Raw genomic sequence first — 67,551 nt, forward strand, 5'->3', positions numbered from 1 at the left:
AAGGTAACACCTAATCCTACATCTCACCATGTTTTTGTAACTAGTCATGTCCTTGTTGCTAATTCTGCTCCTATGTGGACTGTAGACTCAGCAGCAACAGAACATGTAGCGAGAGATAGAGCGGGATTTATGGAGTACTGTCGGATTCCTGTTGGCAGTAGAGACATCAAGGTGGGAAACGGAGCTAGCGTGGAGGTACTTGGAATTGGTACCTACAAGCTAGAATTGCGAGTGGTCGCACTCTGTTACTCCATGACGTATTGTATGCTCTAGGGATCCAAAGGAACTTACTTTCCGTAGTTATTTTGTTAAGACTTGGTTTCTGGTTTATTTTTTAGAATAATTATGTTTTATTGCATTTTGGAACAGTTTATTATGGCCGTGGTTTTATTTCAAATGGTTTTTTAATTTTGGATATTGAATATTATAATAATGATAGTTCAGTTTTTTTGACTTCATCTGATAATGCTTCTAATAATTCAAATATATGACATGTTAGGCTTGGCTATATAGGGCAAGAGAGGACGACTAAGTTAGCTAGAGAAGGTTTTATGGGCAATCTCGCTAAGGTCACTTTGTTCACATGTGAACATTGTCTTGTGGGAAAGTCAAAAAGAAAACCATTTGGAAAAGCCACAGGGAATCTTTTCCATTGCAATTAATCCACTCTGATATATGTGGTCCAATGAATGTGAGGGCAAGGCATGGAGGTTTCCACTTCATCACAATTATAGATGACTATACACGTTATGGTCATGTCTATTTGATTTCTCATAAGTTTGAGGCTTTAGATTGCTTTAGACGATACATGAGATTGGTTGAGAATCAATTAGACAATAGCATTAAGGCTCTCAGAACTGATCGTGGGCGTGAGTATCTATATAAGCAATTTAAGGAGCTCTATGATGAAAAGGGAATTGCAAGACAGTTAATGATGCCTTATACACTGCAACAAAATGGTGTGGCGGAAAGGAGAAATCAAACACTACTAGAGATGGTTAGATTAATGATGGCGCAAGCAAATTTACCGATTTCGTATTGGGGGGATGCACTTTTGACTGCAGCCTATATATTTAACCAAGTGCCCTCAAAATCAGTATCTTCCACACCTTATGAACTATGGACCGGCAAGAAACCTGACTTGAATAACTTGCGGCCATGGGGTTCAATAGGTAATGTTCACAATACTTCTCATAGATATGAGAAGTTAGGGCCTAGAGGAAAGAAGTGTATCTTTATAAGATATTCTGAGCATTCCAAAGGCTATGTGTTGATAGGTGAACAACCTGATGGAAGTGTGACTGAATTGGAGTCATGTGATGTTGATTTCATTGAAAGTGAATTCCCTAACATAGGTGAGGTTGAAAAGAACTTGACTCTATATGAAATGATGGATCAAGAGGTAGGCACCCTAAGTAGACTAGTAAAGGACAAGGAAGAAATTCCTGAAACTCCTAAAGACAGTAGGAGCTACTCATAACCTAGTGGGAGCACACCACTAGAAGTTAATCCACAACAACCTCAGCCATGTAGAAGTAACCGTGGTAATGTTCCTCGTCGTCATTTTGAGATTGAGGGGGAAGCTTTCATGATTGCTTCACAAGATAATGATGAGCAAAAAACTGTGCAATAGGCTCTCTCATCTTCTGTTAGTGACAAGTGGATGAAAGCAATGAATGATGAAATGGAGTTTATGAGGACTAATCAGGTTTGGGATCTGGTAGACCTACAGTCAGGGCGTAAAGCAATTGGGAACAAATGAGTTCTTAAAATCAAACGCAAGGTGGATGGGTCAATAGAAAGGTATAAAGCTCGATTAGTGGCAAAATGATACACTCAAAAGGAGGGTGTTGACTATGAGGAAACCTTTTCTCCAGTTGTGAGGTTTGCCTCTGTTCGACTCATTCAGGCCATTGTTGCAAACTTGAATTCGAAATTATACCAAATGGACGTTAAGACAGCTTTTCTCAATGGAGAACTAGATGAAGAAATCTATATGGATCAACTTATTGGCTTTGTGATCAAAGGTCAAGAGCACAAAGTGTGCAAACTTAAGCGATCCATATATGGTTTAAAGCAGTCATCTAGATAGTGGTATCTGAGATTTCATCGAGTCGTTCTATTGAATAGGTTTACGATGATCGAAGAAGATCATTGTTTCTACGTAAAACGATCCAAGGGAAGTTTCATTATTTTGTCATTGTATGTCGATGACATATTACTGGCCGGTAATGACATGGAGATGATTATCGCCACAAAAGAGTGGTTGTCCTCTAACTTTGAGATGAAGGACATGAGTGAGCCAGATTATATTTTTGGGGTTAAAATCCTTAGGGATCGCTTAAAGAAACTTTTAGGTTTATCACAACAAACCTACGTTAAGAAAGTTCTTGAGTGTTTCCAAATGCATAATTGCAAACCTATAGATACTCCAGTTGCCAAAAATGAGAGCTTAAGCCTGAATATGTGTCCTAAGACTAAAGATGAAAAAGAAAAGATGGCTCGTGTTCCCTATGCTAATGCAGTTGGAAGCTTGATGTATGCAATAATGTGTACTCGGCCCGATATATGTTATGTTGTTGGATTAGTCAGCAGATTTTAGTCTAATCTAGGACTTGCTCATTGGAAAGCTATCAAGAGGATATTAAGGTATCTTAAAGAGACAGCGGACTACATCCTTTGTTATCAAGGTTCAGATTTGCGTGTGATTGGCTATAGTGATGTTGATTGGGGTAGTGACCTAGATGAACACAAATCTACATCTGGATATGCTTTCTTGCTAAATAATGATACCATCACTTGGAGTAGCAAGAAACAACCCTGTATAGCATTATCAACTATGGAAGCAGAGTATGTAGCATGTTCAGCAGCTGTTTCGAAAGCAGTTTGGTTGAGGAGGTTCTTTCAGAATCTTGAGGTTGTCAAGGATGCCTCAGATTCCATTACGGTACATTGTGATAGCATGGCAGCACTTGCCTATGCTAAAGACTCTAAGTATCATGGTAGAACCAAACATATTGATATACGATATCACTACATTCGAGACATGGTTGCTCACAATAGAGTGGTTCTAAAACACATTTCTACAAGCCTCATGATTGCTGATCCACTAACAAAGCCTATAGGAAGGGATGTCTTTCAGGCTCATGTTAGGAGTTTAGGGCTACGTAGAATATGATGATATGTTGTTTTTAGTTACCATTTATTGTACTTTTTGGGATATTTTGTTTTAAATACATATGATGTTATTTAGTTAATAATATGTATGTTTACACACACATATACCATATGATGAGTTCTGTGGTATGAAAGGTATGTCAACAAGCTTAGGTCAGCTCACTCACATGAGTGCTCACCTCTGGCGCTTGAGTAGTGAGCAGAGATGAGACATTATGTCATTCAATGCTTATGTAGCATATATAGATGGTTGACACAAATAGATGTCGCCTTAGTTGGGACTAAGATGAGGTCTATAATATATTTATCTTAATTAGACAGTACATGGATAGCCCATGATTCATGTAGCCTGTGGTTAGCCAGATGCGAGACCTTATTTGATGCCTGAGATGGCAAGCGAATAAAGGACTCGAGTTGGACGCTTGAGTAGCGACTAGACTAAGATTTGTATGGTGTACTGAGTTAAGACATACGCTCTTACTTAAGAGAAATCCACCGTAGCATGTATTTCATATTACATGTGCTTGCTCGACCAAAAGCGGAGGTGAGAGAATAAGTCCCTACTTCTTCATCGTGTGAGTCCCATGGATCTTTCATTAAGATCCTACTTATGCCCTTGTTACTTTTGACTATGTCATGAAGCTAAGGTTTTAATGTCTACTACTTTGGCATGTTACCTATGGCCATGTTGGATTCGGTCTAAAGGGACATTGCTGGGAAAGCGATTGGACCAAAGTTAAAGGATATGAGTGCAAAGGGAAGACTATTTTTGTAACACATCCTTATATTTGTGCTCACTGTCGACAAGTTATAGCGCTTATGGTAGCGAAATAATCGTGAGTACATTTAGATAGTTATGATGGATCAAGCATAAGTCTGAGTATTAAACTCAAGAGGGGTTAGAGATGCTTGATTCGATGTGTTAATATATGTCTAAGGCATAATGAGACACTTTTGGGATGTTGCTATGCTGATCTTGGTATAAGATTTAGTATAGTACTCCCAAATATGTTTTTCAAGTGAGCTTGGCGATCGCACAACCTATTTGCCAGTATGAACGCACTAAGAAACACATTGAGAGATGGATAATAGGGCCATGCCCATAGTGGATGAGTGGGAGATGTTAGAAACTGAAAGAATATGGACAGACACCTAATGTGAGCATGTCCCTCTATTTACCTCAGAATGATTAAAATATCTAGGAGTTATGGAGTAATGGTATTGGACCATTACACTACCCCACTAAGTCCACTGTCCCACTCAATATTAATGGAGTGGGGTGTGTATAAACACCAAGAATGGTACCAATTGAACAGTGAACGAATTCTGCATTTCTCATAGTGTTTACAAAGTGTTATGAGGCTCTTAGGTTGTGGGTTATGTTTGCATCACTCTAGTAGTGTGCAACATTATCGGAGAAACATTTTTGATTCATGGGTTACACAAACTGGAATTCAAAATGTGTTTGGATAGCTGGTCTACATGGGGGTTGGCTCTAGACAGCATAGAACAATCTCAAAGCTCTTGTGTGATCATCGGTTTAGGCCAAGAGAAGCATGTCGAAAAACCGATTACTTATATTCCACTGCAAGTTTCTATTTCTTACATTATCACTTAATAATATTATATATATTATCTAATATAGCTTTAATCCACCAAGGCCACACAAGAAATCTTGTGAGTCTTCTCCAAAAAATTGTTATTTGTAGAATTCAATAAACTTGGTTATATTCTAGGGACAAATTTGTAATAATGCTTTAGCAATTATTGTGTAAGAATAAATATTGTTTAAGTATAACATTCAATCGTGCCTCCAGGTCAATCAAATTTTTTATTTATCTATTGGATCATTTTGTTCTTTCTTTGTATACTCCTTTAATTTCCAACAAGCTTTTCGGATTGCATTGAGTCTAGTTTTCTTGTTATCTTGGAATGCTGAATTAAAGTCTCTTATAATAACCTAAATTCCTTCCCTCGTTTTTCCTACCAAAGCAATGCCTCTCTTTCCTTTGACCATCTTCCTAGAAACTTTGGTTTGGAACATCAATCGCCAATATTTTATATAAGGCCTAGCTATTGTGTTATTTCCATTACCACCATTTGTTGATTGGTTATGACCTGCAGAAAGTTCAAGAAAAGCAGTAGTGTACATATGTGTTAAGGAAGTGGAGGTTAGCAAAATCTCATTTATATTTGGTGATCTCCCTTCAAAGATGATTGCAATTCTGTGAATCCAAATACACCATAGGGTGACAAAGAAGTTGGGTATACTGTCTTTGAGCCTTTGTTCTTTCCACTTGGGTGCCTATTACTTGCAAGAAAACATAAGGAAATGATTCACTTTTGTAGAAAATTTTTTCCCAAAAAAATAGTTATTTTCAAGAAACATTTACAATCAAACAAATAGAGTATAAACTAGATTCTAGTTGAGTTATAATATTGTGTCAAATATCATTTCAATTAGATATCTCCCACTTTTTTTTATCGAAGATTTCACCATCTTAATTTGATGATATGTGTACAAAAGTGTATTTCAATTTAACTCTAATTAGTGCCATATATGACAATTTTAGTGTCAAATGAATCAATTAACACACACACACACACACACACACACACATACACTTCCATTTTGTAGAGGGAGATCAATGAACTATTGCACCATGAAGAAATGTTTTGGCAGCAACGAGCTTGGTCTATTTGACTTCCAGCGGGTGATAAAAACACAAAGTATTTCCACCAACGAGCAAGCCAACGTCGTCGGAAGAATACTATCAATGGCTTGTATGATACTAATGGCGTGTGGTGTACTGAAACAAAGGGTATTGCTACTATAGCAGAGGATTATTATAGAAATTTGTTTACTGCCTCCAACAACCTAAACATGGATGGAGTTCTGGCTTTTGTGGAGAGAGTGGTCACTGAGGATATGGCCAGAAGCTTGGTTCATACATATACGAAGGATGAAGTTAGAGTGGCTCTTTTCCAAATGCACCCATCAAAAGCACGAGGCCCGGATGGTATGTCTCCTTTCTTTTTCCAAAATTTTTGGCATATTGTGGGACATGATGTCACCTCAACAGTATTGTCTATGTTATACTCAAGGATTTATTTGCATAAAATGAACTTTACACATATTGTGTTAATTCCCAAAAAGAATAATCCACAATATATCACAGAGTATCGTCCCATTAGTTTGGGTAATGTTGTATCTAGGATTATCTCTAAGGTTCTTGTGAATCGTATGAAATCCATATTACCCAATGTTATCTCTAACTCCCAAAGTGCGTTTGTGCCAGATAGGCTTATCACAGACAATACTACTGTGGCTTTTGAAATGTTACATAAGATACGGAATAGAAGACAAGGGAAGGTTGGGCACATGACAACCAAGTTCGATATTAGCAAGGCTTATGACAAAGTGGAATGGGAATTCCTTGAAAGAATCATGTTGAGGTTGGGCTTCTCGGTGCCTTAGGTGAATCTAACAATGACGACAGTGCGCACAACCTCATACTATATCCTTATTAATGGCGAGCCCCGTGGCTATGTAACCCAATTAAGGGGTATCAAACAAGGTGATCCGTTGTCTCCATATCTCTTCCTTCTTTGTGCCAAAGGTCTCTCTTCTTTGCTGCAGAAAGCCACCAAATCTCACTAGTTGAAAAGGCTCTTATCTTGCCAAGGTAGTATTTGAATTTCACACTACTTTTTGCCGATGATAGCCTACTCATTTGTGAAGCTAAACCTGATGAATGCCGTCGGTTACTGGACTTGCTCACACAGTATGAAGAAGCTTCAAGGCGGGCTATTAATTGAAAAAAGACTACCTTGTTCTTTAGTTGAAACACTAGTCGTGGGGTTTAAGAAGATATTACTGGCAATTTTTAGGGCACAAATTTTGACAAACGATGAGAGATATCTCGGTTTGCCTATGGTGGGGGGTAAGCCAAAGGTGAACACGTTTAAGGAGCTCTAGGAAAGGATTATTAAAATGGTGATGGGGTGGAAAGAAAAGTATATTTCTAAGGCTAGTAGAAAGGTTCTTATCAAAACGGTGGCCCAAGCTATCCCCATTTACTCCATGAGCATTTTCAAAATACCTAAGGCGACATATGATGGTATAAACTTAGCTTTGACTAAGTATTGGTGGAGGCAGACTCGGAATGAGCGAAAGATTCATTGGATTAATTGGAGTAAATTGTGTGCCCTTAAAAATAAAGTTGGTATGGGTTTTCGAGATATTCATGCGTTTAATCTCGCAATGTTGGCCAAGCAGGCATGACAACTGATTCATGGAACTCATTCAATATTCTATAGGGTGTACAAAGCCAGGTACTTCCCATGTGTTCTTTCATGGAGGCAGAGCTAAGGAACAATCCCTCCTATGTGTGGCGTACCCTACTTGATGCTAGGGAGTTACTTCAGGCTGGGTCAGTATGGCGGGTTGGAGATGGACACACGATTGGCATTTAGAGTCATAAGTGGCTCCCTCACCCCCCATTGTTCCATGATGGAGTGGACCTATCTTTAAAGGTCTGTGAGTTCATTGATCCATACACTAAGCAGTCGGATCAGGGTAAGGTTAACTCTTGGTTCTTGCCATCGTCGAGGGATGAAGTGCTCCAAATTCACCTGGGAAATTTGGAGGTACGGGATAAGCTGTGTTGGAATGAGAACAAGTCCTAGACCTTCTTAGTACGAATTGCATATCGAGTAGCTCTTCGGATGAATCAGGTTTTGGTGGCAGAGCACTCCATGGCTTGTGAGGATAAACAAGTCTAGAAGAGACTATGGAAACTACTCATCCCACCGAAGGTGCAAAACTTTGTGTGGCGAGCTAGCTCAGACATTCTACCCACCCAAGCCAACCTTGTTCGTCGGAAAGTCCCTGCTAATCCGAAGTGTGCAATTTGTGGAATGCAAGATGAGACTTTTATCCATATTCTCTGGCATTGCCCTTTAGCCAACAATGCTTGGGCACTAGTTCTGGGGAAGCTGCAGAAATGTGACTCCTCAGCTTAGAATTTTCATGACCTCGCTTTTACGTTGATGGAGAAACTATCCAAGAGAGATTAGGGATGGCAATTTTTCCCCGCCCCACTTAACCCGCCCCTCCCCGCTTCGCCCCGCGCGGGTTTTCCTCACCTTGCAAAGACGGTGGGGCGGGGATGGGGCAAGATTTTAGCCCCGCACCACGGGGCGGGACGGGGATGGGTTTAGGCTTTTTAGACCCACCCCGCCCCGCTCCACGTTACTAAAGGTTATAATTGTAAAATTTTCATACCCTAAAACCCTACTATTTAAACAAACATATTAATATTAGCATATTTTATTCTACCCAATGTGATTCTCTGCCTTTATTTTATTGTGTTATACTATAAGATTTTCATTTATTTATTTATTTTTTAATGATTGTCTTGATAAACATTTGGATATATTATTTAATTTTTTCTAAAAATTGATTTGATTTGATGGGATAAATTTAGTTGTAATTTCAAGTATATTTTTATTAATGAAATAGGTTTCATTAAAAAAATTGTACTAGTTGTATGGCAAATTAACAAAAAGTAGAGTTTTACGGGGTGGGACGGGGCTTCATGGGGCCCCAAGGGACGGAGATGGGATGAGAAAGTATTTCCCATCATGCGGGGCGGGGCGGGGATGGGGCAAAATAAAACCATGCGGGGCAGGGACGAAGACCCCATCCTTCGGCCCCACCCCGCCCCATTGCCATCCCTAAGAGAGATATAGAAATATGGGCTATGGTGGCCTAGTCCATTTGGAACGCGCAAAACCGTTTCCAATTTGAAGCAACTCAGACTCCCCCTCATGCAATCTTGAAAGGAGCAAGTCCTTAATTGAAGATTATCAGAGGCTAGCATGTAGCATGCCTCATAGCTGAGCACATGATGTATACTTTTCAGTTTTTTCATTGTTTTATGTTTTTTCCTAATTGATGGGATTGGTCCATGGGACCCTCCCTGAGTTTTTGTTTCCTTTCTTTGTATCTTTGTCTTTTTGGTTTTCAATATACATCTATCTATTTGTCAAACAAAAAAAAGTATAGGTTAAATGTACAAAATTTTTTACAAGTATTACAAATTATATCATATAAAGTTTACAAACTATCGAGGGCAAAAAAAGTTTTCCCTCCAACAAATGAGATTGTTGTTGGGCTTTTTAAGCTTGTTCATCCCTACAAAATGAATAGTTTTGTCATGAGTTTGTCATATACACGGGCTTTTGTAGTTGTAATAATTTGAAAGATGGTTATATGTCATAAGTAATTTATGTTTCCCATGAGTTAGAGAATTTAGTGTATCAAAATATGTTTTTGCCAAAGAATAGTTTTGGGTTTTGAGCATAATATAATTCTTTTGCCAAATAATATTTGGGCTTTGATAGAATAATTGTTTGCCTAATAGTTTTGGGTTTTTTTGATAAAAATTGTCAAAATAGTATTAAGCTTTTTGTAAAAGGTGACAAAATAGTATTGGGCTTTTTGTAGAAGTTGCCAAAATAATATTGGGCTTTTTATAGAAGTTGCCAAAATAGTATTTAGGCTTTTTGTATAATGTTGCCAAAATAATATTGGGCTTAATATTATTTTGAGATTTTGTGAAAAATATTGCCATGTAGCAACAGGTTTTGTAAGAGTGCCTTGTAACAACGGGCTTTGTAAAAGTGTTTGGGCTTTTTGGGTTTTGCCCATAAGATAAATGAGTTTAAGCTTTTATAGAGATGGTATAATTTTGTGGCCCAATTTTGTTAGTGGTATGAGAAGTATTTGTGTGGGCCCAAGCTGGGTAATATAGGAAATATTTGTGAAAGCTCAAGTTGGGTAATATGTGGAAAATATTGGATAATATGTGGGAAATATTTTTGAGGCCCAAAATAATTTATTGGGCTTGTATGAGTATTTTGGTGAGTGGGCCAATGAAATTAGGACCTAAAAAATGGTACCTTAACACAAACTAATGTGACAAATGCACACAGCAAAAACAGCAAAGCATGGATGAGCTACATTGTGAAAAGGCCAACCCCCCAATCTAAGGCAACTAATATTGACCCAAATCAAGATAAGTCCACATAAAGAGTAGTGTATGCCCCCCTCATATAGAAGTACTCCTACATGAGGAGGCATACACCCCTTTTGTGATAAAAACCCTAATTTTTACAAACAATTCGATTTCATATAATTCAAAATTCCTGGCCTCTTAAGTGAGTCATGGACTAGTTTTTCCATTTAAGAGCTCTTCCTTAAACCTTAATTCTATTTATAAGGCCCCTCTTCAAACCCTAACCATAATCTTTAAAAGGGGAGAAAAATCATTGATTTTTTAAAGTGTTTTTTTGAGTCATTTTAGCTATCATAAAAGAATTTAAAACATCTAAGATTAGGGATGTGCACCCAATCCATTGACCTGACGTAATTGAACCAATCTGACACCTTAGGTTGGTGAATTGGGTTGGATTGCAATTTTATTTTGAACTTCAAGTTGGGTTAGGTTCGGGTCGATAGTTTTTTTCAACCCAACTGACCCACTATATCTATATAAGTTTATTTTATTACTCTTATTTTTATATTTTAGTTTGATTTGTTTTGGTATTTTAAAAATTAGTTTTGTTGACTTTGAAACTTTGGAATATAATTTAGGCATGTGATGTGAATTGTAAATTTTTTTTAAGCTTAAATAGTTTATTAAATTTTACAAAGGATGAAACATGTACGCATATTCCACCTACCTATGTGAGTTAAGTTGGGTTGGTTTATACACATGTGACAGATTGGATTGGGTTGGTAATTTCTCAACCCGACCTCAGCAGGTTAGGTTGAAAAATCCTCTACCTAATCCATACACTCTTTCCATAACAAAAGTACCAAAATGTGAAGTATCAAAACTTCCAGGAGTTAAAAAGAAATATAAAGTACTAAAGCATCCAAGAGTTAAAAAAAAAAAAAAATGCAATCTCAAATACAGATAACTTGTCTAAATTGTTTTGAAAGTGAATCTAAGAAATTCATAAAATAAAAGATAGCAAACAATGGCTAGATATCAACTACCTGTTAATGCCTCTTCAGAATCCTTCTCATTCTTGCAGTAGCAGACAAGTTGGTTCCTCTAACTAAAAGTTGCTCGTCTCCTTTCTCTTCTATGCCACCTTCATACAACATCCACGAATAATGGATCACCTTTATCTCGAGATTCCCCCACTATTCATATAATGTCATTTCTTTCCTCATAAGTGGGTTACAAAGAAAAAGACAAATGACGATCACTGACAATGCATAATAACAAGTACTAAAGAGAGCAAATAACAACAAGATACTTACATCATGAACCTTAGTAATTATGGGATGCACGTACCCATTTTGCCATTGAGGAATAGACAACTCCCTTTAGCCCTATTCAATGAAGACTAGCACGTCCATGAGGGATAAGTTGGAGTCATTCCCTTTAATGCACCACCCAAACTACCACCAAAAGAACCTTCTTGAAAAGAGACAAACAAATGGGGTTAGTAAAGCATAGTTATGACAAGCGACAAGAAGAAGATGAACATGAAGATACTTACAGCTGAAGACATAGAAAATGGTTCATTACCCTTACAGTGTTGAATGCCTCATAATCCTCATTTGGGCTATGGAGGTGTGAATGGAAAGAAAAACCAATCTACCATGGGATTAGCTCATCTAATTAGAGCTCATAATCCAGTTGAATCTCTTTATCTTTTAGTTTTCTTTAAGTCCTTTTTTCTTTTTTTAAAGTTTCAGCATTTTTAATATTTTGTCTTTAGTTTTCATTTTTTGGTTTCTCTATTTTATACTTTATTTGTTCTCTTTCGAAATAGGTTGTTAACATGCTTAGAGTAGAGATGTAGCTTAGATACAATTCCTGCCTCTATGGTTCATACATAATCCTGATAGAAAATCATAAATCTATTTACTTTTTCTTGTTCTTCTTTTGTAAATGCATATGGAGCTGACCCCATGTATGTCCCCCTTCCTTTTACAATCTCTTGAATGGTAACATGGTTAGGGTAGGTTCTTTAATAGTATAAACATACGCGACCAGATGATGTATGCTTAAGTTATTGTGACATGTACTAAATCCAAGAATAGGGCACCCAACTTTAATATATGTTTTGTGTGACCCTTTGATTGTTTAAATGATTTATCTAAAAAATTATTATGCAAGCTTAGGAGGGAAATCCACTCAAGGTGACCTTTATTAGACTATGGCTAGGAGGTACAGGTGGAGCCTGATCCACAAATCAGGTGGATTTGGGTGTCTAACATCTTTCCAATCATATACCCTAATTAGGCGTTGACTCCTTCTCCACCCCAACTCCCAAGCTAGTAGTATATTCTTGAACTCATGTATTATGATGGGTCCACATTAGACAACACCCAGGAGAGTCATTCAATTGGTAGATGCATTGGCATTTATGAACCACACCTTAGGCCCTAGACCACATGATTTTTTCTTGTTCTAATCACTCGATAATTTCTCTTTGCAGAATCTTAATTTTCATTGTATACTGTCAAGGATGTGACTGTTATGAGAAAGCGAGAAGAAAAGAAAAGAAAGAGCAAAAAAGCATAAAACAAAAATTCCATGTGTTAAAAACTGGGTTCACCCAAATTGAACCATCACTGTTTTGAGTTCATGTCAACCTATTAATTCATAGATCCAAAAACCCTGTTCTACTGATATTTCCTTGTAGGTTCAGCTGGATGAAGGAGTCTAGGTCAGGCAAATCAATATAGTACCAGAGAAATATACTGTATTGATTATTAAACCGGTATTGGTATTCCTAAAAAATGTACCAAAAAAATACCAAATTGTACCAGCCTGTACTGGCTATATTTCGGGTGTTTCAGTCGATACAATAAAAAATATTAAAAATGTTACAAATTTGATTTTTTCAATTATAAAAAAAAAAAAAAGTTATTTAAGCTAATGTATTGGTTAATGTACTTGACTAATATTTAGGCTTATAAAATATGTGGATTTTATATTTTACGTTGATAAGCATAAATATTAATAAATTCATACTTACATAAATAAATACAAACATTTATATGTATAGAAATATATAAATAAAAGCAATCTCAAAATGGTACACCAGTATTAACTAGTACCGAAAATATTTCGTTCCCTTGGCCAAACCGAAATGACCTACAGTACATAATTGACTCCCTTGGTCTAGGTTTGATTTTTTGTAGTTCATAATGGGTCCAATTTTACTAGGTTTAGTTTGTAGTAAGGTTGGTTAATTGCCTTTGCTAATAGTGTTCCAAGACTCCCATGTTGTTCATCAAATAATGTCAATTTCTTGATATGTTTTTCAACCAACCCACTTTTTTTTTTTGTTCCAATGATGGTCCTATTTTTCAACTTTTAATTATAACTTCAACTATTTTTATCTGTTTGAATAAACTATGATTTATTTGAAAGTAAAATGATTTAAAAATTCATAAAATGATTTATTTTTTTTATAGTTATCTATACTACTATTTAAGGGGTTTCATCTATTTGAGTTCCTCATTTTTGTGGTTCTAAAATACTCCATTCCTATTCACTTACAAGTTTTCAACTAACGAGGATAAATCTGGAAAATAAAGCCCCTATTCATTAACAGCTCACTAACCCACGTACGTTTTGTCAGTTTGCAACTCAATAACGTTTATCTCTCATTCTTCTTCAAATTGAACATATTCAATTTTAGCTCTACATCCTTTTATTTTTTCTTCTTTTACTACTTTCAGATTTGGGTTCTAAATAATTTAAGTCTGCACTTTTTAACGCCTAAGTCTCCACCTTTTCTATACTAATCAAAGCAAAACAGACATTGTGTGTCAACCACTTATTGCAAACAATTCAAGAAAATAATTTACATGAAAGGCTCCAATAACTTTTCAGGTTCTATCTTTTTCTGCATCTCTAAAACAAATTGCAGGTTCCTCTTTCTTTTCTTTTCTTCAACATTGACTTTTTTTTCTCTCTCTCTCTCTCAAGTAATAAAGCTATGAGAAATCAAGATTGACATAATTCTTTGGTTTGTTTGTAGATTTACCACTTCTAGCATCCAATAACACAATCTAATGCAACCAAAATGATTTCGCAATTAGACTCTGTTGAGTTAGGTTAAATTGGATTTTTTTTAGTAAAAAAAATATGAACTTTTCATTTAAACACAAATTTTGCAGTAATGTGTTTCCAAAAAGTTTGCTCTCTTCCTCAATTTTTTTAAAATTTTTTTTTTTCCTGCACTGACGTGTTTCCAAATCTTTTAAAAAAATAATAATAATAATTGTGGGGGCCAGTCAATCAACAGGCCCATTAAGGTCAGGATCGTTGGGTCTGTGGCTCATCCGAGGATGCATATCCGTTCGAGGAGGCCAAGTCAGGCCATAAGGGTGATTATCGAGGGGGGATGGTAGTCAATGTCACGAAAGTAGAGTTCCGTATTCGTCCGAGGACGCCATACTCCTCGGCAGTATGCATCCGAGGACAATCAGGACGCAGTCATGTTACAACCGGACCTCGGAATTATGTCACCACTGAAGATGGGATAACAGACCAAGGGTAAAAAAGAAAAGGCAAACAAATATCTATAACTACAACTGCCTCCACATTAATTACCTCTCAACCAACTCTCTGGCCGTATTAATGTGGAGGTGATACCTGAACAGTAAGGAGGCAGCCTTACAGTTGCCCATAGGAAGTTCTAGGAGGTGCTAGATGGGACAGAAAGAAATCTCCCGAACCCAACCTACATGTATGTGGTGAGGATGGAACACAGAGGGTGGTATATAAACTGAAAAAAGAACATGCAAAAAAGGGGGGATCGGAACATAAGAGAAAGAAAGAAAGCATAGACTGAGCAAGAAGAACGTAAAAAGCAAAAGAACTGTATCGATTACGAAAACAAAATGATCGTTGTGCCAGCTCTAAGCCTTCAATATACGTGAGGGTGAATCTTTTCATTCTACAAAAGTTAATCTAGTTCTTAACATCCACGCTCTACAAATTATATTGTTTGGGCTTATTTACGTGCGAACCCCGTATCATTTTGGGTCGTTACAAATCGTGTCCTTACAATAATAAATTCATTATTTATTTTTTAAATGATTAACATTTGATCAAATACAAACTCTTTTTTCTGCACCAACGTTTCTCCAAACTTTTCCTCAATTTTTTTTTTTAATAATGAATTCATTCTTTATTTTTTAGATGATTAACATTGGATTTTTACAAACTTTTCATTTAAACACAAACTCCACACCAACATGTTTCAAACTTTTGCTCCCTCTCTTTTTATTTTTGGATATTTTTTTATTTATAAAAAAGTACAAACTTCTTATTCAAATACAAACTCTTTTTTCTATGGATAGGAATTCAAATACAAACTCTGCATGTATTTCCAAAAGTTTGTTTAAAAAAAAAAAATGATAACCTTATATTTAACTATTTAACTGTACTTGATTTTTAAAAATGATAAAGGTTGGATATATATATATTTTTTAAAAGTAATAACATTTCATTCAAACACAAACATTACAATTATCGATGTGTTCCCATTTAAAGTTTACTTTTTTTTTTTGAGACAAAATTTGGCTATAGACTTAGTTGTAGTCCAAGGTTATGACTCCACTCAATATATTTTTATTAAATGTGAATTTTAACAAATCCACCCAAATTATATTTTATTCTTATATTTAAAAAAAAATGATAACCTTATATTTAACTTAAATTTTTTTTTTTTTAGGTTGATGTATCCACAATTTTGTTGAATTGCATAGAGAACATACAATCCAACGGTTAGATTTCCAAAATATGTAGAATGTTAATTTTGTTAGTGAGAGTTGTAACCTTAAATTATAATTAAGTTTGTAACCAAACTTTATCATTTAAAAAAAATGATAAACTTATATTTAACTTACTCTTCTCTCTCTCTCTCTCTCTCTCAGGTTGATGTATCCACAATTTTGTTGAATTGCATGAGGACACATTGGAATATTGGATAAGTTCGGGTGAGAGACTTTATAAAAATTATTGTATGATTCAAGCCTCACATGAAGTGGTTGTTAACTAAAACATTGTTAAAGTTCTGTTATGCTTATATTTATCTTTTGTATAATTCTACGTGGGATTCAATTTACAGTTTTTTGATAACTGATGTACATACCATTAATTACAAATTCTACAATTTGGCTTTATTTTTCTCACTCTCATCTTTTACGTATAAAGCTGATTGTGATCTCTTATCCTTTATTGGTTTCACTTTATAATTAACCGTAACACCCACATCTATTTTTATTTCTTTATTTTATAAAGGCTGTTCAATGATAATTACTAATTTACTACGCCATAAAAAATGCTACATACAATTTCTTAGTTTTAGAGGTAGTTGGCTAGTTGCTAAATTTAGGATTAAAAATAACTTAATAACTTCCATAAAAAAAAAAAAAGATAATTATTTTTTAAAAGCAGTTCAAAGATAATTACTAATTTACTATCCCATAAAAAATGTTACATATAGTTTCTTGGTTTTAAAGGTATTTGCTAGATTTGTGAACAATTTGTTAGTATATCCTTTGTTATTGTTTCTCTTAAGATGTAATTGTATTGCTCTAGCTCTTGCTAGTGTTGCAAAAGAGAATAAGGAGGTCATTGTTTGACCCTCTTTTCTCTTTCTCATTGCATAGCATGATATTGAATGAATAAAGTTTACTGTCGTTTCCTCTAAGAAAAAGGCAATTACTAAATCTTGAATTTAAGTTCTTTTTTATTTTTGTTATGGATGTGTGGCAAGTAGCTAAATTTTAGAATTAAAAATAACTTGATAACTCCCATAAATAAAAATAAAAATAATACTATCCTTTAAGCACGCACATGAGCATGTGCTTAAATAGAGGCTCTTCTATTTTTTTTTTTTTTTTTCTAAAAGTTAATAATTTTCATTCATTATAATTTGAGATTGATGCATCTTTCAATTACAAAAATACTTAGAGTTGTTATGAAATTTATTGTGGGTGAAATAATTTTTAAGTATATAAATCTTATCAAACTCTTAGGTATTTTTGTGTTGAAAAATGCAACAACCCCAAATTATGAAGAATGAAAATTATTGACTTTAAAAAATTAAAAAAAAATAGAAGAGCTTCTTGAAAGGTTGACATTGTAAAGATTTTCTTGAAAAAGAAAAAGAAAAGAATGCAAATAATAGCATGTTAATTTCTTGAAGTCAAACGCAATTACAATTTTGTTTCTAAAAAAATTATTAGTTTTATAATCCTAATATTTTTAAAAGAATAAAAATAAACACGACTTTCATTCTCAACTACCGAAAACAGAAAGCAGATGGGTTTGTTTCTGGGTCAAGAGTCCAACCTAAGTCCGACCCACTTGTAATCAACTACCGAACTCTTGAAGTTTCTGAGGCTTCCTTCCTCCAGTCCACTCATATCAAAAGCATAGGCGCTGTCTGTCTGTCTGTCTGTTAGTTTTGTGTTTCCCTTATCTCTCTCTCTCTCTCTCTCTCTCTCTCTCTGAGCTATTCAGCAATGGCTACTGTACTCAAAACTCCAAGCATAATCCATGCACCCTTCACGCCACGCACTTGTTCCATATCCTCAAAATCCCAAAAACCCTTTTGCGTGTCTTTCAGACACAGTACCCCCAGACCTTCGCCTTTAACTTCTCTCCGGTTCTCCCACCTACCCTCCTCCCTACGCTTCGTCAAGTTCGTTCCTTTTTCTTCCTCCGGTGAAACTGACACCACTGAGACCCAGACCCAAGAAGAGGTTCAAGAACCTCAGCAGCAACAGCAACAAGTCCAGGTATTCCATTTGCACTGTTGTTAATTCATTCATTGTGGTTTGCTGAGTAAGTGTTAGAAGACTGAAAAGAAAGTAAAATTTTTGTATTGTTAATTCATTCATTGTGGTTTGCTGAGTAAGTGTTAGAAGATTTAAAAGAAAAGAAATTTTTTGTATTAGTAGAAATTGGGTTAGGTGTGTGTTAACTTGATTGCATTGTTTGTATTTGGTGGCCAGAAATTGTGTGGTATCATCTATCGTTTGATTGATTAGATTAGGCTGTTGCCGTCGAATGTGAAGTAGAGGCTAATAGAATTTTCTATTGATAGTATTTTCCTTACTATGTCTCTAGAGAATGGAAATCAATAGTGTAGATTTGAATACATAGGCTTTAGACATAAGTTGGGTGTGACACAACTATCTACTAGGTTCTTGCAATATGCAGTTCGGAATGTGGTAATGCTGGTTACAATGGACTTGTCCTAAATTTTGCAAAACCATATGGGGTATTATCAGCATGGAGTTTTTAACTCTTAAAATCTTCATATTCCCATTTCATCTGATTGAAAGGGACACATATGAAGCTCTCGCTCTCTCTCTCTCTCTCTCTGCATTTTTGTTTTGCGTGTGTATTTTGTCAGTTGAAAATTGGATATATCACTCAAGGAACTTCAAACAAAGTGCTGTCAAATGCTGGAGAACTTTCTATTTTTATTTTATTTTTTTCCTTTTCCTTTTCCATACTTGAAAAAAGGGGAAGGGGTTGACCAGTTTGTGGAAGACCCTGCTTGGGCATAACCATAGCAGCACTTATCCACTGAGATGTTTGAGGGACCTAGATGGGGGCATAGGGAATTGCAGGCACTGCCTCAGGTGGGTTTAGCTATAAATGAACCTCATCTCCATTGGGTTCTCAGTTTCATTGGTTAGTGGGTTCAGTCATTCCTCCCACTTGTAGTATTATGGAGTATTGAAATATTAGAGGTGGGGGGTATGGCATGCTTGATGCTTCCCTTCATTCAAAAAGTCAACCTGATGTTAAATTCTTCTCATAGTTTTTTAATTCTCTTTGGAAGAAAGGTTAGGGCTCAAAATTGACTACCGTTTGATAAGATGGGGATAAACAAGGCAACAATACCGATTTTTGAAGCAAAACATTTGCAAGAAAATTATGGATAGTGGTTGTGTTTAAGAATTAAAGGGTGGTTTGATAAGTTATTTGATGCCTATTTAGTAGAGAAAGGACATGGTGTTTTGGGTGACGCAGATTGGAAGCTTGAATGGGTTTTGATAGTAATCTTGATGTCTGATCTTTAAGAATTTGGTCATATTCAAGGGGTTCATGGTTAATGATTATTATAGAATCATAGTTGGCGATACTATCTATGGTTTCCCTTGGAAAAGTATTTGGAAGCAGAAGATTCCCTCTAGAGTAGCTTTCTTTGTTTGGACTGCTGCCTTAGGGAAATGCTTGACGATTGGTAATTTACGAAAAAGGAAGGTGTGGATTTTGGATTGGTGCTACATGTGCAAGAGAAATGGTGAATCAGTTGACCATCTCTTCCTTCATTGTCCTATTGCTATGGATCTATGGTCTATGGTTTTGGGTTTATTTGGAGTAGCTTGGGTTATGCTGCATACTGTTTTGGGGCTGTTAGGGTGTTGGCAAGGCAGCTTTGGTCGTCATCGAAATGGTTATATTTGGTCCATCATTCCTCATTGCCTAATGTGGTGTCTTTGGAAGGAGAGAAATAGTAGATGTTTTGAAGATATTGAGCGATCTATTCTGGACCTCGAGCTATTCTTTTTTAGAACTTTAGTGGATTAGTTGTTTGCTTTGCAAAAACAATCATTCCCTTCTTTTATTGATTCCCTAGACTCTTGCAATTTTTGTATTTGATTTCTTGACCCCTTGTACACTCCCTGTGTACTAGGGTGTTCCTTTTTTATATCAATAAAACTTATTACTTATCAAAAAAAAAAAAAGATTGATTCTTGAATGTGTTGATGGTTTTTTGGTCATTGGTGTTAAAACAGGGAATAGAACAAGAAATAAGATAGATAAAACATTAGGCAATCACACCTAGGTTTTCCTAAGTAATCAAACTTAGTTAGAAGGCAATCACAATCTCAAAGCTTAAAATAAGAAAGCCTTTATATAGGCTGTTGTTATATCCTTTCCTAGAAGGACTAGGACTGTAAATAACCTATTGCTAGGATTACTAATTGTTAGGGTTTTGGACCCTAGTTATCACCAAATTAATCAACTTTTAACCAAATAAATAATTAATTAATTATGTTCTTGATTAAAATGATTAAAACATCAAACAAGCATAGATCACATGAACACCAAGAATGATGACTCAAGAAAACTTATGAAACTGTGGTTTCATAGTGAAAAATCTGGGGAGGTATTAACCTAAACAATTTTCAAGGCAACATTTCACTAAGAGAATCGAAGTTTGTATAATAGACTTAATCCTAAATTTATTGCTACCTTATGTAGTACTTACTGGTAATGACCACACATAGCTTTGAAAGAAAGCTCGCTCTAAGGTAATTGTGACAAGAAGGTAAATTATGACAGTAGTTATGAGAATAATAACATAGAAGGAAGATCAATAGGCACATTAGTAAGAAGGGCATAAAGAAAGAAAGCTCGCTCTAAGGTAATTGTGTTACCGTGTGAAAGAGGATAAAGATTTGCACCCATGATTTTGTTGAGGAGACGTACTTCATCAGTAAAGCCCACGGTTTTGGCATTGGCATGATTACCCCAAAGGTAGTTATGGCCACAAAACCGATTGAGAACTACATCCTTGTCAGGATCATTCTCAAAAGTATAATCCAGTTTAGTAACATGAGGAATCTCTAAAGCATTAGCAATTATGTCAGCATCAATATAGAAAGTATTTCCACGTATGGAGACACGGAAATGTCTCTAAAAAGTTGCAATCAAACATATTTGCATAGAATTCAGGAATAAGAATAGCAGGAACAGGAGGAAAAATAGAATACAAATTCAACCATCGTTGTTGTTCAAAAATATGTGGAATGATAAGGTGTCTCAAGAACCCGTATATGATCAATATGTGGAATGATAAGGAGCAACACATCCAGCCTATACAAGAAAGGAAATCGTTACACATTGCAGCCAAAGAAGGGGAAAGCTAGTCCCAAACCAATGGTCAAAATGAAGAAGGTTGGATGCAAGAGCATCTACATGGCTGCTTACACTTGCAGCCTTGACACAAAGCAGCAACAAACCTTAATCTCTAGCATGATGCAGCAGCTTAATACAGCAACTAATGAGAATGCAGATCAATGAAACTACTAGATCATATGCATATCTCCAACAGTTTCAATGTGCATCATTTGATGCCTTGTCATGCACCAGATTATCTTACAACTAGCCTCACTTGAGGACAAGTGTGTTCCAAAGAGGGACAGTCCTAATGCAGTTCATTTTTAAATCTAGTCGTTTACTAATGCTTATGTTGTATGATAAGTAGATCCTTTCACTTGTAACAAAAAGTTAGTTAATTGATAGATTGTTAGTGATAAGTGCAATAGCCTATTAGTTAGTTAGAGATGTTTGTCAGGCTTTGGCCAATCACATGGCAGCCACATGGTAGGTTCTTGTTACTAACTTTCTAGCCAATTAGCAGCTTGCCTATGTATCTATAAATAAGCAAGGTTGCCCTCATTGTAACTAGTTGAATTTGAATCCAAGAAATCTACCTATGAGGTATTATTCCAAGAGTGTGTCTCTTGAAGAGCTAGTTCATTCTTTCTTTTCTCTAAGCGACTTAGCTTTCTAAAACATCTTTTGTTTTCACCATTTTTTCCTCCATCACTCCCCACGTCCCCTCATTGGAGTAGAGTAATTAAATCCAACAAGGACGATAAAGGCTCTAACTTCCAATCATGCATGATTCTGATAAAGGCTCTAACTCCCAATCATTTCCACAATATTGCATAAGATCTACTACTGAGGCTTCCTTGGCACATGTAAGACATATCAAGTCCACAAAGGCCTACTTCAATGGAAGATCATCACACCATAAACCATACCAAGATTTAACATTTGTTCCATCTCCCACCTTAAACTGAAGGTAACGTAAAAAATTTGTTGCATCCCGTCTTATATATTTCCAAAGTCTAATGCCATAAGTGCCCTTAAAAGAAGTAACTAGAAATAAAGTCACAAAAGTGTCATGTATATACTCTAATTTCTAGAAATCAGAATGTGTCTAACATGTCATGTTGACATTATAAGGACATCTCAAGTCATACCCAGTGCATAAAACTCTCACTTTTGCAGGGCCTAAGAGAGGTGACTAGTAGACAACCTTACCCCCAATTTTTTTGGAGAGGTTGATTCCAGAACTCAGACACGCAACCTATCACTTTTGGTGGAAGACACTTGCTATCGCACTAAAGCCCAACCTCTATTATAAGGAGATTCATATTGAAAAAAAAAAAAAAAATGCCACATCAGCAATTGTTATTCACATGATGATAAGCCAAGGGAAGAGTAACATTAAGGAACTTTTATAACCTCGAAGGACTAATTTGAAACAGTCAATAGTTCAAAGATAAATTTGGTCCAATCTATAACAAATAATTAGGGTCCAAAATCAAATTTTGATCATCATTTTATATTTACCAATTTACCTAACACTTACAATAGTAATGGTCAGGGGCATGCTAATCACTTGGCTGACTTTACCTTCAAGTAACAATGTTAAATACTTAAACTCTTGTGAGAAAATAGTTGATAGATTAAAGCAGTAGAACATACCAACATGTTGATTAGGCATTGGAAAAATGTAGCAAAGCTATTGGGGAAATGTATTTGTACTGCAATGGTCTAAATAAGTAACAAAAATGATCATATACGTATTGATCATATACGGGTTCTTGAATGCATTCCCCTCCTCTATTGTCCTCTATTAACTCCCCCTTTCTTGCAATCTGTGGCCTTGTGCCTAGCTTCTCCACATTTGTAGCACTTAAATGTAAATCTTTGTGCTACTTTAGGGACTGGTTTGACCGTACCAGAAGTTGAAGGCAAGCCTGCACTGTCAATCTTGAAAGGCTGTGCACTGCTAGTAGTTGGCCTTCCTTGAGTGCTGACTTGGGTACTTTTGCTACCACCATAAGCTTGGAACTGTACAAAAGCTTTTCTTGCAAGTTGCTTCTTAAATATCAAGACTCTATTGTAAGCTTCAAAAACAGACCACAGTTGGTGCATAGATAAGGCATCTTGAATTGGTGGTTTAAGACCACTCAAGAACCTTGCAACCATCTGCTCTTCACTCTCATTTAGGTCTACTCGAGCTACCAGTTGATAAAATGCCTCTGTATACTCTTCCACACTGCCATGTTGTTTCAAATTATGCAGTTGTTTGTACAAGGACTGCATATAATTGAAAGGCAGAAACTGGTTTCTCATTTCTACTTCATCTTGCACCAATCTTGGATCTTTCTTTTACCCCTCCTAACTCTTTGAACTTGAAGCTGTTCCCACCAGGCTGAAGCTCTCCCTCTCAGCTTGATAGAGATCAATTTCACCTTCTTGGAATTTGGTACCTCATGGAAATCAAAGATTCTTTCCACTTGGTTAAGCCAAATCATGAATTCTTCATGATTCGAGCCACCGTACAACTTAGGTAACTCTATCTTGATGTTTGATTCCCATTTTGGTTATCCTCTTGGAGGACCGGGCACTTGCCTTGGAATACCCCCCTTAGGCTGACCAATTGGGTTACTAAAGTTGCTGTGACTGTCAGTTTCAGCATCTTTAGCAGGTTCATCATCATTTCTAGGATGATAACGCTGGTTTCTTCTCACTTCCTCAGTCAAGGCAGCAAGTTGCCCCCTTAGCAGCTCCACAGTTTGCTCCAATGTCACCTGGGGTTCTCCTTCTTGGTGTGGTTGCGGCTACTGCCTGGGATGAACCTGCACCTCAGGTTCATGTGCTGCAGAAGCTTTCTTGTTCCTTCTATTGTAAGCTATTGGTGCCATCTTCACAAATTCTTAAGCTCACTAGTAGAGGATAAGAAAATGAAATCAAGATAGGATCTTGATAGGTTCTTGATGATAGAAAATGAAGAAACAAATTGCAAACGAACTTGAATCCTAAGGATCTCAAGCTCTGATACCAATTTATGATGGAGGAAAAAATAGTGAAAAGGAAAGATGTTTTAGAAAGCTAAGTTGCTTAAGGAAAGATGTTTTAGAAAGCTAAGTTGCTTAGAGAAAAAAAAAAAAGAATGAACTAGTTCTTCAAGAGACACACTCTTGGAATAATACCTCATAGGTAGATTTCTTGGATTCAAATTCAACTAGTTACAATGAAGGCATCCTTGTTTATTTATAGATACATAGGCAAGCTACTAATTGGCTAGAAAGTTAGTTACAAGAATCTACCATGTGGCTGCCATGTGATTGGCCAAAGCCTAACAAACATCTCTAACCAACTAATAGGCTATTGCACTTATTACTAACAATCTATCAACTAACTAACTTTCTGTTACGAGTGAAAGGATCTACTTATCATACAACATAAGCACTAGTAAACGACTAACTTTAAAAATGAATTGCATCAGGGAGGATAAGCTTTGTTTGAAGCCATCTAAACAAGGGGGTTTTGAGGTCAAATACTACTATGGTGCTTTGTTATGTAGTAATCAACTTATCAAGCATTCCATTTATTAACTTAGCTTTTAAATTAACCTAGTTAGAACTAACTAATTACTAGGCAATATATATATATATATATCACTCATGCTAAATTAAACCCTAACTTTAAATTATCTTAGTCTCACATTAGGGTTACCTAGGGTTAAGGTCGTAAATGGTGTGGGGCACCACAATGTTTCCATTGAAGATGTGACTTTTCCTTGGAAGAGTATCTAGACGGCTAAAATCTCAACTATAGTCACCTTGTGTGTGTGTGTGTGTGTGGACTGCAGTATTAGGGAGATCTTGATAGTTGACAATTTGAGAAAAAAGAAAGAAAGTATTATTGTGATAGATTGATGTTGTATGTGTAAAAGGGATTGGGAGAATGTTGATTATTTACTCATTCATTGCTCTATGGCTAGGGAGTTGTGGACTATGGTCCTTAGTCTTTTTGGGATTAAGTGAATTATCAATTATGCCTAAAAGCGTTATTGAATTATTAGCATGTTGGCAAGGTCATTTTGGTCAACATCGGAATATAGAAATTTGAAGGGAATTACTATTTGTTTAATGTAATGCCTTCGGAGGGAAAGGAATATTAGAAGTTTTGAGAGATGTGACTATTTTAGACCTGAAATTGTTTTTTTTTTCAGACCTTCTTTTGAGTGGATGTCATCATTGGGATTACTTTCCATTTTGTCCATTATAGATTTGATTGATAATTGTACTTTTAGTGATTGATGTTGAGGTACCCATACTATACATCCTGTGTACTTGGGCTACACTCCTTTTTAATTTTTTATTTATTTAAAAAGAATATTTTAATATTTTAAAATATTAAATTCAAGTGTCTTCATGTATTTTGATTTTGAAAAGCTTATGGTATAACATGCTATGCCAACATTATAAGGATGTGCAGTTGTGTACAATAAATGTCTGTTATATTTGCAATTGCTCATAGTAATGGCAAAGCAAGGTAACGATTACATATCAAAACTTCAGGGACTAATTTGAAGCAATTAATAGTTCATGGACGAAATTGAAATTTGAATTTGAGTCATAGGTTAGGGACCAAAGTCATATTTTGATCTAAAATTGTTTGTTTGGTAACCTAGGGTTAATTTAACTTTCCAATCATACACTTGGATCTATTAGTAACTTTCTATTTTTTAACTTGATTTGACCATGTACTTATGAGTATGCATCTGCATGTTTGACAGAGTGAAAATTTCAAGTGTTTAATTCCAATTTCCTTATTTTCTTTGCTAATAGATTTATGTAACAGGACATTGTGGATGGTGCTGCTGGCGTTGAAGATGTTTCAAGTGATGATGATGTTAATGGTGCTGAGGAAGTACCTGCTTCAGCCATTGTATCTTCACTCCAGTTGTACAAGGAAGCTTTAGCTAGCAATGATGAATCCGGGGTTGCCGAAATAGAATCTTTTTTAAAATCCATTGAAGAGGAGAAAATAAGCCTTGAGAGGAAAGTAGCTTCTCTGTCTGAAGAACTGTTGACAGAGAAGGAGCGAATTCTTAGGATTAGTGCAGACTTTGACAATTTCCGGAAGAGGACAGAGAGGGACAGACTTTCACTGTTAACAAATGCTCAGGGGGAGGTTGTGGAAAGTTTGTTGCCCGTATTGGATAACTTTGAGAGAGCTAAAACCCAGATTAAAGTAGAGACCGAGGGGGAAGAGAAGATCAACAATAGTTATCAAAGCATATCTAAGCAGTTCATAGAGATACTAAACTCACTTGGTGTTGTACCTGTTGAGACAGTAGGAAACCCCTTTGATCCATTGGTGAGTTAATGGCTCTTTTCACCTGTAGTGTATAGGTCCCTTTATATTATATCTTGTGGAACTCGTATCTTTCTTTGGCTAATATAGAGAATTTTTAGCAGTAAGAGTAGGTATTGAAGACGACAACATAATGGCACTGTTGGATAAAGAAACCAACCAGTCATAATTTTCATTAGAATATTTTATTATTAGACCCACTTTGCCCTTGCAATATTCAGAAAGTGTAAGATTCTTCCTGATGAGCATGATGTGTCCTGATAACAAGTTCATACCTGAAAGCCATATTTGTCAATTGGCATAATGGTTGTCCTATCTGATCATTAGCTTGACGCTGGTAAACCTACCGAGTTGGCTAGAAATGCAAATCCTTAGTCAAGTCTTTTGACAGTTTCAGGTTTTGTGAAGACCTGGATACCTTTTAACTGAAACCAGGTCTTGATTGTATGTACACAAAAGATATAGGGGCATGAGTGTGTGTTGACGAGAAGGCAACAGAATCACACGGTTACATAAAGCAAATGGCAAAGCATCATACCTTTTGTTAGATTATACTAGTAATGGAGCAACTCTTCTGTTACAATATCCAGGAAGTGTAAAATTCTTCCTGATAGCATGATATGTCCCGATGATCAAAAAGCTCATATGTGAAAATCATTGCCCTACTTATCAATTGGCATAATGGTTGTCCTATCTGATCATTAGCTTGATGCAGGTAAGGTACCGAGTTGGCTTGAAATGTAATCGTGTACTTGCTGAGCTTTTTCGAACCCTTAGTCAAGTCTTTTCAGGTTTGATGAAGACCTGGATACGCTTTTAACCGAAACCAGGTCTTGATTGATTCGAGCCAGCTCGGTGAGTTTAAGTGTTATATATCATGTATACACAAAACACACACAATGTGTTGGGTGTGTGCGCTTGTGCACATGTGAGGCATTCAGTTTTTACTGTAGCTTTACATACCTGATGGAATATTAACTTTGGTGGGTATAAAGTTGGTGAGACTTGTAAAAACTTCATTTACATTACTTAGAGATGATGATTCTAATAAACACAATAGCTTTGTTATTATTTACATCATTCTATTAGAACATAAACATTTGGACAGTTTTTTCTGATAAAGTTTTATATATTGATTTGTTTTTATGTAAAGCTGCATGAAGCAATTATGCGTGAGGATTCCAATGAATATGAAGAAGGTATAATTATTCAAGAATTTCGCAAAGGGTTCAAACTTGGTGATAGACTCTTGCGTCCATCAATGGTTAAGGTATCTGCTGGTCCAGGACCTGCGAAGCCTGAAGAAGTGGAGTCGACAGAGGGGCATGATACAGGTGAAACAACTGAGGAGGGCACTGCCAAATCAGATTCTACTTAAAAGTACAACTACACAAGTAAATTCAATTTTGTAACAGCAGGGATTATTGTATTGGTATCTTTCATTTGTAAGACTAATTTAGTGAGATGTGATTATTGTCGAATAGAACATCACTATGATTTTGCTGTCATGGATAAATTGATGTTGCTTGGAGGGAATAGCAAATTTTAAAGAAGTTTAGACATTCATTTCATTTATTATCACATTTATTATCGCCTCAGTTTGTAAACAGTATGCAATAAAATTTATAGTATCTTTAGTATTTTTCATTGTTGTAAGGGTGTGTTTCTTGTATGTGCGCATGTATGTCTTGGCATGACTAGTTCTAGTGGGTCTGTCCTTTGTCCCTCATGCAATTGAATCAGTTGAAGCTGGTTCGTGAAATATATGTAGGGTTAAAATATGCTTTTTGGCTTTGAAGGTTGATCTTAGTTTGATTTTTGTCTCTTAAATTTAAAATTTAAAATTCTACTCCTAATGGATTAAATTTAAAAGATATCAATTCAGTTCTTCCATTCAAATATTGTTAAGGAGATTTAAATTTCTTAGGGACTAAATTTATTTTCCATTCAGGCTGTTAAAGATATTATACAGATAATAACTGAAATGATGATGTGGCATGCTAAAAAATTGATGGCGTGGAACAAATTTAACAGAAAATACATAGAAGAACATATTGATACATTTGAAAGATCTCAAACATGAAGGTTTCTACTTTCTGAATTTGAAGAATGAAAATCAAAGTTGGGTCTGAGTGAAAGAATACAAGCGATGCTAACAGCTGCGGTGGTAGTAGTAGAGGTAGAAGCAATGGCGGCTCGATGTTGGGAGGTGGTAGAAGCAATGCATGGCAGCTTGACGTCGGGAGGTGGAGTTCGAAGGTGGTTCATCCACTGTCATTGATGCTATCAACAAGGCAGAAGCAAACCCGTTATCATGTGGCCGCATACCGGAGTGGAGGATGCAAGCATGCTGTCAGACAGTTTGTTTCCTGATGTTAGAAGAGCTCAAAATGGGGTAGCCCATGTACTACCCAAAATGGCACGTAGCCTAACCCATATCCAAGCCTAGATATCAATAAAAATTCTACAGCTGGATTCTAAAAAAAAAAAAAAAAAAGAAGAAAATTAAACTTGGGTCAAATTTGTTTCTAAAAAAAAAAAAACTTGGGTCACATTTTAGGATGAGAAGTATATTTTTATCCTATATTCAACGAGAATTGTGTTTTTATTTAGATATAAGAGAAAAAAAAATATTTTGAGCTGCTAGCGAGCCTTTATTTAAATACTATGGTTTAATGAGCAGGCATAATAGGTTTGAATCCTCTACTACTTTTCATGGAAACAAACACAACCTTATAGTATTTATCCTTGATAGTAGCACCATAAGTATTTTGCCTTTTTTTAATTAATTAATTAAATTTTTTTTTTTGGGTGAGTGGGGGAGGAGGGTGTTGAGGAAAACTATAAAATATTCTAGGAGTACAATAAATGTGTACTTTCTCATCTTACATAAATAGTGAGTTTCATTATAAATTTAATTAGTGAGATTTATTGTTACATGAGAAAATGTATTATACTCCTAAAGAATTGCATAATTATCTTGGAGAAAATTGGCTTTTGCTCTTTTTTTTTTTTTTTTAAAAATCTAGCATTTTGCCCTCATTTTCAAACTAATTAGGGAAATGTCCTTCTTTTGAAACTTGATTTACTCAAAATTGAGTTTTAAAAAAAAAAAAAAAAAAAAAAATTTCTGGAACCCTATAGTGGCGTTTTAAGGATCCTATAGTGACGTTTTAAGGATCATATAGTGGCGTTTTGGAACTCGAGCTCCATGAACTCAAGTTCCATGCAAGTTTTTTTTTCTTTTTACCGATAACTCAAGTTCATGGAGCTCGAGTTCCAAAACGTCACTATAAGATCCTTAAAATACCACAATAGGGTTTAACTCGATTTTGAGAAAATTGAGTTTCAAAAGAGGGACATTTCCCTAATTAGTTTGGGAAAGGAGGCGAAATGTTGGATTGTTTGATAGAAAGGGGTAAAGGCCAATTTTGTCCTAATCATCCTAGTGGAGAATGAGTTTTAGGTTTGAACTACAATAGATGTGATATTTGTGTTGATTTTCAGGCACAAGAGATCGAAACATTTTTACTAGCAGCTACATAATCAATTTTCTTTTGTTCTAGAAGTTTATACATAATCAATTCATCATACTAAAGTAATGCCTCTTATCAACTAAAAAAAAAAAAAAAATAGTAATACCTCTTATCATTTCTTGCTCTGTGTAATGATTGAAGAGAAACATAGTATTTATGGAGTCCGATTCTCCCCAAAAAAAAAGAGTATTTATGGAGCCCAATGAGTTAGCCCACTCCCTTGCAAAGTGGGCCCAGCTGGACTGTAATGTTTTTCGAATCATTACCACCTCTTTCATTTCCATCCCATATTTTGTGTTTGGTCCAGTGCACATGGGGGATATACGGTTCCTTGTCTTTTTTGTAATCAATTGACTCAGTAGTCAGTACAAAACAAAGGAAAATACGTGAAAATTGTAGTTTAAGAAGTATTATGAAAATATGTGTTTAAAGTATTTATAATACAAAAAATATGAGTAATACTATGTTTTTTTTTTTTGAATAGGAGTAATATTATGTTTCAAATAACATATTTTAATTTGTGAAAAAAATATAATTGTGTGTTTGGTATGAGTATATATATTTTTTAAAAAGCTAACAAGTACAATAAAAGTATTATTAATTTATTTGAAGAGTGAGAAAGTTCCCTCATGTGGTCTAATCAGGTACAATTTTTAACATATTTACAAAAGTATTATTAAACAATGTTATTCGAAAAATGAAAATTGGTAGGAGGATTTCTCTAAATTCAGCGTTCAAATACCCTAAAATGAAAAACGTAATTCAAACACTTCTAAAAGAAATTTCCTACCAAACATTTTTTTTTGCCCACAGTTTTCAGTGTTTAAATATTGAAAACTATTGTTTGGACTCCCTTACCAAACGGCCCTAAAGCATTCATATAGGTTTCGTAACCAGCAATGCTTGAGACACAATATATATATATATATATATATATATGATTTAAACTTATCATTGAGATAATTTTATCACTTACTAATAACAACTTATCATGTTAACAATGAATGAAAAGTTAACAATTAAAGAAATTAATTATAGACTTACTGTTTTTAAGCTTACCTAACTCAAAAACACACTACATTAGGCTAGGCTGTGGCTAGCCAAAATTTCCAAATGTTACAATGCATCAACAAATCTAGCAAGGTACTGTAGTTGTTGCTCACCGGCCAGTTTATTTATTGATTTTTAATTTTTTTTCCTCCTCCTCCAACATCACCATCCTTTCAATACATTGTTGTCAAAGGTGATAACCTAAAGTTATCGATCCGACTCAGAAATTGGTGAAGATTAATGTGGTCGAGTCGTCGATAAATTCCTCTCTCTTAAAAAAAAAAAAAAAAAAAAAAAAGAAAAAAAATCCAAAAAGAACATAATAGTTTGTTAGCGTGGTACATCCAGAGTAGATAAAGCGAGCTTCTACTTGTTTAGCTGCTTGTTACATGTCCTGGAGGATTGAAGGTTGTAATTCTTGAAAAAGATAGTGCTATACTTTTCTTTAAGGATATAAAGGTCTTGGAGGAGGATTTTTATTTTTATTTATTTATTTATTTTTATTTCCTGCCAATTAGTGGATTCTGCCTAATGGATTTGTCTTAGAGTGAGTTCGGTTGAACTTTTTTCATATTGTGCTTCTTGAAAACATGGCAGTTTTAAAAAGTGTGGTATGAAATTGGGCTTTTAAAAAAAAAACTAAATATTTGGTAAAAACTGTTAAGAAGTACTTTTTAAAAAAGTTGAATATTTAATTAGCAGTTATCAAATTGCAATTTGAAGTGTAAATTACTAAAAAGGATAAAACATATATAAGATGGTTTGAGAAAATGAAATTTGCATTATAATGTAGAGATACAAGTAACAAGCAAATAGATAAAGAGAGCGTTTGGATTGGGTTGAAAGTGGCTGAAAGTTTTGTTGTGTTTTCAAGCTTTTTTTTTTGGTTCCAGCCGCATTATTTGACCAAGTCAACCGTGAACAGTGCATTCGTGCACTGTTCACGGACCCACAAATTCCACTTTTCAACAAATTTTTCATTAGAAATGGGTTCCACGACACTATTCACACATTTAAAAATTATTTTGTTACAGTGTTTTCAGTTTTAGTTTTCAGTTTCAGCAAAAATAAGCTCAATCCAAACGGACCCAAAGTAATTTTATATGGTAAAAAAAAAATTGATATAGTGATACTACTAGTACATTACTTTCGTAAGAGTAAATACGTGTACCACCGGGGTCTTGATGGAGCTAGAGTAGTGAGCACAACACATTCATTGAAGTGTCATTGTTTAAACCACTCAACTCTTGCTAATGTGAAGCAATATAAGGACTCCTACCACCAAGCCATATGGTTCATTATTGCTATTGATTGCTGACAATCATTTCAGATTGATATTTAAGTAGAGTCCATTTATTGTATGCCATTAGGACATACATTAATCATTTGTTTTAGGAAATTCTTTATGAAAATTTGAAAAAGTTGTCAAAAACGTTGGTCACCTTTTCAATTCAGCATAAAATTTTTTCTTAAAATGGTTTATCAATGCATGACCATTTATGTATCATAAAGTCTTCCATAAAAAAAAAAAAAGTCTTCCATGAAAATTTGTTTTTGTGTAGATAGTCTTCCATTAAATTGTTACATAGATTTTTTTTTTTTTTTACAAGATAGAAATTCTAGTCTAACCTAATTTAAGTGTAAATGTGTGTCAAGTTTCTTGCTAGAGACTTGAACCCTGACCCCTACCCCCCACACCTCTCAAGCACTTATGCATATGAAGTGACTATCGTACCAAAAGTGTGCAGTGGTATTATTACATAGATTATGATGTTGTAAGACTTCTCAAACAAATACCCTTTTGTTTTTGTCCGGTTGAAGTGTTTGGTCAACATATTGAATGATACTTTCCCATCCAACAAATACCCTATTTATTCTTTGTTATTTCTTAATGCAATGCATTCGTGCCTCAATTAACAGAATTTTTTTTTTCAATTTTTTATTGGGTCTGGTTAATGTATAATATTAATAATTTATTTTAAATTTTTTTTATAAAAATTTAAAAAATATGTAAAAGAAGTTAATTATTTTTTCATAATTTTTTTTTTCAAAAAAAGATAACTTATTAGAGCATCCACAACAGATATGCCAAATGCCAAATATTTGGCACATTTGGCTCACCAAACACAAAAACGGAGTTTTATCAGATGTGCTAAATGTGTCAAACTTTTGCAACATTCTATAGTACCCTCACAATTTTGGCACGATACGGACAAACAATGGCATACGGTTTATTATTTTTTTATTCATCTTTCTCTCTCATCCCAATTAAAATATCACTTTCATCTTCTCCTTCAGCCACAGATTCATCGCCTCCATCTCGTATTATTTCTTTTTCTCTCTTCACTTTTGCTCTATTCTCTTACCATTCTCCGAGATCCACCTCAAATCCACAGATTCCCACAAACCAAATACATCACTGTCGATGCCTTGCTCGAGTCCGAGTGCTCGGTGCCGGCGAAGAAGCTGCACGTTGGGGCTGTGTCTGTGTCGATGTGAGGGACGGTGGGGCTGAGTGCGTGACCGTTGGGGAGGATGGGAGGGTCAATTTGGTTGGGGTTATGGGTTTCGGGTTGAGTTGTTGCCGGGTTTTTGATAGTGATGGGTTAGTTTCATATACCGCGGCGAAATGGGTGTCGCCAGTGGAGTTTGCCACTGGGGGTTATGGGTTTAGTTTTTAGTGGTGGGTTTTAACAGCGGCCAGTGGTTGGTGGATTTGGTGGTTGAAGGTGGTGCTTGGCGGTGTGAGCTTGAAATTTGGGTTTTTTTTGTGGGTCTTTTTGCTGCAATCTGTGAGTTTTTTTTTTTTTTTTTTTTTTTTTGCTTCAATTTGGGATGATATATTGCCATATTGGTGAGTAATTGTGGTGGTTGGTTTGCAGTAGAGGTGTTGTTGTGGCAGTGGATATTGGTGGCTAGTGGTTGTGCCGTTGATGTTGTTGCAGTTGTTGATGATAATGGAAAGGAGATAATATATTATTTTAATGTGTAGTAAATATTATTTTAATGTATATAATTGAATAATAGAACATTTGATAAATGAGATATCGTAAAATGATATAATAAAATAATAAAGTAAATTTTTAATATGTCAAAATGATATTTTTTATTCAATATTTATTGTGGATGCTCTTAGACATGCAAAAACTTTTATTTATTTTATCGTACCTTCTCTTTTTGCTGAGTCCCTTTCTCGGGTACTTTCATGCAATCATGCATGGTTTGTTATTGGTAGAAGCCAAAATATCTCTGTCAAAATTTAACTCTATGCAGAGCGTTTTGAATGAGTCAATGACCCATCACATGCATCAGACACCTTTTTCTATGTGTTGGTGTTCTATATGACCGACATAAGACTCGACTTGTTAGATATTACGGAGGTTCAGTTGGTTCTGGTCCCCTGTGAGCCTTGTCCAATCAACAAGTTGGATGAGGAAATGTATTTTACTATTCAAATTGAGTTTCTGGGCTACTGCTAGAGCCTTTTTTTTGGGCTACTAGAACTAGAAGAAGTGAAGAACACTATCAGATATATATTAAATAATTTTTGCATATGATTGAAGTGATCAAGGTTTTTATTTAATTATTTATTTTTATAACAGTCATTTTTATTCAAAATTAAAGCCCTAAAAGTGAACACAACAAGAAGCAATTGATTGCAACACATGTTGCATTAGAAATATATAACATAATTTTAAGAAGGGAAAAAGTTAACAATGGCCCTAAAAAGCATTGATTTTGCAATTATTTTTAGAAATTTTTTATAAGTAAAGAAAAAAAAAATCTAATTTTTTTTGACAACTTTTACATTTTTCATAAAAATGGTATTAAAATTTTTCTTAAATGATTTATTAATAAATACTCTTAAAGCATTTGTTAATCAGACCCAAAAGAAAACTATGACTTTCACTCAATCTTAACAAGAGATGAGAGAAACTTCTTAAATAATTAGAAGGAGTCTCAATTCGCTATGACCATTGTACAAACTAACTAAAGTACATCGAAAGTTACCCAATAGTTCCTTTAATCATCCACCAAAGTAATCAGACATGGACTTGGAAATTATAAATACTTTTTTTTTTCTTTTTTTATTTAGGATAAAAGATAGAATTTTATTCATCAACAACCAAAACTATATATCATGGACCAAACATCTCAAGCTATAGGAGACACCTATAATTGAAAAAAAATTAAAAACTTTGACAGCAAAGCAACAAATTTTGCTAGATTTAAATTAGCTGTCATGCCTATCTAGTTCCCCAAAACAACTATTGCGGTGGCTACAATAAAGAAATCCTATAAAGAAAACAGCACATGTGCTTCTAAGTAGTCTATAGCATGTGCAGCAACAGTACTAGCTAAGGAAGTGGGATCAGGCTGTGAAGGGCCTTGAGGGGCTTTATTACACTTGAGCCAAATCATCCAGCTAGTTGTAAAAAAAATTGAAATCTCCGGGTCTTTTAATCTAGTTATCATTTGGTCTACCAGATCCACAGATGATAGATTTGAACATTAGGACAAGGTATTTCTCAAGCCTGTAAAACTCCATACCTCTTCAACATATGGGCAACGTAGCAGGACATGGTTATATGTTGACTCCTCTCCTTCCTCACAATAATCCCATCCAACATTGCACAAAATTTTCCTCCAAGTCAAACTATTGTCCCTCAAGCCTAGCTATTTACAAATGCAAGAGCCCATGTAATGCCATCAATAACAATATAAAAAGGATCCACTTGAGTCGGAATTTGTGACAACATAGTTGTAGTAACAAGACCCATCAATGTAGTACAATGTGTTCATTTGGAAATTACTTATTTACAATATTTATTAGTATAGTATTTATTAAAAGATATAGTTTTTGGTAATTTTTATGTTAAATGTGTTGCATAAGTAAAAAGTTAAAAATTATTTTTTGCTAAAAATGTGAGACAACAAGTAAAAAGCAAAACTTTTTTGAAAATTCCCAAAATGCACACCTGATTTGCTTACAAAGGCTACAATAATTTTAAAGCATTCTGCGTTTGTGGCACTAAACTAGAATGAACTAAGATTTCTCCAACAGTAGAGTCAACATAAACTAAGCTAAAAAGAGTAGCCTTTTTGTATTATACTAGATAATCAAGAGCTGCTTATCAAAAAAAAAAAAAATAATAATAATAATAATCAAGAGCTGAAATAAGTAGCACACTTTGATCCTTCCATTCTCCATCAACTCGAATATCATTTCGATTATTCCACAAAGTCTACACAATGATACAGAATTTAGAGAGCACATAATGGGAGAAGCTACGTGAAGCAAACTTAAACAAATCTCTAAGCTCTTCGTCTTGTTGTGTTCTTCCTTATGGGTGATGTCGACCTCCTCTTATACTTGAACTTGGGATGGGCATTCCTGCGCCCTTTACCCTTCTTGGTTTGACTTTCTAAGCTTCCTTCCTGGAATAACAAGCCTTGATATGCCCTTTTCCCACTGAATATTTCTTTCTCTTTTTGGGTAACTATCATACTTTTGGGCATTTTGTTTATGCAATAGGGGGGCTTTGAGATCCTCTAAAATTTTTAGTTCAAGTGGGGCCTTAGGCCTAGGCTTTGAACCGGCACTGTAAATTATTTGAATGGATAATACATACTTAAAGGAAATTAGTTGACTTGATTGGATATACTAAAAATTAAATATACTTACGTGTTTGAATTTAATCAACAACCCTAACCTTACTTTTAAATTTTTAATGCGGACAGATTGGCAAAACGTGGAGCTTCTCAGTTCTCACATGGAAAGAGAGATCTTTTATGACACCTGCCCTACATATTTGGTGAACTGTCTTTTTTGGGACTCAATGGGATTCTAGTTCTACACAGCCCGTGCCCATCACTAATGAAGATGATGTTTTGTATGGTGTGTTGTGGCTTATGGTATTTTAGTGTGATGTGGTTTGTAATATGTTGGTGTGTTGTAAGGCTGTGGCAGTGTTATAGTATGGCTGTCATCCCTCGTTGATGTATTTGAAAAAGTCTAGATACAAAAAAGTTTCCTTGCATATTCTTAATGGCAGGTAAAAAAATGATGTCAATGATAGGTCTTGGAAAGAACCAGTAAAAACTTGCCTAATTATTTATTGTGAAAAATATTATAATTTCTTTTAGTGTTGGTAACATTTCTTGTTGTACTTAGCTAGTTACTGTCTTACCTATTGCAGTTCTATACTTTCTAAACTTTTTGTTGTAATATTTTATGAGTCATGTTAATAGGTGTCCTTAGATCAATAGTTAATAAACTATATTAAGAAAATTTTAACACCACTTTTATAAAAAATATAAAAAATTGACAAAAAAATTAACTATTTTTATCATTTTCCCGTAAAATATTTTTAAAAATAGTTCTTAAACTAATATTTTAAATTTGTTAATGTATTTCCCCTTTATGCAAAAAAAAAAAAAAAAAAAAAAAAAAAAAAAGAAAAAGAAAAAAGAAAAGAATAAGTTTTGTGAAAAAAGAGACATGTCACATGTATAAGAGTTATGATTTAGTATTAGGGGAATTCAAAAAAATGTGTGGATTAGAAGAAGCATACAAGCAAGACCATCACTTTAATCATTTTCTGCCAAGTTCAACTTCATCCAACCTTTCTTTTACTCATAAAACATCTCTTGCAATTGTGTTCTCTAAATTCAAAAACCAAATTTGTATGCTTTTAAAAGCCAAATCTGTATGCTTTTTCATGTTTAAATTTCACAATAATCAAATCTATTTTTCTGCATTGATAAAATCTGTTTCTACATTAATAAAATTTGCTCTCTGCACATCATGTTTATTGTATATTCAAATCTACTTACTGCATTCATAAAATCTATTTTCTACATTAATTAAAACTGTTCATTGTTTTCTCATAAAAATTGTTCACTATTTTCTGCATAAACTATTTCTAGCATTCTGCATAAAATTATTTTATGTTCAACATTATTTAAAAAATTTTTCACTCTTTTTTCTACATAAATTATTTTCTGTTAACTATTTAAAATAAGTGGTGATTTTTTTTTTTTTTTTTGTTCAGCATTATTTCTAGCATTTGGCATAAAACTATTCCTTATAACTTTTTTTTTTGGGATAATCGACAAATAAACATAAACATAAAAATAAGTAGTTTTTTTTTAAAATTTTTTATATCTAATAATTTGTCACTGTTTTTATAAAAATATTTTAAACTAAATGAATAAACTTAACTCATTGGCTCTGTATTAATTATTGACGCACACAACAACACTTATTTATCCATAAAATAATATATTACGTGTCTACTTAACCAATTAAATTCTTGAATAATCACTAACTTTACAATTTTCTTCTTGAATTTTTCTGACTTTATAACAAAAAGTTATTATAACATGATAACAATACACACATATGTAATAAACCCTCTCTATTTCCTAATTATTAAATTATATTATATTATATTATATTTATACTTTACACACAAATATCCACACACACATTATTCACACAAATAACATTATAATAAAAAGTAATGCAAGCAATTAATATTAGACACACTCACACACATATAATATAAATTTATAGTAAAGAGTGACACTTGCAGTTCACAAACACTTATACTCTTAGAGTTGGAAATACTTGTAGTAAGAGTGTATAAGATTTAAGTTAGGGTGTGCAAAAATATTTTTAAGAATAAATTAAAGTATTAAACTAACAAAAAAAATTATTATATATATATATATATATATATATTCAAATCTGCTTATTGCATTCATAAAATCTGTTTTCTGCATTAATTAAAACTATTCATTATTTTCTCATAAAAATTGTTCACTATTTTCTGCATAAACTGTTTCTAGGATTTTGCATAAAATTATTTTTTGTGCAGCATTATTTAAAAAATTGTTCACTCTTTTTTCTGCATAAATTATTCTCTGTTCACTACATAAATTGTTCACTGTTTTCTCATTAAACTCCTAGTGAAATTGTGTTTTCTAAATTTAATCGCCAAATCTGAATGCTTTTTCGTGTTTGAATTTCACAATAATCGAATCTATTTCTCTACATTGATAAAATCTGTTTCTACATTAATATAATTTGCTCTCTGCACATTATGTTTACTGTATATTCAAATCTGCTTATTGCATTCATAAAATCTGTTTTCTGCATTAATTAAAACTGTTCATTATTTTCTCATAAAAATTGTTCACTATATTCTGCATAAGCTATTTCTAGGATTTTACATAAAATTATTTTCTGTTCAGCATTATTTAAAAAATTGTTTACTCTCTTTTCTGCATAAATTATTCTCTGTTCACTATTTAAAAAATTGTTCACTGTTTTCTCATAAAACACCTAGTGAAATCGTGTTTTCTAAATTTAAACGCCAAATTTGAATGTTTTTTCGTGTTTGAATTTCACAATAATCGGATCTATTTTTCTGCATTGATAAAATTTATTTCTACATTATTAAAATTTTCTCTCTGCACATCATGTTTACTGTATATTCGACTCTACTTACTGCATTCATAAAATCTATTTTTTGCATTAATTAAAACTGTTCACTGTTTTCTCATAAAAATTGTTTACTGTTTTTTGTATAAACTGTTTTTAGCATTGGCGCAGTTATTGCACTTAAATGGTTTTTGTGTTTTTTTAAATATGTAACCATATGAATAATGGACAAACTCCATGCAGGAAAAATGAATGATTCATATAAATCACCTAATGGTAAATGCCTCTAATAATTCGAATTTGTAAAAAAGTTCGAATTAGTTGAATGTAGAAATTTGGGAAAAATCGATTGAAAATCAATGAACGTACCAAATCATGAAGGTGTACATAAGATGTACAGATAGTCTAGACTTGTTGAGAAATTTGACTTTGTTGAAAGTACAAAATAATGAAAATTCAATGGAAAAGTTATGGGTATATCACATATAAAATTATTATTTTGAAGACAACATTTAAATTGACAAAAATAAAAATGAACATTTTTTTAGAAACAAAATAAACATTAACATAAACATATATAGAAACATGAGAATAATTTTGTACTCATGAATATCTTTGTTTTGTAAAAATACAAACATTAGAAGACATGAAATTTATTCTATCAACATTTGAATATATTATTTTTTTAAAAAAATGATAGGCCTCTTTGGGATTCTATTTGAATATTTTATGACATCAAGATGTGAGAGGAAATAGTTGTTCCTATATTTGGCTATTTTGACCAGGGCGGCTCTACCCTTTGTTGAGAGGTTCAAATGAACCTCATGACTTCAAAAAAAAAAAAAAATATATATATATATATATATATTTATATTTATAATAATTTTTTTGTTAGTTTAATACTTTAATTTATTCTTAAAAATATTTTTGCACACCCTAACTTAATGTTATTTGTGTGAATAATGTGTGTGTGGATATTTGTGTGTAAAGTATAAATATAATATAATTTAATAATTAGGAAATAAAGAAGGTTTATTACATGTGTGTGTATTATTATTATGTTATAATAACTTTTTGTTATAATGTCAGAAAAATTCAAGAAGAAAAATTGTAAAGTTAGTGATTGTTCAAGAATTTAATTGGTTAAGTAGACATGTAATCTATTATTTTATGGATGAATGAGTGTGGTTGTATGCATCAATAATTAATACAGAACCAATGAGTTAAGTTTATTTATTTAGTTTAAAATATTTTTATAAAAACAGTGACAAATTAATAGATTAAAAAAACTACTTATTTTTGTGTTTATATTTATTTGTCGATTATCCAAAAAAAAAAAATTATAAAGAATAGTTTTATGCAGAATGCTAGAAATAATGTTGAACAAAAATAATGTTGAACCAAAAAAAAAAAAAAAACTACTTATTTCAAATAGTAAACAGAAAATAATTTATGCAGAAAAAAGAGTGAACAATTTTTTAAATAATGCTGAACAGAAAATAATTTTATGCAGAATGCTAGAAATAGTTTATGCAGAAAACAGTGAACAATTTTTATGAGAAAAAAATGAACAATTTTAATTAATGCAGAAAACAGATTTTATGAATGCAGTAAGCAGATTTGAATATACAGTAAACATGATGTGTAGAGAGCAAATTTTATTAATGTAGAAACAGATTTTATCAATGCAGAAAAACAGATTCGATTATTGTGAAATTTAAACATGAAAAAGCATACAGATTTGGCTTCTAAAAGCATGCAGATTTGGTTTTCAAATTTAGATAACACAATTGCAGGAGGTGTTTTATGAGAAAACAGTGAACAATTTTTTAAATAGTGAACAGAAAATAATTTATGAGAAAAGAGAGTAAACAATTTTTTAAATAATGCTGAATAGAAAATAATTTTATGCTACTTATTTTTATGTTTATGTTTATTTGTCGATTGTAAAAAAAAAAATTATAAGGAACTCAAGTTTACCAAGTTCAAGTTCCATATTACTTATTTTTATGTTTATGTTTATTTATCGATTATCCAAAAAAAAAATTTGTAAGGAACTCGAGCTTGTTGAGCTCGAGTATCTTAGAAAAACAATTCCGAGGATTTATTTTTTCAAAGAACTCGAGCTTGGTATGCTCGAGTTCCATATTACAAGGAACTCGAGTTTACCAAGCTCGAGTTCCAAAACAGTGTTTTTTTGCTACAAATTTATGAAAATGGTGGTATTTGGCCATTTTCACCGTCTCTATACTATTGAACAGTGTTCAACCTGTGCTCTCTGGTAGTACTCTTCCCGTCATTGTTATTTCTCAAACTATATCTATTTGGATGAGTATTTGTATTCAATAATTATATCCTAGTGACATAATAACAATGACTTGTCAAAAGGAATATGCCAAACTTTGTGAACATCAATAATTTTTTTTTTATAAAAAATTTCTGAATTAAATAACCAATTATAATAATATATGTGAAGATTTTTAACATATATCATGAAACTTTCATGGATAGGAGTTGCTGTTGGAGCTGGCAGGCAAAGCATTGTAGCATATGTCAACATAGCCTGCTATTACCTAATAGGGGTTCCAGTTGGTGTTGTGCTTGGTTATGTTTATAACATCGAAGTCAAAGTAAGCTATCTCTATCCCCTTTCCCATGTTATATTCTTATGTTTAGATTTTGTGTTTTCTAACTATTAAAAATTGATATAATTATAATTTTATAAATTCGCATAATGACAAAATCTTAAAATTGACAAAGATAATTTAGATACTAAGCTAACTGCATTCTTTCTTATAAATGTAATTATTCAACTACCTCTAAAAAAATGATCTGTAATGGATATATGTATAGCTGCAAAATTTTACTTGTTTGTCTCAACCCCTTTTCTATGTATCATCTTGTAGGGTATTTGGATTGGAATGTTATTCGGAACATTTGTTCAAATTATTGTACTTTTATCACCTACAAAACCGATTGGGATGAACAGGTATTGGTTATTTGGTTTTCCTTTTAACTTTGTTTACTCACTTTTTTCATTGTGTCTATTTCTTAATATTACATTAGATGTTTATTTATTATTATTATTATTATATGCACACTACAGGTAATTTTAGCTCGTAATCGTGTTAAAAAGTGGGTTGTGAAAGATTCAGAAGAACCAAATCTTTCCACATTAAATGCCTAACCTCATGCCGCATTTCTTATCTTATGTACCTTTAAAAATTTAAAATACTGGATTAATTTATGAGGCTATTAATTATCATTTATGCTTATAATATTTGACAGAACTATGGTCTTATACGCATAGTTGTCAAAACATGAATTATATCGATAATTATTTTTACATTTTTATGTATTGCGTATCGAAAGATACATAGATATTGTATAAAATTTATAAAAGAAATTATAAATATACATATATAAATGATATATATTTATAATAAAATTGGAATATTTGCAACTAATGACTACTTTAATTATCATCTATGCTACAATATTTAACAAAACTAGCCAAATAAACCAAGTGAAAATATATTTATAACATCCATATTCAAATTTATCAAATGTAAAGTGTTAATAATCAAAATAAAATTTTAATTATTTTTATTATATATACTAAGTCAAAACAAAAAAGCTTGAAGTTATACTTGAAAAGAAGTGATAGGCTTAGAGAGAGAGAGAGAGAGAGAGAGAGAGAGAGAGATGGAAAAGAAAATTTGAAAGTGGGCAAATGTGTATTTTAAATTTTCTAGAAAAAGAAAGGGAAAAAAATTCATGCCAATTTGTATTGGACTCATAGTGACAGGAATTTTTGTCACTAAATCTCCTACTTTTATTGCCTAAGACATATGGCTACAAAAGATCTTTCATTGCGTAACCCCCATTGCCAAATGTCATGGAGACGAAACTTTCGTCACCAAAACGTTAGATTATTTAAATAGAATAATTATATAGCCAATGAAATAATTTTGTTGCCAAATATTTTCCTTGCTAAATACCATCTTTGGCAATGAACTAATTTTGTTGCCAAGTTTAATTTAATTTTTTTTATTTAACCATATTAGACAACGAAATATTTCATCACCATTTTTTTTTTCATTTCAATAGATTAGGTGATGAATTTTTTTGTCACCAATTACTGTTTATTTTCATAGTTTGACTTAAGGGCAATGAAATATTATGTCTGCAATTTCTTTTTACCATTATTTTTTGATTTAGCCTATTAGGCAACAAAACATTTCGTCATCAATTGTTTTTTTTTTTTTTTTTTTATTGCAACCTGGGGGTGATGAAAAAAAATTTTCGCCGATTTTTTCTATAAAAATTCAATTATTTTCTAATATTAATTATCTTCATTACATTAACTTGCCATCACATTTCATTAACAAGTTCATTTTCAACACATTAATAATCAAACCATCCAAACAATCCAAAAGTAATTAAATAAAAGTCAATTATAACATTAAACCATCTATACAAGTAAGTTGTTCACAACAAAATTATAACAAAAGAAGAAAGATGTCATATAACAATACAAAAAATAAAAAAAGTGTTCAAATGGCACAAAAAAGAATGTCTTCACGCCACCAATCTCATATCTGCACAAATATAAAGAAAAGTACATTAAGACTGTAGAGCAAACACATTAATTATGTTAGTAATATAAGAATCATTTTTAATAATGTGTGACAACTAATAACACCATTGCATTTTTGTCACTACAACTCTTAAAAGCTAAGTTGTAGAAAACAAAGATATATTTTTAAGTATTATGTAATACACAGTTGTGTCTAACTCTCTAACAATGAGTCCTATTAGTGTGCCGAAAGAACACTGTTAGTTAATTCATATTGATGATGCATGAAAATCGTTAGTGAGTTGATGGCTTCTAATCAAATTGATGGGTACCTGAAGACTGAGAAAATAAGAACCAAACAAAAGGCATTGATGTGGTACCGGCCAAAGACCCTTTGAAAGTTAAGTCAGTGAATGAGAAATTTCTAAGAACTTTGTAGTGAGAGAACTAGGGATTTTCTATGTACCTAGAAAAAGAAGAGAACTATTGCTTATATAGTGGTGGGGAAGAGCCCTAGATCCCGAGAATAAGGGGGTTTTCCTTATGGGAAGAAGGTGAAGTTAATGCTACCAAGATCTTGGGGATACTCTCCATTATAGGAATGTGAAAATCATGTGGTAGGGTCTTTGTGCATGATGCGCAAGATGTTTCCATATATGAGTATGCGTGTAGACCAAGTAAGGCCACGTTGTTGGCATGCCTCTATGTTAGTTAAGGGTCTTCCATCAATTAGGAGATCCTTCGTTGGTTTGTTAGGGAGATGCGCTCGTTATCTTTGTCATCGATCCGTCCGCATGGCCATTGGCTTTCTGAGGAAACCGTTGGTTTGGAACCATCGGTCTTTTCCTTGATGGGCTTTGTTTGCTCATGAGTCCCAATTTTCTTACCAAAAATACCCTTATCACATGTTATAGCTCCTAAAAAGTTAAGTTGTAGAAGGAAAATATATATTTTCAAGTGTTATGTAATGCATGACTGCGTCTAACTCTCTAACCACGAGTCCAATTAGCATGTCGTAAATTCTCATGTTATTTAGGACCTGAGGGTGCTATTTGTGTTGGTCCATGGATTGTTTCATGTTTTTGCCCCTTGGAGGCTCATTTCCAAGGTTAAGTGCTATTATATAAATACAATTTAGGTATTTACTCATTCAAATTTATATGCTAAAAGCCAAAAATAAAATACTAACCAAGAAGTCTTTTAGACAACGAGCTTTCCCCATTCCCTAAAGTGGTGGAGTTAAAATCATGTTAGCTATTACACATCCCGAGCCATGAATTTAACAAAACCAAACTACATTAGAAGATAATTTTTCAAGCCTTAAACATTCCATTGCATTCAATTATCCCAAAATAACTTCTCATAAACAAAGTTCTAAAATGAAAATTGTAAATACAAAATAAACCACCCTATGAACTAAGCACAATGTATAACCAAAGCACCTTATACACAAAGCACTTTATATATGATTCAATAATTTAAAAAATCCACAAAAAAATCAACTCCTCCAAAATCGACTTAATTAAACCACCTTATAACACCATGCAAACCATCTGCTTGGTCCAACTCAATAACCTACTAGAATATCAATTGATATCAATTTCATCTTACAATTTTACGTGTATTTAAGTGTAGTGTACTTATACTTAAGTTGAGTACACTAGCTTTCCTCTTACTCTACTTGTTCTCTTCTTAGTCTCTGGTGCACCATAAATAATAAAGATGAAAAATAACAGTGTAACCAAAAGAATATGAAAGTTTCTAGATATGAATAAATATATATTTTTACAGTTTGTGTTTTTGATAAATTAGGTTCTATGGCTCTATAGCTTTAAATTTATTTTATTTTAGTTGAATTAAAAATTTCTATTGTATATCATGTTTCAAATACTCTTAAATATTTTTTTAATATAAATGCTTACTAGAAAAAAAATCTATTTGGATACAAAAAACTTAAAACTAAAAAAAAATTTGAAAAGTACTTGAATCTCAAAAAATATCTTTGGATAATTATTTTACTAGTAATAAACATAGCATAACTGAAAATTTTCAAAATTATTATTGACAGTCTTATTTGAGTGGATTAGTCGTATTATCAATTAAAAATAAAATGTTAGTAGAATTTGAATACAAAAACTTAATTAATAATTTTTCATCTCAAAATACAAGAAAAATAGATTTTAAATGAAGAAAAAATTGATACCAAAAGTTAATAAAATAATATAATTAATATTTAAATATAAAAAAGACCATATTAAAGTTGTCACATTAGGCCCCTAAGTATATTGAGCCGACCTTGCTTAAAATGCACATAACCCTGGATACAATGGTTGAGATAAATTGCTAAAAAATCAATCTGCAAGAATCTTGATCGATTGAGATTCATGCAATTTGATCAATCAATATATGTGACTCTCAATTTGTCGAACCTCTATCTAACTGTTACAATTATTCATGTTGGCCAACCTAAAAATATGGATCTAAGAGCACTTGCAGCAGTGGAGCTAAATAGTTATATAGCTATTTTAGCTCCACCAAAACACCAAAATACATGCTGCAGCAATGGAGGCATACCTAAATTTTTTTAGCTTCTTACTACAGTGCACATCCATAAATAAATGTGCACTGTAGTAAGAAGCTAAAAATAATAATATTATTTTATTAAATTTCTCTCTCTTCTCTCATTAAAATTTTCTCTTTTTCTTTTTTTCTCTCTTTCTTCGGCTTCTCTTCTTTCTTCTGTTTTTTCCTTCTCATTTTTTTCCTCTAGCGCCTCCCTCATCTCCTCTCTGCTTCACTGGCGAGCTTGTCGACTGCGGTGGTGCTCGGGTTAATTGGCCTTTAGTTCTGGTGGCTGCGGGTCAAGTGGTTTTGGCAGGCGTGGGTTGAGCGGTTCTGGCGGGCCGAGACCCCATCTTCCTAAGCTCCATCGCCGATCTATTACCAGAGCCCCATCGCTGCCGAATTTGTGCTAGATTTGTGTATGTGTGTTGAGTTTGTGTTTGTGTTTGTGTTTGTGCTGGGTTTGTGCCGTGGGTGTGGTCTGATTGGATTGTGGCCTGTGGATCAGTGGGTTTCGTGGATGTGGGTCGGTGGATTGTGGCTTGTGGGTCGGTGGTGGTGGTTTGTTGATCCGTGAGTTGTTGTGGTGTGTTGGTGTGATTGCCGTGGTGTGATTTTTGCCATAGTGTAATTGTTGCAGTGGTGTGATTGCCTTGGTGTGATTGTTGCTGTGGTGTGATTGCCTTGCTCTGTATTAGAGAAGAGAGAGACGAAGAGGAAGAGAGAGAAAAAGATAGAGATGATGATGCTGTATATGATGAATATTTTATTATGATGTTTATATTATTTTATTGTGTTGAAAGCTAAAATAGATCCATTGCTGTAGGATGTTTTGTAAAATGAGTAGGTAAAATAGATAGGATTTTGCTAATATGTGCTTTAAGGGCATACAATAATTAATCATTTTTGAAAAAAAATTTCTCAGAAATTGAAAAAGTTAGAAAATTTTACTAAAAATAAATGGCTTAACGTGTGCTCTAAGGGCACATATTAACCGAACCCAAATAAATAAAATAATTTCTTATGGTGCCAAATAGTTAGGAAAATAGCTCCACTGCTGTGGTCCTGTGGATGTTCTAACACTTAGTTTTGTGTTAAAACTTATTTTCTCTCTCCTTGTGTATGTGTTTATTAAAAAAAAAAGAAAAAAAAAATTATCACTATTTTAGTGAGAAATATATAGTAAAAACAAGACAAAAGGAAAGAAACGAAAGGAATCACGCCAACTCACTTACTTTTAAAGGAGTCGTTTTAGATTCTCACTGATTGACTAGGAGACAAAGAAATAAATAAGGGTGAAACACACACATATCACAGCACAGGCGTGGTTTAAAATTCTCTTTCTAGATTCAGAGTCTCTGGTGAATGCTAAAAGAAAGAAAACAGCACTTTACATACTTCAATCGTTCGCATCAGCCTGTAAGTCTATATATTTCCCTTTTCTCACACTCTTTATTTTATATATACACTTTCGAAGAAATAAAACGTTTTTGTGATTTTTTTCAAATGAAGGAAAACAAAGAAAAAGCCTTATATCCAGTTCCTGGACTATCAATCTATCATGATTGTTTTCAATTTTTTTTATTTGCCAGATGAATATGAATGTTTTTATTTTATATAATTCTCTTCCCGTTTCTCCTTGTTTATAGTCCATGATATGATTGTCTTTCTTGATGAATTCCTTACTCTATTTAAACCGGATTAGGAGCTTATTTTTGGAAGAAGAATAAGACATGTATATGATTTTTTACTAATTCCATAGTTGAGAGAGATGATTTAAATTTGGATGTCTGAATTAAAAATAATAAGAGATGCAAAAGAAAAATAAAAGCCTGTTTGATTTGACTTAACTCAAAATTCAGTTTTCATTTCTTATTTGTCGTCACTCAAACTCTATTATCATATATATATATTTTATCTCTAATTTTTTCATAACGTCAACAGATTTTTATTTGGGTCTTGTACATGAGATGGTTTCATTTACAGCCTAGTACGGAAACTTTGTCCACATACTGCATTCATACAGCTTTTTAAGATTTAAATTTGGCGCTTGTTAAGATTTCCGTTAATAAAAAAGACAAAAAGTTATTAAAAGAATTATAAAAAAGATAAAAAAAAAGATAAAAAATATTTTTTTTTTTCTCTAATTTTTTCATAACGTCAACAGATTTTTATTTGGGTCTTGTACATGAGATGGTTTCATTTACCGCCTAGTACGGAAACTTTGTCCACATACTGCATTCATACAGCTTTTTAAGATTTAAATTTGGCGCTTGTTAAGATTTCCGTTAATAAAAAAGACAAAAAGCTATTAAAAGAATTATAAAAAAGATAAAAAAATTATTAAAAAATTGTCAAAAAAAATAAAATGCTGCAAAAAGTAAAAAAAGTATTCAAAAACCTGTTGTTAACGAGCGGTAACTTTTGATTTTTTTTTTTTTATAGTTTTTTATTTTTTACAATTTTATGTCATTTTTTTCGTAAGGGGAAAAAAATATTATAATATTATAATAAACAAACTTTTTATGTATTTAATTATTGCTGTCACTTTTTCTATCAGTAAATTATTGTTCACTTTTTCTATCATTAGGTTGTCACTTTTTCTTTCAGCAAAAAAGAAAAAGGTGTCACTTTTTCTATCATTAGGTTGTGACTTTATCATATAAGGTTAAACAACAAGAGATATATGCTAAGACTTCGTGCAAAACTGCCAAAACATCCTATGATGCATTGAACCGAACTTAAAAATATTAGGAGGTGTTAAACTGTGAAAGTTATAAGACTCTTGGCATTTTATATAATTTATTCTATCAAATAAATATAGATTCCAAATAAGGGTAAGTTAGGTTATTGATGTAGAACATAATTTACTATTTAATTATTATAATTTAGTATTTTTTATATTTTTATGTAAAAAAAGTTATTTTAAGTTTAGGTGATTTATTTTCTTGTTTTTAGGTCCATTTAATGCTTTCTAGGTCAAATTTGGGTTTTGTTATAGTTAGGTATTAATTAAGAGTTATTTTAGAATATATTTTCTTGTCTATCAAGTTTTACGGAGCCCTTAAATAGGCCCCTAAGTCTGCACGTGTTTTTTAATTATTCAATCAATAAAATTAAGACTTTTGTCTTTTTATTATCTAGTGGATTTCAGACTCTTTTTCCTTGTGGAATCAAGGATCCTCGTGGATTCAAGGAACCCTTGTGGATTCGAGGTTATTTTCAAAAGCAAACATATTTTGTTTCTCGGTTTCTAGAAGTAGACATGTTTTGCTTCTTGACGTTTCCACATCCCGTATCAATTGGTATCAAAACCTTGACTTATCTTGGTCTGGTCATTGGTGGCTGACGTATAAGACGGTAGCAATTCCAATGACAGAAAACTAAGCAAGTATTACGTGATGTACAATTAGCACTCATAAATATCTTTGCTAAGATGATGTCATTGGAGCATGAAAACAATAGGTCTAACTGTTGTGAAGACATAATTCACGGGCAACCTATTGGTAAGCAAATTTCATATAGACCTTATAGAAAAATTGCAAGTTTTAATGGTTATTTTTGTAAAGAAGATTTTCTTGATTGGTTACTTGATTTAGAAGGTTTATTTGACTATGAGAATATTTATTATAAGAGAAAAGTTGGACTTGCTTTGTATAAACTTAGTGAGTATGCCTTACGTTGGTGGGAACAAGTACAATCCGATAGAATTTGATATGGTAAAGACAAAATTCGTTCATGGCCAAGAAGTTCACACTTGAATTATTTTAAAGAGCCATATATTCCACTATTAAGAGAAGAATTACACGTTGAAGAAAATACTTTTCTTGAAGAATATTTAGAAGTCAAAGAAGAAAATATAGAGATGTTTGAGGAAATTAATGAAGGTCTTGTTATAGAAGAAGAACTTGAAATCAAGATTGTGGAAGAGATTAATGAAGACTCTATTATAGAGAAAGATTTTGAGGTCGAGATAGTAGAGACCATTAAAGAAGAAATTATAAAGGAAGTTGTCAACGATCTAGATGAAGTCAAGTTAGATGATTGCAACATTCAAGCTCCTATTGTTTTGGTAGGAGACATCGAAACAAAGTTTATTAATTTTATTGGGGTTGATAGATTTGATTCAATTGACAGTTTTTATTTGGTAAATCTCTACAATTTCTTGAGGACAAAGGAAAAAAAAATTTAAGTTGATTTGTTTATTTTATTGATGAGTTGCAAGTATGGAAAGAAGATCAAGGTGTTCAAGCATTCGAAGTATTTGTTTATTTGGAACGGAAAATTTTAGATTTCAAAGATGAACTTGAGGACGAGTTTGTTTCAAGTGGAGGGGTCTGATATAGAACACAATTTACTATTTAATTATTGTAATTTATTATTTTTGGTATTTTTATGTAAAAAACTGTTATTTTAGGCTTAGGTGATTTATTTCCTTGTTTTTAAGTGCATTTAATGTTTTTAGGTCAAATTTGGTTCCTGTTATGGTTAGGTATTAATTAGGAGTTATTTTAGAATATATTTTTTATTTGTCAAGTTCTATGGAGTCCTTAAATAGGTTTCTAAGTCTGTACACATTTTTTAAACAATTATTTAATCAATAAAATTTAGACTTTTGTCTTTCTATTCTCTAATGGGTTGGACCATTTCTCCTTGTGAATTCAAGGATTCTTGTGGGTTCAAGGAATCCTCGTGAATTCGAGGTTATTTTCAAAAATAAATGTGCTTTTTTTCTTGGTTTTTAGAAGTAAACATGTTTTGCTTCTTGACGCTTCTGCATTCCGCATCAGTTATGTGATGTCTACTATGGGGAGAAAATGAATAATGAGAAATATATTATTATGAGAATTAACATGTAATATTTTGCTATTATAATATGCATTAATGATTTTGTTATGATTGATCAACAGCTAAGAAGAGAGGTTACCGCATGTTGGTGTGGAAATGGAAGGAGATATAAGCCAAAAGCTTCTTAAAGAAAAAAAAGGAGCAGAAGTAACTGTTGCCGATGAAGTTACACTAAAGGACAGGGTGTGGAGCGAGACAAAAAAGATATGGGTTGTGGCCGGTCCAGCTATATTCACTAGATTTTCCACCTTTGGAATCAATGTCATCAGTCAAGCCTTTGTTGGGCACATTGGCCCTACAGAATTAGCTGCCTACTCACTCGTGTATACTGTGCTTTTGAGGTTCTCAAACGGTATCCTGGTATGTTTTGCCACTACATTTTTTTTTTCTTTGGATTGTTTGGTACCAAACTCAATGTGGGTTGTAGTAGAAGAGAAATATAATTCTCCTATAAAAGATACAAATAAATTTCGAAAATATTGTGGGGGAAATTTTTTAAAAAGAAAATATAGGAAGAGACTGTGGACTATATATGGACATGTCTAGCAGGGTCGGATGAGTAGTGTCTCCGTTTTCACTCTGTTTCTTCTTCGGGTCGGGTAAAACAGATGTGGAGCAGAAGCAAGGGTGGGGTGGGTTGGAACTATCTTGTGATCTCTATTAAGGTTGCTTCCAGGACGACTCTGGAACTTTTTTTTTTTTTTTTGCTGAATAACTCTGGAACTTTTTTTAGGGGGGGGGTTAACTTTGACCACTTATTCGTCCTTGTAATTCGATTAACTACCTAATTTTGAATTTCGTTTTGGGGTCTGTTCTAAATTGGCTACTAAAAGCAAAATATTCTGGTACTAATACTGGTGCACTGCTTTAGTATTACGCACTATATATATATATATATATATATAATTATGCTAAAATTTTTAAATTTATTATGTAATCAAAAGTTTTATAATTAAAAGATACTTTATAGAGTGATCTGTTTTGTTAGTAAAGAAGGAAAAAACAGAACAAAGGAAATGTGGTATTGTTGCAAATAATCACATTTTATTTATTATTTATTTTCCTTTCTAAATTCTCACGCTTCCTTATCTTCTCTTAAATCCTTCAATACATCTATCTTCCTTTTATTTTCTTTCTTTACTCGTGTATGTAACTGTCTTCTTGTTAGGAAGAGTTATTTAGAGAGAAGACAAAAGAGGGACCTCCTCTGCTGCAAAACGGCGAGAAATTGTTCTTCTCCGCCAAAAACCAACAATATTTCTCCTGCTTTTCTTCTCCTGTGAATCTCTATTATCATCTTTATCTTCTTTTATTTAGGTGGATCTATTTTTTTTTTTTTTTTTGAAAAATATAATATATAAAAATTATTTTCTTCCTTTAAGTCAAGACTCAAGGGGTTCACTTCAATGAAATGTCGTCATTAGTTATTTCGACTTTAATAAAGTAAGGATGAAAGAGACAAAAAAGGGATTGTTGTAAACAAGAGTGATAAAAGATAAAGAAAGTAAGTATAAAATTAAAATTATTAATTGAATATATATATAAAATTTATTTGGAGAGCCTGTCATTGTCTTGTCACTTTTTTGAGGTAGGTAATAGAGTGGGATATGATAAATTAAGTAGGATGGATAATTTCTGTTATTCCTACCTTATTTGTAATTAAAAAAAAAAAAAACCACTTTTCAACATTTTTCAAAAAAATAAAAGTATAAAATCACTTTTCAATGACAAGTCTAGGGGCGAACTTTCCTTCAATGTGGCATTTTTGTTTTGTTTAACCAAGTAGTGAAGCATTAGTGCAGCATATCCCAATAATTGGTGAATATTATATAGAATCTCTAAAGTGGGTTCAATTGTTGAACCAATAATAAAAAATCAAATATTTATTTAAATAAAATAAACAATAGGAGGTCTTTGACTGAGCTGTTAATTTCCAAGTGGTTCTCAGTCTAATGTGTAACCAAACAACACCAAATCTTGAAACTCCACAAGCTCCACCAGATAATTTGAAGCTACAACCACTTGTCATGAAACTCTCCACGGCCATCATTAATCCTCTCTCTCTTCTTTTTCTTGCCTCTTTCCAATCCCTAATCGGTGGAGAGCATGGTTATAAGGGCGCTGGCATTGGCAATTCGAATGGGAGAATCGTCAATCTTGAGGTAGATGAGAATGGCTTTGATGACAATACTGTTGATTTTGAGCCGTCAATGCTCAGAATCAAAGTGTTTTCTATTTTTTTTTTTTTTTGGTTAAATAAAGAGGGGTGTAAGAGCGACTATTGTGACTCACCCCTGAACGTAACCATAGAGGTATCTGGTAATGAATGTTTGATTGAGTCATAGTTACTATAATCGGAAGTGACCATAAACCTCATCCTAGCCCCATGAGAGAGCTAAAAGCTTTGGCTAGTTGTAGGCATAAATCCCACAATTCGCCCATTTGGAATCAAATATGGGACCTGGTGCTCCTACATTCACACCAAGATCGCTAGGCCACCTCTCTCGGTGGTAAATCAAAGTGTTTTCTATGGTATCACAATGGAAAGCCCAATAATAATAAATGGATCTCTGGTTTTTGACCTTGTGAATCTTGTAGGTCATTATTCAGACCCCAATTATATGCAATTTAGCTCTTACTATATTACGAGGTCGAGCATTCAATAACAATTACTCTAGCGTGTCATGTCTATGGCTATGAATGATGCTGTTTAAAGACGCATGATTTAAAAAATTTGAATGTGATTAAACTAAAACAATGTGACATGAGAGCGTAGAAAGATTATTTGGTAACATATTCACAATTGACAGGTTGTGTCACTTCTTTGATGTTTTGATATAATTGTGCACACATTAAATTTTGTAGGGATTTACATAGCAAAGGATTTAGTTCAAGAGGGATAAGAGATCTTAAATCTAATGTGACCCAATGTGTTTAGGGAATAACTACACCTTGTCTTGGGATATTACTATGTTAGTCTTTGTTAAGATTTAGTGTCGTGCTCCCAATTGTTTTTTCCAATTAAGTGTACTCGATGACAGCATGACTTACTTGCCAAGTATGAACCGTGTTAGAGATTTATATGAAAAGTGTATAGTCTGTGCTCAAGTGTGTAAGTGAGAGATGTTAGAAGCTTTGGGCTGGACTAACCTAAATGAGTATGCTCAGAATGAGCGGGTCCACCAGCTTATTGTCAAGATCCCTTGATTTCTTACAAATAACTTCCCATTACCAAGAGTTGTTGGTGTGGACATAAGATACAGAACTCCAATTATACGTTGGTATGGGTGGAGAAACAAAAGGCAGACGGCTAAACCTATAGCCTTATAGATGGAGCTTGCTAGTAATTGAACTTGAAGACTAAGAAAATCCGGCCATTTGGTAATTAGGGTTTCTTTACTCATTTTGTTTACTATTTAAGCATAATTTTCTAATTATTTTAAGGCACTTTTGAGATTAAGAATAAACATGTATTTTTTTTTTTACTAGTGCCGACTCTAGTTTCACTTGATGTTGACACTTGGGGTTTATCCCTGCGTTGAGAGAACAATAAAATAAGTGAACTACGTACATGCTTTCTTTCTCTATCTTTTTTAGTTTACTTTAACATCTCATCCAATTACAACCTGACTGGATGGGTTCACTTTTTATTTTTAATGATTTTAGTCATTCTTTATGTGATTAAATACTGCGATGTTATATAAAGTCATCTTCTCAACGAGATTTGATTGAGTTTATAAATTTGATAGTGCAGTTAGGCATGGCTAGTGCACTGGAAACTCTCTGTGGGCAAGCTTATGGTGCCAAACAAAACCACATGCTTGGAGTATATCTTCAAAGATCATGGATAGTTTTGTTCTTCTCCTCAATATTTATTCTTCCAGTATATATCTTCACAACCCCAATTCTAAACATTTTAGGCCAAGATGAAAGAATTGCAGAAGTGGGAGGGTACATTGCGCACTGGTTAATTGGGGTGATGTTATCCTTCATTGTGTGTTTCACGTGTCAAGTGTTCCTACAATCACAGAGCAAAAATATGATTATTGCTTACTTGGCAGCGTTTTCAATTGCAATCCACCTCTTGCTTTCATGGCTTTTAACAGTGAAATATAAGTTTGGGCTTCCTGGTGCATTGTCGTCCACATTGTTGGCATTTTGGATTCCCAATATTGGTCAGCTTATGTTTGTTATGTGTGGAGGTTGTCGGGAAACATGGAAGGGTTTCTCATCATTGGCTTTCAAGGATCTTTGGCCTGTTGTCAAGCTTTCTATGTCATCTGGTGTGATGCTCTGGTAAGGCTTTCTCTATCATATATCTTTTTAAGTACACTTGAAAATCAATACTTGATAGAATAAAGTCTGAAATAATTTCAGACTAAAGTTATGTAACAGTAGCCCTCTCAATATTGTTTTTTGTTATTGTTTAAACCATTTGGTTTGTTTTGTGCTCAGTGATGCTGAGGTTAACTTGTTTCCTAGGTTGTTAAAAACAGTGTAGAAAAAAAAAAAGTTTAGGACTCACATGTTGGTTTTGTTTGTATATAGAAATTTTATAATGGAATGCATTGTTTTTCATGACAGTCTTGAGCTCTGGTATAATACAGTGTTGATTCTTTTAACTGGAAACATGCAAAATGCTGAGGTCTCCCTCGATGCTCTAGCTATTTGGTAATTCTTTCATCGCATCCCTCCCCCCCGCCCTCTTTTGTTTTGTTTTTTTTTTGTTATTTATGTTTCCATCTGCCTCCAAAAGTGTTGTTTTATGCCCATTGACAATATAAATATGTGATTTTTTCAGCATTAACGTCAATGGGTGGGAATTGATGATATCTCTGGGATTCTTGGCTGCAGCGAGGTATTACCATCATCATCATCATCATGATTGTAGTTGTTGTGAAATTGGAAGCTTTGACACCAATTTGTTGAAAATAGCAGATGCGTAAATATTTATTTGTTGTGTGTGCATCCAAATAACTGTTGGTTTATGCAAAATAGAGATAGAAAGACAAAAGAAACAATCACACAAGGAACACAAATATTTACGTGGTTTGTCCTTAGCCTACATTTACGGGCGGTGTCAAGGAGAAAAGTCACTAACAAAAAATGGAGATTGCAATAGTAGCACTCTCACTAAACCCAAAACCCAAATACAGCTAAAGAGCTATCTCACACATAATAGAGAAACCTATTCTAGAATCTCTAAGGCTCCGCTTGGGAGGAGGGAATGGAACGGAATGGAAATGAATAAAAAGAATAATTTTAGAATGTTCTTCTCTTCTCTTGTTTGGGAGTTTTAATGGAAGGAATGAAAAGTTCATTCCCTTGTTTGGGAGTTTAAGTGAGAGGGAATGGAATGGGTATGAGGGAACACTCATTCCTCTCTATTCCCTTAAAACCTCAAATTTTCATTCCCCCCGAAATTGGGAGGAATGAGAGGAAATGGAATTAGATTTAATGATTTTTTTACTAAAACTCCCAAAATACCCCTATATATTCAACCCTTTATTTTAAAATAAGGGTCTAATAGTAATATTGTCATAAAATGATTCCATTCCATTCTCTCTATGTTGCTCCCAAACATGATTATTTACATTCTATTCATTTTCATTCCTTTCCATTCCTTTATTTTAAAACATCCAATCAAGGTTACTTAATTCCATTCCATTCCCTTACTTAAATACATTCCATTCCATTCCATTCTCTTATTACCATTTCATTTCATTTCATTCCATTCCCTAAAAGTGGCGGCACTTACTCTCTGTTTCTCAAAGTACAATGGTCGCATAACAATATATATATACCAAATAATAAGTTAGCTAGGGCTGCACGTGAAACTCCCAATCGGAATAGGAATAGATGTTAGTTAATAATGGAAATTAATCCCATGTGATGCACTCACACAACACAATACTAACATACATATCAAGCCACCAATCAACAGTAATTTTTAGAATTGAGAAGAAACTATATGCATATTGAATTATGTGTAAAACTTTACACAGGATCCTTTTATATAGTCATATATATGGGTGACATTCAATTAAAAGAAGTGTGCTACAGATGGATCCGACTGCCTGTTCGGCTTGTACTTAACAGTTATCATCATCTTCATCTTTGATATAATTTTCATATTAAAACGTTATCATAATCCTTCACAAATATATTTTTTTGACTTGGAAGTAGGGTTAGGATGTTCCTCCACTTCCTATTTTAAACTGAATAAAACAAGTTTCTTAAAGATTTGGATGTATTAGATTTAAATTTTTCTTAAAGATTTGGAAGTATTTATGAATGTCATTGACTCATTCTTACACCAATGTTTGATTGAAAACATACAGTGTTCGGGTATCAAATGAGCTAGGAAGAGGGAGTTCAAAAGCTGCAAAGTTCTCAATTGTGATGACAGTGCTCACATCATTTGTCATTGGATTCGTGCTATTCCTATTTTTCCTCTTCTTCAGAGGACGTCTTGCTTACATATTCACTGAAAGTGAGGAGGTGGCTAAAGCAGTTGCAAACTTGTCACCTTTGTTGGCTGTCTCTATTCTATTGAACAGTGTTCAACCTGTGCTCTCTGGTACTCTTCTCGTCGTGTTATTTCTCAAACTGTAGAATTTTTTTTTCCTATTTCTGAAATAAATAACCAATGATAATAGTATATGTGAATATTTTTTTAACGTATACCATGAAACTTTCATGTACAGGAGTTGCTGTTGGAGCTGGCTGGCAAAGCATTGTAGCATATGTCAACATAGCCTGCTATTACCTCGTAGGGATTCCTGTTGGTGTTGTGCTTGGTTATGTTCTTAACATGGGAGTTAAAGTAAGCTATCTTTATTCCCTTTCCCACGCTTGTGTAGAGGTTTTGTGTTTTTCTAATATCTAGCTACTGTTATAAATTGATATAGTTATAATTTTATAAACTAGTAGAAGTACAGAATCTTAAAATTCATAAAGAAATTTAGATACCTAGCTAATTGCATTCTTTCTCATGGATGTAATTATTCAATTACCTCTACCAAAAAACAAAAAAAAAAAAAGTTTTGTAATGGATACATGCAGAACTGCAAAATTTTCTTGTTTTCTCTCAACCCCTTTTCTTGGTATCATCTTGTAGGGTGTTTGGATTGGAATGTTATTCGGAACATTTGTTCAAACTCTTGTACTTGTTATTATTACCTATAAAACGGACTGGGATGAACAGGTATTGCCTATTTAGTTTGCCTTTTAGCTTTGTTTATTCACTTGTTTAAATTTGTCTATTTCTAGTTACATTAGCTACTTATTTATTTATTATTCATTACTATTATATGCACACTTCAGGTAATTATAGCTCGTAACCGCGTCACAAAGTGGGTTGTGAAAGATGCTGAAGGACCAAATCTTACGACATCAAATGCCTAACCTCATGCTGCATTCCTTCTCTTTTGTACCTTAATTAAAATACAAGATTAATTTAATATGAGGTTATTTTATTGAAAAATCTTGTTATGCACTCGTAATTGCACATTCCACACATACTCCTTTTGAATCATGTTTTTAAAACATGATTTCAACCCATATGGCAGTGTGTGTACAGTAAGTATGTAATAAGAAGTGTATGATAATCATTAATCTATTTATTTCTTAGACACCCTGTACTCAATTGCTTAAATTAGATTTTATTTTCCCCTCTAAAGTACTTGTTAGGGTCATATTTTTATGTAATTGACATATCCTATAAAAAATGCATTTTAATTGTAATTTGGTAGTGTCTAAGTAATTTCAAGAATATCATATCAAGTGGTAGTACTGAAGACATTAAATTTTTTTAAGAAATAGTACACAAAAAGATGGAACAAGAAGTATCGATACCTAGCTCAACACCTTTGATCTGTCGAGATTTAATGAACCTTGATATCTAGCTCAATACCTTCAATCTACCGAGCTTCATGGATTTTAAAATTCTAGATCTATTTTCGGCCCATGATGACAAGGCTTACCTAGGGTTTCATGTACTAGGTTTCCAAAGGATACAAAAGCAATATTTTATAGACGTCATCATATACAGAGAGATATAGAGACACACATTGTGATATACATTTTACAGGTGCTGCTGTGACTTCTTGTCTGCCTTAGGGTTATGTACTAAGTCGCTTCTAGATCTACAAGCATGGATTGAAGAACTTTGCATCAATAACAACATTCAAGTTGTTGTGCTATTAGTCACGTACTAGTATCCGTGCAAATGAGAAGTCTCTACAAGAACAAGATTTCTTGTGGATTAGAGTAACAATTCAACTATAAAATGGTATTTTAGGATAGTTCAAGTAGAATAAGATTTCTTATACTTGTAATCGCTTGATTTTTTATTAGTGCAAAACACAATTTGCTTCCCTTTTTCATTTTCCTCTTTTTATTTTTATTTTTATTTTTTAATTTTGAAAAGAAGAAACAAAAACAGTCCTAGAATGAAATGCATGAATGTTATGCAATGCAAGTCCTAGAAACAAAAAAGAAAACAAAAAAATCAACAAAAAACAATGGTCATAAATGGTAGAGCAATGAAGCAAAAAGACCATGTCAGAAAGACTCAATTAGATTGAGTCTTTTGCATCCAAAACTTTTTAGATGCACCTCAAGCATTGGAATTCTTGTTCACATTAGAGTGATTTCCAACTCCAGGATTGGAATAAAGGTTAAGAGCCTTTACCAATTCACCAATAAGTACCATAGGATCTTGTGCTTGAGGCACAAGTACTTTTAGTTTATTTGCTCTCTTAGTAGCTTGCAGCTTAAAACAGTTCGAACGAATGTGCCCAAACTTTCCACAAAAATGACAAACCCAAGCAAGCTTACCATGCAACTTGTCCTTAAAAAGGGTAGACTTCTTAGGTTTAGACTTTTTCAAATCAACCCTAATCTTCCTAGGAGGTGTGACTTCTATAGGTTTAACAGTCTCACTCATAACCTCACTCACAGGGGGTTCAGAGGAAGAAGAAGGAACAAAGTTTGTGGAATAGGGTGCAGGCATAAAGATGCTTTCTACAAAACCTAAGCTAGTTTTGTCAGAGGGAGACTTTTGAACACTCAGCATGTGATCAAGTTTGGAGCTTGCAGACCTATCAGTTTGTTCTCTAGCATCAGATACATCATGTTCCAACTTCTTAATTTTTTCAAGCAATAGCATTTTCTCAAACTTCACATTATTCAAAAGTTCAGTAGCATCAAACAAATTTACAAGCAAATTTTTCTTATCAAGCTCAAGAGATGCAATTTTCTTCAAGTCTAATTCAACACTCATAGCATCCTTTGTAGTAACTTTGCAAAGTTTATTGTAGAATTCTTGAAGATCTGCATCCTCAGAGAGTTCTCCATCAGAAGGGTTCTCTTCAACAGACAAGCTTTCATTGACTACAGCAGTAGCAGTGAAAACAATGAAGTTTCCATTCTCGTCACAACCAGACTCATCATCAGAAACTTCTTCATCACTAAGGGTTACAGCCATAGCCTTACTCTTAGATCTCAAGTATGTAGGACATTCAGATTTCATATGACCATACCCTTGACATCCAAAACATTGAGGACCCATAGAGTTATTAGAAGATTGACTTACTTTTTCTCTAGGTTTTTCAGTGTTGTTAACCTTAGTGAGATCATTCTTCTTAAAGTTTCTAGGTTTAGCAGTGTTCGTACCTCTTGCCCTTCTGTTGTTGTTTCTAAGAAAATTCCTAAAGTTCTTGGCAAGGTAAGCAATCTCTGCAGCAGAGAGCTCATCATCAACTAATTACTTAAGAGCCATTGATTTGGATTTGCTAGTTTTGGGTAGGTTCAACCCATAAGACTGAAGAGATCCTACAAGTTCATCAACAGGGATGGAGTCCACATCCTTGCTCTCAGTGATGGCAGTTACTTTGGATCTAAAATCTTCAGTTAAAGATCTAACATCTTCAGTTAAAGATCTAAGAATCTTCAGAATTAACAATATTATTAAGCTTAGCATAGAATTCATCAAAAGATTCATCATCAGACATCCTAATGCTTTCAAATCTAGTTGTTAATTGCTGTAACTTATTGATTTTAACTGCCTTTGTGCCTTAATGCACAGTCTGGAGGATATTCCAAGCAGTGTGAGCAATCTCAACATTAGAGATTCTCTTAAATTCCTCCATAGAAACAGCATTCATAGCTTTGCTATTAAAAGCGGCTGCTTCTTTCTGAGAAGTTTGCCACTCACTCACAGGAGTAATGGGCTTCTCCCATCTGTATTCAACGGAGTTCCAGACTCTCTCATCAATAGATTTCAGGAATGCTTTCATCCTTACTTTCTAATAAGCATAATTATTCTCATCAAAGTGAGGAGGAATAACCAGAGAGTGTCCGTGTTCCATGACAATAGGGGTCAAGGATCAGCTCAAAGATCAAAAGATCTACAACAAGAGAGCTACCCGCTCTGATACCACTTATACATTTTTAGACCCCTTAAAACACAATTGGATTAACCTAGTTAATTAGCCAAGTGATTACTTAGTCCAAATTTCAGATCTAGGTTAACACACAGTCATATAATCATATCAATGTAAAGTACGGAATATAAAGAACACAAAGATATGATGACCCAGAAAACCACACCGGTAAAAACCTGGGGAGGATTTAACCTAGCTATCCTCAAGGTAAACTTGAATCCACTATGAAAGAATTGAAGTTTTACAATAGCGACTTAGACCACTAACATCCTATTGCTACCCACTAGTAGAAAACTTATTGACACGACCATGTGACAGCTCTGAGACCACGAACTTATTCTTTCTTGGATTCTCCAGCAAGTACAAGCACTCCTGCTTGTGTATCTTTAAGCTTTTATTGCAGCAACTGAATGATCATCAAGCTCTCAATGAAATCTCCTTCTTGATAATCCTAAGCATGTGTGAACGCAACCACCTCTCAAATCTCACAAGAGATTCACACACACAGCAAATAGAGCAACCTCAAAAACGTGGTTAGGGTTTCCCTTTTATACCTAGGGCAAAACATAAAACCCTACACGTCATATGGGCTTAGGGCTGAGTTGGAAATTCTATAGAAAAAACATTCTGCCCGACTTTCAATTGGTCAAGTCTAAATCTCGATCGATTGAGCTAGACAGAATTGCACAATGAATTTTGCAGCAGCTCGATTCCAACTTTACATAAAACACATACTTTGAGCAAGTCTAAAACAAGACTAAAAATCGGTTTTGATCATGGTTTGCCAACAATACAAATTAGAGTTCTAATACATTAGTTCCTAAGTACTTAGAACCTAACACACTTCAAAAATGTGCTAATCAAGTAGCAGATTTCAGATTCACATTCTAAGGCACTTTTTTCATAGTAGAACTCAAAATTCTGACTAGGCTATTTCTAGCAAAGTTGTAAAGAATCAAATTTAACTTCATTTGTCAAAATTTTATCTTAATCCGAATTTTTAGTAGAATGATATGATCAAAATACTGAAGCTTGTTATGATCTGAAAAATCAGCTTACTCATATCCAAATCTCCTTTTTTTTTAAGGATTTTCCCCCATACGTTTTTTTGCTTATTTTTTAAGCTAATTGGACTTAATTTTTAAGCAAACCTAGCTTATATTGTAAGCAATTAATACCTCTGTAAATAGGGAAGGCCTCCCAACATTCAAGGGACCCCTCTTTCTAACCCCTTCTTTGACAACCATTTTGTGGCCCTTCTCACAAAGGGGGTCGCAGTGACCAGGCCTGGGCAACTATTTACCAAAAACACAGGTCTAGTAACAGAACCTTCTTCAAAGAGGTCTAAGGGGTAAGCTACATAAGCAATAAATTGATATTCTTCTCCAGCAACCGGCTCCTATTAATGAAGCAAATTCAATGAAACAACAACTAGTACCATATAGAAGCGGCTCTGCTCCCCTTACGTTAAAGACGTTCTAGAAGCCTTGGCTTTAAGAACTTCTTTTTTGTAAGTAAAGTATTTTAGACCTCAAAGAAGTGAAAATTTCTTTGATTTCTAAAATATTCTTCTATTGAAGGGTACGCTCATGCAAGAGGTATTCAATTTCATTCTTATGTTTGTTTTTATCTTTTCCATTAATTAATATGTTGTGATTGTTCATTGCATGAATTTTGTTAACACATGTTTGATTTAATCATGATCTTGTTCATAATTCATATTTGCCATGTTTAGTTGGAATTTTCTTTGACATGTTCTTTAGTTGATTAACATGTTTTAATTCTTCTTTGATTTCAAAATCTGCAATTAATCACCAAAAATATTTTTTAAAAATATTAACAGATCTGTATTTTCACTAAATACAGATCTGAAATTTTTCTGGTCACAAAACATATATGTATTTTCATTAAATACAGATCTGGAATTTTTTTTTTGAGTCAAAAACTGATATGTATTTTCATTAAATACAGATCTGAAAATCTTTTTAGTTAGAAAAACGGATCTGTATTTTCACTAAATACATATCTAAAATTTTTTTTCAAAAAGATTTCTTCTTGAATAAAAACTGCAGATTTTGAACTTCAAAGAATGAATTAATAGCCAGGTTAAATTTGTTTTATATGTCATTCCATAAATCTGTGATGCATGCATAATAGATTTGAATTATGAATATGTTCTTTGACATGTTCTTTAGTTGATTAACATGTTTTAATTCTTCTTTGATTTCAAAATCTGCAATTAATCACCAAAAATCTTTTTTAAAAATATTAACAGATCTGTATTTTCACTAAATACAGATCTGAAATTTTTCTGGTCACAAAACATATATGTGTTTTCATTAAATACAGATCTGAAAATCTTTTTAGTTAGAAAAACGGATCTATATTTTCACTAAATACAGATTTGAAATTTTTTTTCAAAAAGATTTCTTCTTGAATAAAAACTGCAGATTTTGAACTTCAATGAATGAATTAATAGCCAGGTTAAATTTGTTTTATATGTCATTCCATAAATCTGTGATGCATGCATAATAGATTTGAATTATGAATATGAATCATCTTTTAACCAAATCTCATTTGTTTTTATCCTTTACAAAACAGTTATGATTTTTATTGACCAAATCCCATTTTTTTTATCCTTTACAAAATAGATCTGATTTTTACTAACCAAATCTCTTTTTTTTTTCTTTTTTTTTTTATATCCTTTACAAAACAAATCTGATTTTTATTAACCAAATCTGATTTTTTTTAATCCTTTACAAAATAGGTCTAATTTTCTGTTAATCAAATTTCTTTTTTCTCAACCTTACAAAACAGATCTGATTTTTTTTTCTTTCCAAAGAGGGCATATTCATAAGATGAATTTGTTTAAACTAATTTTGTCAAGTAAAGTGTTTGTTACATGTATTCCAACATATAATTCAATGTTATACAAAAGGGTATATAATGGGTGCCTAACACTTTCTCATTCCGTAACCTAGCCCCCAAACATGGGTTTTTGGATAGTAGACTAGTGTTTTGTCTTTTGTTTTTGGTAGATTGTAACTAGGATCAAAGTTTTGTAACTTTTACGTAGATTGTATTAGGACCAAAGCCTTGAAAAGTTATTCTACCATGATGTAATTGTATTTCCATAATCAATTAATAACATTCGAGGAATTTTTGGACATGTAATTGTATTTTATTTTTTCTTATTTTTTTTTTGGTATAAAAAATAAGTGGCGATTCCACACAATTACCCCAAAAGAGAGGTGCCCTAAGCACCTGAATCTCTTTTTTGAGAGCACCCAATGCGGTCTCTCACAAACCCTACAAACGAAAAGAAACACACAAAACAAAATAAACCTCATCAAATCATTAAAACAAAAGATATAGAATACAAATTTAATTTGATCACTAATTGAACTATTAGTTTAGTTACCTTTAGTTTCATTTTGCAACCAATTTTGGGCACACATCAATGCCTCCAATGTCTTTGGATGAAGTCTATTACAGTGTGAACCTAACAATCGCTCATTAGTACTAAAAGGGGATTCTAAAGCAACTGTTGACATTATAACAGCTAGAATATCCCTTGCAATGCGTTGCAAAGTATGATACTTCACACCATTACCCTTCCACCATGACAAAATATCAAAATTTGGAAGTTCTTGGCAACACTTCAACCTCAATGTAATGATCAAACTCTAATTTCACATTCCTACACTTTATTTCACTACTAACGAAAAAAATCAAACTCATAAAGTGACTTGGATTGAGAACCCTTTGTCATACAGAATGAAGAATTATCAAAACTAGCTTTTTTATCCATTTCCTTGGAATGGTACTACTCAAGCAAGTCATAGAAAATTCTCCTAATCTTCTCAATTTCTTCATAAGTTGTGTCACCATAAATTGTAGGGAAACACCATTCTAAAAACTTCATCTTAAATCTTGGATCTAATACAGCTGCAACACCCATGATACGATCAACCACATTCCAATAACTATCAAATTTTTCCAACATGTTTGATGCCATCTTCCTAATCACCTCATTTGAAAATATGATACATTCAGATAACTCCATTTTCACTGGGCACATATAATTAAAATACATGCTAGCTTTAGGGTAGGTAGTACTAGAAACAAACTTTGTCACGTCGTAAAATAATTCCAATGTACCACAAATATCTTTTACTACCTCCCAATCAATCTCACTTGGTATGCAATTATAAGATGAATCACATTGTCTCAAGTGAAGAAAAACATCTTTACAAACTAAAGTAGTAGAAAGCATTAAATATGTAGAGTTCCAACAAGTCCTTGAATCAATAATCAACTCTTTAGTGCTTGAAATATGTAATTGTCGGGCTGCTTCTTCAAATTTTGTATTTCTATTTTTTGGTTTTGTCCAAAAGAGTACACTTTCATGAATCTTGCCAATACTTTCACCAATAATAGCCAAACCATCTTGAGCAATCAAATTAAAAATATATGCAGCACAACGCATATGCAACAATGATCCATGCAATATAAGTGAACTAATTTGAAACTTGTCCTAGAGAATTTTTGCCATTGCATCAGTTGTACCATAATCATCCACAACCATAGTAGATAACTTCCTATCAACATTCCATTCTAATAAGCAATCTAGAAGGGCATTAGAAAGAACTTCGTTTGTGTGTGGAGAAGGTACATAAATAAACCTAATACAAACAAATCAAATAATTACTTTATAACTTGATTAATATAATAATCAATGGTGGAATAAATATAATAGAATAGCTTAATAAATAAAAATGCACTTTGTTAGGGACATATTATATGTAATTGGCTAATCTTTTGACAAAATGAACTTTACTTGTAATTGGGTAGATCTAGGATGGGTTTAAGACTTCAAGAAACATGTTGTTTAAGTTAAGTGTTAAAGCCATGAAGATCTAACCAAGAAACAAGTGAAGAAAAGTTGTTCATTAAAGCTCGACAGCAATATTGACAGAAAGACTTCTAACGAGATTTAAAGTCAAAGCTCGACACAAGCTAATCTGTTGAGACTTACGAAATCAGAAATTTCAGTTCTGATTTTCTTCCTATGCTTGTATATTTGTATAGAGTTTCTTTTCTCACAACCCTAGACATATATAGGAATTATTTTAAAGGCCGTCGCATATGCAAAAAGTGACCTAGTGCCTTTTTCTCTTAAAAAGAAATGACTGTGTCTTTGCGCCATTGGGTTTTGTAACCAAGAAGCTTCCTAATCTTCATTGTTGATGAACTAAAGAACTTTGCAGCCAACATGTTCTTCAAGTTGTTGGTGTCAGTCACGTACTTGAATCCGTGCATCATTGGTTAGTCATGTACTGGAATTCATGCATTGAACTAGAAGATTGCCACTACAATATAAGTCCAATTGGATATTAGGGTAAGGGTTCAACTGTAGGTTGGTATTTCGGGATAGGCCAAAGAGTTTGGTAAGATTCCTTATACTTGTAACCGCTTGTGATTGATAATAGAGAATTCTTGGGAATGGTGACCTAAAAATCGCCTGGTGGGGTTTTTTGCCTTAGAGGTTTTCCCTATTCGTAAACAAATCACCATG

At 33.3% G+C, this 67,551-nt stretch overlaps 2 protein-coding genes across 4 annotated transcripts; both read left to right on the top strand.

The window, feature by feature from the left end:
* The first annotated feature begins 17,622 nt into the window (after positions 1 to 17,622).
* On the top strand, positions 17,623 to 28,141 carry LOC126693147 (uncharacterized). 2 transcript variants are annotated; one of them, XM_050389024.1, is made up of 4 exons: positions 17,623 to 18,031; positions 25,986 to 26,504; positions 27,217 to 27,356; positions 27,655 to 27,900. In XM_050389024.1, exons 1-3 carry the CDS (start codon positions 17,756 to 17,758, stop codon positions 27,319 to 27,321), a joined length of 900 nt encoding a protein of 299 aa, XP_050244981.1. In that variant the 5' UTR covers positions 17,623 to 17,755; the 3' UTR covers positions 27,322 to 27,356; positions 27,655 to 27,900. The 2 variants fall into 2 exon arrangements, with proteins under 2 accessions (XP_050244981.1, XP_050244980.1); XM_050389023.1 differs by lacking the exon at positions 27,217 to 27,356 and having other exon boundaries at positions 17,636 to 18,031; positions 27,655 to 28,141.
* A 19,795-nt stretch (positions 28,142 to 47,936) lies between these two features.
* LOC126693148 (protein DETOXIFICATION 21-like) lies at positions 47,937 to 59,164 on the top strand. Of its 2 annotated transcripts, XM_050389025.1 has the most exons (9): positions 47,937 to 48,096; positions 51,588 to 51,885; positions 55,280 to 55,821; positions 56,110 to 56,196; positions 56,327 to 56,383; positions 57,867 to 58,105; positions 58,233 to 58,351; positions 58,646 to 58,732; positions 58,852 to 59,164. In XM_050389025.1, exons 2-9 carry the CDS (start codon positions 51,622 to 51,624, stop codon positions 58,930 to 58,932), a joined length of 1,476 nt encoding a protein of 491 aa, XP_050244982.1. In that variant the 5' UTR covers positions 47,937 to 48,096; positions 51,588 to 51,621; the 3' UTR covers positions 58,933 to 59,164. The 2 variants fall into 2 exon arrangements, with proteins under 2 accessions (XP_050244982.1, XP_050244983.1); XM_050389026.1 differs by lacking the exon at positions 58,646 to 58,732.
* The last annotated feature ends 8,387 nt before the right edge of the window (positions 59,165 to 67,551 follow it).

The sequence above is a fragment of the Quercus robur genome, chromosome 7 (assembly GCF_932294415.1).
Source record: "Quercus robur chromosome 7, dhQueRobu3.1, whole genome shotgun sequence".
NCBI lineage: Eukaryota > Viridiplantae > Streptophyta > Magnoliopsida > Fagales > Fagaceae > Quercus > Quercus robur.

Coding starts and splice junctions, on each gene's coding strand:
- LOC126693147 (XM_050389023.1), top strand. CDS start 17,756: ATGGCTACTGTACTCAAAACTCCAAGCATAATCCATGCACCCTTCACG. Junction 18,032..25,985: donor AGCAACAGCAACAAGTCCAG/GTATTCCATTTG, acceptor TTTATGTAACAG/GACATTGTGGATGGTGCTGC. Junction 26,505..27,654: donor GAAACCCCTTTGATCCATTG/GTGAGTTAATGG, acceptor TTTTATGTAAAG/CTGCATGAAGCAATTATGCG.
- LOC126693148 (XM_050389025.1), top strand. CDS start 51,622: ATGGAAGGAGATATAAGCCAAAAGCTTCTTAAAGAAAAAAAAGGAGCA. Junction 58,352..58,645: donor TTCTTAACATGGGAGTTAAA/GTAAGCTATCTT, acceptor ATCATCTTGTAG/GGTGTTTGGATTGGAATGTT. Junction 58,733..58,851: donor AAACGGACTGGGATGAACAG/GTATTGCCTATT, acceptor TGCACACTTCAG/GTAATTATAGCTCGTAACCG.